Genomic DNA, 60,648 nt, shown 5'->3' with positions numbered 1-60,648 from the left:
CTCACATCCTCAACTATGTATGCTCCGCCCTACTTCGTTTTTTATAGGACGGACTTAAACGGGATGAACATACCTGTTTTCCACCCACTACAAACATATTATCAAATGAGTTGTCAAATCAATTTTAAAAATAAAATTATTTTTACTATAAAATATTTAATTGTCACCATAAAAATATGTCATTTATTCATAAAAAAAACATATCATATTCACTTCTATACCTCTCAAAAATGGAATAAAACATTTCACTCTTTGAAGGAAAAACAAAAATACTTTCGAAAAAAATGAGATACAATGTAATTTGAAACTTTAACTAATTTCTTATCTCTAAGTCCCCTCAATTGTCCTTGAGAAAACTCACTCCTTATCTTTCGCACCAACTAGCGCATGTCGTTGCATCACCAATTACGAATAACGGTAATCCTGTTTGTGGCTCTCAGCTCTTAGAAGTAAGTTTCTCATTCTCATTTTTTGAATAATAATAACATGAAATATTTGAACCCTCACTTTCGTGTTTTCTCTCTAGGATTTCTCTCTAAGTCTCATGCTTTTAGTTTTAGGTTTTAGTCTTGTTCTCTCTCTCTCTCTCTCTCTCTCTCTCTCTCTCAAAGTGATTTAGTTTTGTATATGTGCTCAGTTGGAACATTAGTTAAGCGTTTATCTAGTAAAGTTTCCATTTTTGTGACAATCTCCTTGTTTCCTTCTACGCATCGTGAAATGATTATTTTCTTTTAGTTAAGCATTAGCGGGACTCCTCATGATAATGACTGCTTGGAATCTATTCAGGTTGGACTCGATACCTCTCTCGTCAGTATGAAACCTATGAATTTCCTAGCCTGAATCTCGAAAGAGCACTTGGCGGGAATTAGGCACATATCATACTTTCTGACTGACTGCAGGACATCCTTCAAATCTTCTGCATGGTTGCACCCTTTGTAGTCCTAACTATCATGTCATCAACGCAAACCTCCAGGTTTCACCTTATCAAGTGAGCGAATACAATGTCAATAAGATGCTAGTAGGTGGCTCCAGCATTCTTGAGGCTAAATGGCATGACGTGTAGTAGTGGTTGCCATGGCTCAACATAAAGGTTGTTTTAGGAGCGTCAAAGGGTCTATCCGAATCTGGTAATACCCAGAGTATGCATTCATCAAGCTCAACATGCGGTAACATGATGACCCATTGATAATGCAATGATGTCTGATAGCGGGTATGATTCTATATGATTGGCAGCGTTTAGATCGGCGAAGTCTACACACGTGCGTCATATGTTGTTAGCTTTCCGGACTAAAACCACTTTGGTTTGCCAGGAGGGGTATTTCGTTTTTGAGATGAACCCAACATCTGATAGTTTCCCCACCTCTTTATCAATGGCAACTCTCTTTTCCTTTCCAACTTCTCACTTCCTCTATGTTATTGATCTAGAATAAGGGTGGATGCGAGGCGATAGTTCACCACTTTGGTGACTAACCTAAGCATGTTAGAGGGAGCCGATGTGAACAAGTTGACGTTAATGAGTTTTTAGACTAGCTCTCGTTCCTCCTACTTAAAGATTTAAATGCCTATCTTCGTGACCTGGTGAGCAAAAAGGCCTATATGGACCTCCTTCGAGTCCTTTCTAGGCGTGGGATTTTCTGCTTCTACGCCTAGTCTAGGATCCCCACTCAAGATCATTATTTGGAATTTCAAAAGAGGGGAATCAACAAGGGCGATATTTTCCCTCCCTATGGCTAAGCTATTTTGGTAGCACTCTCAAGTGATAAATTGGTCTCCTCAGATTGTACTGACTCTCCCTCTAGAAAATGGACATTTTAAGACCATGTACAGGGTGGAAGCAAATGTCTCTAGTGCGTTGTTGACAGGTAGCCTAAGAATGATGTTGTATGGTGATAAGGCGTTCGCAATAAGGTAGATGGAATTAATCGCTTTGGCACCTGAACCCTTGCCACAAGCGGTTTCCAAGGTTACATGGACCATTACTTCTCTTTGTTCATCTGACAATCTTATTAACAAGCTGTTGAATACCTTGATGCCGTTAGGTTTGCGTTTCTAGTTTTAGAAGGCGTCCCAGAAAAAGAAATTAATGATGCTACCATGATCTATCAAGACACGCTTGATATCCCAATTTCCATGTTGCACGATGGTAACTAAAGGGTCACCGTTGTGAGGGCTATCTTCAAGGGCGTTCTTCTCAGAAAAGATGATGTTAGCCCATGTTTTCCCTCGCGTGCCCCTGGGTAAACCAAGAGATATTAAATTTGATGCAAGCACTTGCCTTACGTATTTATCTGGTAGGAGTTAAAGCTACCTCTACCAACAAAACCTCTAATATAATGTTTGTGTTGTAATGTAGGGACATAATAGTGACCCTACGGGTGGCCACTGTTGTATCGATAAAAAAGTATAGGTGTGCATGCTTCCTATGTGTAGGGAAAGGACACTAAAAGACCTTAGTTAGTATATTATGTGGCATGGTGGTTAAGGCTAACCTATGGTGGTGAGAAGCCCTGCATGATGGTGTTTTACTGTGATTTGGAGGTCATGCTCACATGAGGTGATAGACCCCGCGTTGAGTGTTGTGCTTAGGTATAAGCCTATGTGGGGTGTGACTTGAATATATTAAGATATGTACTTTCCCCCCCTGGGGATAAGTATTTATAAATGTCTTTTAGGTCTAGGGTTCTCTTGGAAAAGGGTCACCACCCACCTAGTCATTGGTGGACTGTTGAATCCATATTTCCAATGGGGACGTGGGTTAACTAATGACTCTGACTTCTCTATGTCCAAGAAACATCTTATACCACACCTCATCTAACTGAGCCATAAGAAAGTCTTGGGGGGACGTGATATTTTTCATGGGGTGACATGTTATCATCGCCCCTCTTAGGGCAACATACATTCATCACCATAGGTAGATCCTTTTACAAATATAACACTATAATATCCAACTCATAGAAACCAGTAACCCAAGGCATCCTTCATCGTAGTCTCTTAAGGAAAAATCCTAATTTGAGGCAATACAAATTGATAATACGATGGAAGTGAGGACAAGACTAATACTTCAAGAATCTACTTTTCTGGAAGCGAAAAGACTCGTCTAGAGAGTAACATAAGGAAAGATGGGCCTACGGAGTGAGGGGCTTCACTAGCACAAAGCACATAAGGAAATCACCTTAGTCGTTTCAATTAAATGAACAATTCATAAGGTATATCCGATCTAATTTGTTTAATTAAATGAACAATTCATTTACTCATTTCAAATGTTAATGAGGTCTTTTATTTAAGGTTTTTGTATGAAAAATTGATGCACCCGACTGGATTGAGATTGAGGCAAAGATTCGCTTTCTTAGCTCCCTTCATTACCAACTTAGGGTTAATCATATCTAAACCGGATGAAGTCATGGCGTATGTACTCAACCGTTTTATGGCCAGCATAAATTCAGAAAAGTTGTTCTTCTTACCGTTTAATACCGGCAACGGGTTAGACTTTAATTCTAAATTCATCTATTATAATTTTTCATATTTTTACATTGTGTAGAAAGTTTTCATCTCACATTTGTTTTGCCTTACAGTGGACATTGGTTGTTGGTCGCGATTAATCCTATCAGTGAAGTTGTATATTTTCTGGATTCCTTACACAATCCAGTTAGTACATACGAAGCTATGAAGAATTTGGTTGATACGTAAGTGAGATTGTTCTAAATATTCGTGTGTATATTTATTTATTTATGGGAATTGTTTTAAATTATGCGTTTATGTTTTACTAGCGTTATACTAGTTTTTCGAGCACAAAGAGGAAGTCAAGTACCAAAGAGTAAAGCCAACAACATCACATGGATTCAAGTGGAGGTATATTAATTAATGTTTCACAACTTTGATTATATAAATAGTGATGATATATACGTGATAAAACTTAGGCCTTATCCATATTTTCTTTCCATGTGTAGTGTCCTGGGCAGCGTAATGAAGTAGATTGCGGTTTTTACATGTTGCAGTTTATGAAAGAAATTCTTCTTTCGAATCAAATAGAGATTCCGTCCAAGGTATGGATTTCTAACTTAAGAGTTATTTTAATATTTAACACATATTTCTCATATAATTAAATAGTTTTAACTTAAACATACCATGTTATATTATTTTGTAGTATTTTGACGACTTCAAGTGTGCTACTTACTCAAAATCTAAGTTGGATGAACTTAAGGAGGAATGGTGTCAATTCATGATTGAGTTGAAAGTTGTATAGGTATACTGAAATTTTACTATAATTGATGAGAATTTTGAGTATAGCCAAGTGCATGTTGCAATATTTGATTTATCTACATAGATTATTAATTGATATGTAGGCCGTTTGAAATACATTCGTGGAAAATGTAGAATGGTTTTATATACACTAATGTAGAATGTTTTTCACCTTTATATTATTTTGTTTTTGGTTTTCTGTTATTCTGTTTTGTGATTATAATGGTTAATTTGATGCAATTGCAGGATATTGAAGGGTAAAAAGGTTAGCTGGCAAGAAGAAAAAGTAGATATTTAGCATCCTTTTGACTTGTGTAAAAAATAACAATGTTTTGGATAATGCAATTGTTTTCATTGAATTGGATGTAATTTTGTTGTTGTTTATTAATATATTCTTAGCATATAAAAAATTCAAAGTTTATTCGTATATATATATATATTCTTAGCATCTTAGCTATGAAAAATAGAGTTTCTTTTTGTTGTTTATAAGTGAAATTTGTAATGGTATATTGTACAGGTGCAAAATGTGGTGAAAACCTGGGGCAAGCCTTTTTTAAATAGATCCATTTAAAAATTTCGTGGACATTAGACAGCGCTTTAAAAGAGAAGCGCTGCCTAAAAGCTATTTAAAAACTTTGTTTCAGAAAAGCGCTGCCTAAAGGGGGCCTTTAACAGCGCATTTAAGAAAAAAGCGCTGGCTAAAGTGGTACTTTAGCAGCGCTTGTGGGGACAGCGCTACCTAAAGGTGGCCTTTAGCAGCGCTTTTAAGATGCTTTTTCTTAAAAATTGTTTTAGAAAAGCGCTGTCTAAAGGGGGTCTTTAGCAGCGTTTTAGATATAAAAGCGCTGTCTAAAGTGGGCCTTTAGCAGCGCTTTATAGGTAAAAGTGCTGACTAAAGGGTGCCTTTAGCAGCGTTTTCAAGGTGAAAAAAAACGCTGCCTTTACCTACGGCAGCGGGGGAATAGATAGCGCTTTTAAGCGCTGCCTAAAGCCAAAAAAAGCGCTGTCTATGTGCATGTTTGGCGTAGTGGCAACATACATTCATCACCATAGGTAGATCCTTTTACAAATATAACACTATAATAACCAACTCATAGAAACCAGTAACCCAAGGCATCCTTCATCGTAGTCTCTTAAGGAAAAATCCTAATTTGAGGCAATACAAATTGATAATACGATGGAAGTGAGGACAAGACTAATACTTCAAGAATCTACTTTTCTGGAAGCGAAAAGACTCGTCTAGAGAGTAACATAAGGAAAGATGGGCCTACGGAGTGAGGGGCTTCACTAGCACAAAGCACATAAGGAAATCACCTTAGTCGTTATTGAAAATATTGAACTAAGGATCATCTAAGTGAAAGGTAATCATCCCTTGATCACAAATGTCATCCTGGGAGGTGCGTGCAATGTAGAAAAAAATTGAGAAATAACCAGAGGGAAGGATTCCAAGACTTGTGCTAAACACAAAACTGGAACACCCACATATAGGCCTAAGCCCTTAATTGAAGCTGAGAGGGGGCAACCTTCAAGTGCTTCAGGACGACTACCTCGAATCCAAAGAAAGGTAGTCGCTATACTATCTTGGAGAATAGACAGTCATAAAATGGGACCAAGCAGCAGGTACAAGGGCTACATCTATGGAAAGGACCGAACAATCCAAAGGGTTGTCGACTGCATTGTTGAACTATAGGTAAATAAGGCCTCATAAAATATTTGTTAAGTTAAATCATGAATAAATATGATCTTTATTTGTTTTGTCATGGTTAAATTGTTGCTAACCTACACAAGGCCTTCAAAAAATTGAGACGAATTTACAACCACCCAGCCGTACTTGACCACATCAGCCAGCTCCACCAACGTCACTCCCCTTTGGGATAATTCATAGACTTTAAAGTGTTCGCCATACTTTACCCACAAAACTATGCTCGATCTACCCCGATACTCCAAGGCATTCTCTCATCAACTTAAAACCTGCATTTTTGCATCACTCAAAATTAGAGGGGGTCATATTAGGACCTCTCTGTGATCCTTCTCACCACCATCAACCAATAAGAAAGCCTTAAAAGAGTCCAACGAAGAAGCTCCCCCATCAAAGGAGTTCCCATATACCTTGTTGGAATAAGAATCATAGGTTAGTGACACAACTTTGTGGCCCCTATAATCAAGAACAAGGGGAGGGAAATGTGAATCAAGAGATACCCTCATTCCCGTAACAGAAGAAATATCACTCTCATAATCACTCACTATGTGAATAGAGCTATCACTCATATTGGCCAAAGAATAGGAAACGTTAAATGTAAAGTATAAGTTAAGAAGGGTACCTCGATAAGCAAGGTTGGAGAGGCATAGGAATGAAGAAATCCAAGAACTTTGAGTAAAAAGCTACAATTGCTCTGGTATGTGCTTTTAGGAAGAGAAAAAGACACTTGCTAATAATAATTACTAATGAAACTGAATGTCAAAGATTGAAACTGAATGTCAAAGATTGTGAAAGGTTTCTTTGGTGCTCAGGATTCCGCATCAACCTATTACATTCAATTATGGTTCTAAAGCAAAACTAATGTATTTGAGCAATAATATACTGCACATATAACGAGGTTTGCTTCGACATCCATGTACATTAAATTTTTTAACTATACCAATTACCTATTACTTTTTTCACTTTTTAATTTTTTTTTCAAGTTTGAATAATTTGTTAGTAATATCATGGTAACTTGCATAATGCCCCCAACCATATCACTACTCCATGAGTCTCGAAATAGATTGGTAGATGATGAATTAAATTATAATAAAAAAAACTTCATCACATGAACATATCCAACTGTTATTTACAATGAGTCAAGAGTAAATAAGAGTTTATAAAAATAATTCATAATTATTTTCAAATATAAAAAAAGTATTTTTTTTCTTTCTCCGTTTCAAAGGTTACTTTTTTATGATGATTTAATATAATTGAGTTTATACAATCATTGTTCATTTTATAATTAAATAATTTATTTCAAATATAAATTTGTATTTACATGCATTTTATAGATAATATTCAATAGCAAGGCATACAATTAATTTTCCATTTCACGAGTCACTATTAGAATAATTTCTATTTTATTTTAATTATCATTTGTCTTTATTTAAGCAACAAATTTTTTATTTTTAAATGTTAAATATTTTTCTTTCTCCATCTCACGAGTCTATTTTTATTTATTTTTGTATAATTATTTAATACATATGATCATTATTATTTTACAGTTAAGTAATTCATTTTAAATTTACACGTTATATATATTTTATATTCTATGAGATTCAATAATACTTAATAGCGGTATAGGCAACTAACTATTTATCTCGCGGATATTGTCGGAACAATATCTAATTTATTTAAAGGAAAATGCTAATGGTTAAGAAAACATAAAAACAAGAAAGGCAAGAATAAATCTCAACCATTCATTATCACCACCATCCCATGATTCCTATTAAAAAGGAAACTAAATTAAAAATAAATTAAAAGTTTCCCTATAATATAATGACATGTGTTCATTCTTGCATTTCTTCTCCAAATTCCTTCGTACTAAATAGCATTACTCTTATTTAAAAGACAAATGTCAAAATTTTTTTTTTTTTTTATTTCTTCATTTTACGAGTTCTTTTTTAATTTATACGTTTATTTAATTTAATACAATTAAATTTATATAATTATTGTTATTTTACGATTAAGTAATTTATTTCAAAATTAAAATATAAATTTAAATACATATTTTTACTGTAGAAAATAAATTTACTTGTAGAAATGCACTTTATACCTCTAAAAAAAATTGAATTAAACCACTCCAGGGAGGTAAAACAAAAAACTTTTGAAAAAAATTTAAAATACAATGTAGTTTGAAACCCTACCTAATTTCTTCTCACTCAATCCCCAAAATCGCCCTTGACTCGCTCTCTTTCACGCCGGCCACCGCACGCCGTCGCACCACCAGTTGCGAAGAACGGTGATCCCGTCTGTGGCTCCCACCTCTCAGACGTAAACTTCCCATTCACACTTCCTGAATTATAATAACATGCAAAATTCAAACTCTCACTTTCATATTTTCTATCTCAGGCTTTCGCTCTCACTCTCAGGCTTTCAATTTCAGGTATCAGTCTTGTTCTCACTCTCAGAGTCGTTTATTTATTTCTGCTTATATTCTCACTTGGAACGTTAGTTAAGCTTTGGTCTAGTAAAGTTTCCATTTTTGTAACAATCGCAATGTTTCCTTCTATGGATTGTGAAATGATTATTTTCATTTAGTTCTCTTAATTATGCTTACTATTTTTGAAATCATTTCACCATCTGCATTTGATTTGAGATGATGGTTAGTAATTGCTAGAGATTGAATTTATGAGAGGATATATTCTTTGTCTCCTCTTTTATCGGTGCTCTATGGTTGCATACATGGTATTTGACGAAATGTCAATTTGGTACAAACCTTTTATCTGCAAGTCAGAAGCTGATTTTTTATTAAGTATTTGCATCTATAGTCATCAGCACGATTTGGAAAGATGCTACAACTAGTAGCTTTAGTTTCATTTCACCCCAAGTTTAGAAGATACTACCGTAAATCCTAATGATCACTTAGAGCCAGCTTCAATAAACTTTTCTAAAAGCAGTTATAATGTAAGAAGAAACATTAAGAGAATCTTACGTTGACCATGAGTCCATCAATACCCTATGCAGAAGAGATCTGATCGACATAATCGGTTGCAAGAATCTAAAAGAAAGAGTGTAATAGGAAGGGCAGCTGGCAGTGATTTCCTCCCCTTAGAATCAGGAAAGTGAAAAGATTGCTACAACCTATTTGGTAAATCTTTGATATGTTTTGAATGAGTGTGAAGACCATGTGTGCAATGGATTCAAAAGGACTTTGATTAATATTAGTTTGTTCCTTCTATTATCTTATTTTCAAATTATCATTTGAAATTTGATTTGAATTTGTTTATAGATTGTTATTATACTTAGTCAATGTCAACTGTCATTTTGGATTTGGTATTAGCCAGTGTTGTTAAATAACTGGCATAGTGCTTCTATACCCCACTATACTTACATAGCGGGATTTTGAGTAACTGTGAAAAAATCCGAGAGCTATTACGATGTCACTACCACTGCAATAGTGGTGGCCTTTTCCATATTGCTGATAGACTGATAGCGGTCACTGCTTACATAGTGGAAGTTATTGTTTTTTCCCCTAATGATAAGAAAAAGATATATTATCTTGGTCTGAACTTTGTTCACTCCAACAACGAGTTATATTTATTAATGATATTTTTTAGGCGGTTTAGAGTCAACACAATTTTATGAAGTTCTAAAGAAAATTCTAATATATGTCTTTCTTTGAAGAAAAGGATAATGTAAGAAAAAAGTATTCTTAGATAATGAAGACTGTGTAAACACCAAGATGACAATCAGATATTTTATGTGTAGAATCCCATAGTTACAACACTAAGAATTTCAAGAAATTGATACAAAATTTTAGACCATTAGTTTAAACCGTAACCCATTAAGAAACCAAACTTTCTCAGCTAATAACTGTGAGACAACTGGTAATCACATGTTGTGGTGGGGTACATTAGCTTTATCCGAAGACTTAGGTTTTTTGTCAATGAAATGTAAAAAACCCTTTCAATTTTCAATTTTCAATTTCTCAAGTTTTTCAATTTTTGGATACTTTTTTTTGTATTTTTTCTATTGAACTTGTTGAATTTTAATTTTTGTTTACTTTTTTTTTTGTATTTTTTCAATTGAACTTGTTGAGTTTTATAAATCAAAAGTGTTGAAAATCCTATATTAGATAGTGATATAACCTGATCAGTGGTTATAGGTGAGGGATGACCTTCTCCTTACAAATTGGTTTTGTGGGATTAAGTTAGACTCAAACCAAATTCTAAAATAGTATCCAAATATATCTTGGACTTGGATAAGTTAGGCCACCTCGTTACTGAGCTACCAAAGTATCAAGATCACACTCCAAATGTAATCCTAGACATGAGGTGTGTTTTTAGAATCTCACGTTGGAGATGGATTTGGTCTAAATAATGGTTATTTTTGGGTGCCAACCCTCACCTTTCAAATCGGTTTTTTAAGGTTGAGTTAGCCCAAAACAAAATTCTAATAAAGATTTATTTATAGTTGTTGACTTGTTGTAAATATATCATCATGTGTGTGTGTGTGTGTGTTTGTTGGTAGTTAATATTTTTTTTGGATAAATTTATGTTGAGATTATAAATTACTACCTCCGTCTCTAAATATAAAACACTCTTGAGAAAATTGTCTCTTTTTATAAGACTCTTGTATTTTCAACTGCATTAATTATTTTTCTACCATATGCAATTAAAAATAAATACTATGAGGGGAACTTAAACTATTTTTCTCTCTTGATAGATAAATTTGTAAACACAATATCAATTACCAATAGATTTAATACTACCTTCCACTTTTTTAATTCCAATGATTTAGTCAGGAGGAGTCTTATATATTAGGGATGGAGGCTGTATATACTTTTTTGTGGTACACCATTAAACGTGTTATTACTTAATATAGATGATTTTTTGTTTTTTTTATCATATATAATTTAAACAATTGAACTAATTTTTTATTCTGATTTTATTGATAACTTTTTTTGGTACCCTTGAGACCATAGTTATTAAATCTAGGCGGAATCATATTGGCATGTTCGACGCGGTAGATCAGTGACTTGGTCAAATAATCACTGCGGGCGACTTGTTTGATAGAGGTGTCAATATAAACTATAGCTCATGGCCCATCACATTTTCCCCTAGTACGACGCCCCCAATCTGACCCCTTATTATTATCCTAACTCACAAATGATAAAAATTATATGGGATAGGGATGGGGCCGGATCAATGGTGGGCCATCCACTGTTGTACAAAAACTACTATGCCTATATATGTTTGCCTAGGGTTTTCTCTTCGGCCGTTCCTGAACTCATTCAGTGCTCCTGTGTGCTCTTTTGCATTGGCATTGCTCACAGATCATATATTCTCTAATCTAGCTCCAATTCCTCACTTTGTCCTCCCCCTTCTTTAGTTATTATCGTTCGCTTGCTGAATCTGTTTTGGTCAGTGGTAAGATTTTTCTATTATTTTTATGGTATTTTTCATATTTGGCAGATAATATTTGAATACTAATGCAAGTTTTTATGGTCATGCTTCCTTGATTGGTGTCTATCATTTCATATTCTGCATGTGTTTCTTCCCCGAACTACTCCCAATTTCATGTGCTTTGTCGTATTTTGTGAGTTGCTACTAGAATTGATAATTTAACAATCATTGATGTTGCGAACATACATGTTATAGCTGAAGATGTGAGCAATAAACTCCATTCTATTTGTTGCTTTGACTATTTTATGTACTTAACAAAGTATCTTGAGAATTTTAGGTTATGAAAGACGCCATGCAATATATTTCTTGATTGACATTTTTTATGGGGGCAATATTAATGCTGTGATTGTTTAGGTGATTTCTTCCTGCAGAAATTTAATGGGATCATAAGATCTCATGTATTTGCTTTTGTATTGTCAATTCAAATAGTTTACTTGTTATTATCATGTTCTCTTGGCTGGTTTCATGTGGGTACTGATTTCACCCTAGATCTTAATGTGTTTTTTTGAGTTCACCATAGTTCATATCGCTATATTTGGTTCCAAAACTCACCATCACACAACTCATATTGTAACACTCTGAAGGTAAACTTTTCTGTTGTGTTCCTGTATACTTCTTTTTGTCTAAAATTGTATTGGTAGTGACTTCACTGTGATTTTTCTTTTCCTTTTCATTTGCCTGATTTTGAGCTAAGTTTGAATAAGAACCTTAATATAGTTTGTTCTTGTGTGTGAATGTTGAAATGATCACTGCTTACTAATTCACTCCAGTTTTTAGTAGTAAACATTGTGAATGAGGAAAAAGGAGCTTGCAATTTTTCTGAAAAACCAACTCAGAGTTGAATTGTTTTTAGTAACGGGGTTCATCATGTTTTTGATTCTTGTATGTTTGATCGTTTGGCTAATGTGTGCCATATTATTGTTATAAATATGATATAACCAATATTGTTTGACTTTCCTGACAACTGTGTTCCTTGGACTTGTATCTCTCAATGGTTGTATTGATGATATGCATTCATACAACAAAATAGTTGCTTTTATGAAGGCATTGTCAGACCAACAATACATTATTATAGCTTTCTACTGATTTACTGATATGAATCCTGTTGGCAATGTCTGTGATTTATATACTTTTGAGAAGACCAAAGACAAGTGAAAGGGATACTACAAATATCTAAATTTGGAGCACGATATCATTAACATACTTAATGTTCTGTCTCTTTTTTCTCTCTATTTTCCCAGTTCGAGACAGAAAACATTGAGTTTAAGTTCCGATGTAGAGATTGAAGTTCATTGGTCATATAGGCTTTATGTTCAATTCAGCTGGTATCTTTTTATTTGGTTGCCAACTCCGTGTTTATGTGATTTTAATTCTTGAGAATCAAAATGCTCATATCTTGTATCTTTATTAATTTATTAACTGATTCTCATTGCAGATTTGCTTACTTTATCACATGTATTATTCTTGACTGATTTTTATTGCACTACTTGTTAATAGGTGGGTGGGGAAACAACAACAGTTCTTTAGAAGGAACAAGAGAGAAGTTGCTATTTCAAAACAAGTTGGTATTAAGAAATGGTGAAGTCGTTTGGTTTGGGATCTGAACCAGTGTCTGGTATCTTGATTCCTTCGAAGAAGAGAGAGTATAGAGTCACCAATCGCCTCCAAGAGGGCAAGCGTCCTCTATATGCTGTCGTTTTCAACTTCATCGACTCCCGCTACTTCAACGTTTTCGCCACTGTTGGTGGCAATCGGGTTCTCTTCCTTGTTCTATTCTTTTTCGTTCAATTCTCATACAACCTTTTAATCCTTTTCACTTGAAAGTTTCAATCTTTAACCCTCTATCCTTTTCTTTCATTAGGTTACTATTTATCATTGCCTTGAAGGAGGAGTTATTGCTGTACTGCAGTCTTATGTAGATGAAGATGTATGGCAACACTCTACTCTCTTCTGTGTCTATCATTTTTTTTTGCCTCTACCACCACTATGAGGGTGTAGTTGATATTATTATAATTATAAGAAACTTCGTCAATTTTAACCCATTTTTTCTGTAGACCAGAAGGATGAATCTTTTTACACAGTGAGCTGGGCTTGCAATCCTAATGGTTCTCCATATGTTGTGGCTGGAGGAATCAATGGTATAATTCGGGTCATTGATGCAGGCAATGAGAAGATACATAAGGTACTTTGGTAGTAACTATAATGATAGTTATTTAGTATCTTTAACTTGTTAGTTTTGAGTTTTGTAGTAACTATTGCTATCTAAATATCTTCAATTTATTTTTGTTAATTCAATAATATTGAAAAAGTATTAGTTAGTAATTGGATAGAAATCAAAAAATTAGGTAAATAGATTGTTTATTATTGAACTGGAGATTGATGAGCTCAATGATCTACAGTGGTGAAAACAGAAAAAGAGAATATAAACCAGAGTTAGGCTCCTAAACCAGTGAGAAATCTCTCCTAACTGGCTCTAACAAACTTTCTGAATCCCTCTCAAAGCTTTATTTGGTGGTCAGTGACCATTCCTTCTTCTCCGCGAGCGAACCCAAGGACAAAAGAATGCCACCACCCATAACCAATTGAAATAGACTGAAAGATAATTAGAGTCTTGTCCAATTCACCCTTGAATTGCTTTGCAATGTACTTGTGTAAGCATTGTTGTTGTCATCAGTTTCAGTTTGAACTTTCTGCTAGCTCCAACAAATACACAACATCAGTCAGTACCAGCACATATTCCCGTAGGATAAGATTTCCTTGTAACAATGAGTAAAACAGGAAGCCAGTAGCGTCATCAACTAAGCACATACCAAGTGCATCACATAAAGTAAATAGCAAGTTTATGTGTTGACCACTGTGTGCATTCCCTTCCTTAGCTATACAATCCAATTAACAATCAAATGCATACTTGTAGGCCTTGCATAAAGTGTTTTCAGAAAGGGAAGAGTTTTCTTTGGGTAAACAATATGAAATAGAAGTCCTCCCCGTGACAATCCATTCAAAACACTTGCCCAACTATACACAAGTTATGAGTGTTACTGTTGCATCCAAGTAAGTTGGTGAGATAATTAGGTCAACAAATATCCAAGTAACTGATGCGTTTTGGATCATACACAGTAAGATTAGTCTACGAATTGTCCCTACCTTCTTTAGACCCTTCCCTTTTCAGTATCTTGATCTGAAATTTCACGGTGCTTTGTTCATAGTCTTCTCTAACGGCGTTCTTAGGACGGTCACAGGACGTAACACGTACCAAGGAAGAGCCACAGTAGATAGACCAGTGTTCTACAACTTCAATTCAAAAAGGATTGCCGTAAGTGGATCTGATAGTGGTCGACTCGACGGAGGTCGCAAGTTGTGCACGACTTGTTCCTCCACAATTTTGTTTGGTTCCATCACTTGTTTCTTCTTCTCCACCGTGTCTTCCTTTTTCGGTTTCACCTCTGTTTGGAACACAGTTTCACAGTGATTTTTCAATGCATCGGTTATGGGCAATATGCCCCCCCAACCACACTTGAGATTTCCCGTGGAAACATGCCCTAAATACGTTGCCATCTCTGCCCTCAACAATTGACGAAACTCCACAAACGATTTGACTAATTCTTCCAATGTTCCCATTCTTCTTCCAATGCATCCAAAAATTCATCCTCCGTCAGTGGCATGATTGATCACGCTGCAAGCTCCCCTCGAATATCAAAAGGTCGTACCATTGATAGAACTCAGAAAATTAGATAAACAAATTGTTTAATACTCCTCCGTCTCATAAAAGTCTCTCATTTGCACTTTTTCTCTATTTCAAAATAAATGTCTCTTTACAATAGCAATACAACATTTATTATTATTATTTTTCACTATCATACCCTTATTTATTATCTTTCACTCTATTCTACTAATCCACTAATTATAATTAATTAGGGCATTTTAGTAAATGATATTCATATTATCATTAAAATCAACACATCTAATCATTTTCTTAAGAACCTCGCATAGCTCAAATAAGACACTTATTATGAGACGAATGGAGTAATGAACAGGAATTTGACGAGCTCAATGCTTGACAGTGGTGAAAACAGAAAAAGAGAATGTAAACCAGGATTCAAGGAACTCATAAATCAGAGAGAAATCTCTTGTAACCGACTCTTAACAAACTTTCTGAATGCCTTTCAACTTCCCTCCCTCTCTCTCTTATAATTGAAATTCCCTAAAATTCAGGAAATATTCTAGCTAGCTCTTATTGGACTAAGGCCCAGATCCAAGGTTCTATCATACTATGTCACTCTATAGCAGTGTTATAGTGGAACAGCGTAGCGGTTGTAGGGTTCGGTGCAAGGCTATTGGTGCATGAGCCACTGTCAACGATAGTGGTTGTAGCGGCAGCTAATTGCGGCCCCAAATCGCCGTCGCAGCAGCTATTGCGTCCTATATTAGAATTTTAGGGATAAATTCCTCAAATTATATTTTTTAAACTGTTGTCTTTTCTTAAGGGTATAGATTTCAATCCGAACCCTTTGAAAAGTAATGTTATATCCTTGCTCACATATTATTGTTTTGTTCTTCCTCCTTTTAGTTCAGTTATGTTTTATTCTTCTTCTCTTCTTCAGTTTCATTACTCTATATTTTATTTTCATTTACTATTAACTATAATGATCTCTTTGATTTTGTGTATTAGTCTATTTTTTGAGTATTTATGTCTACTATGTACTCTTGTTTTTAGTCTTTGCAATAGCGCCTATCTCACTACCCGCTATATCGCTATTTGCTATAGCATTTTAGAGGGGCAGTGTTAAACGCTATTAGAGATTAACAACATATCTATCATAATGTAATTCCTCTTGCTTTCTGACATGATACCCTTCTCTCTACAGAGTTTTGTTGGCCATGGGGACTCCATAAATGAAATCAGGACTCAATCGTTGAGGCCATCACTTGTAATATCTGCCAGCAAAGTAAATTGCACTTCTCTTTGTTATATTACTAACTAAAGAATCACTTATCTTTCCATTCTATAACTTCTAAAGTTGACCAGGATGAATCTGTTCGGTTATGGAATGTTCACACTGGAGTATGCATTTTGATATTTGCTGGAGCTGGTGGACACCGTAATGAAGTCTTAAGTGTCGTAAGTGTATTATGCATCTAATATATCGTCCCCTTAACTTGATAAATTACCAAATTGTGGTGATAATTGATGTTTTGGTTACTAGTCCAAGTAACTTTATATTTTTTACTGTAGGATTTTCATCCATCAGATATATTTAAGATTGCCAGTTGTGGCATGGATAATACTGTAAAAATATGGTCTATGAAGGGTAAGGCATTTGGTTTCAAGTTGGCTGCTATTATCTCATTGGTTTGATTTTGTTCATTCTTATATGTCATATAATTGAGTTTCACTGTATCTTCCATAATGTAATGCCGGAACCATATAGAAAAGATAAAAAGTATACCAGAAAAGGTCACATAGTTTTCCCCAAAAATAATCATCGCTGTTTATGTCATGTAAACACTAGTATTTTAATATCACACTCAGAAAATATAAATTTGTGAAATTCGTGCATCTTACCACTAAAAGTCAGTCTCAAAATTAGATTTAACTTTGAAGGGATACAGGTTTTAAACTGACAATAGTGGTAGTGTATCTAATGTATTGTCTTTTTCATTGTAAACCATCTCTGCCGTCGTCTTATTTGCAGATTTCTGGAGCTATGTAGAGCAATCATTCACATGGACAGATATCCCTTCTAAGTTTCCTACAAAATATGTCCAATTTCCTGTAAGAATCAGTTTATTTTAATCACATATCATGTATTGGTTTTTCTAATAGTATCTAATTTCAGGTATTCAATGCGTCAGTTCATTCAAATTACGTTGATTGTACTAGATGGTTGGGTGATTTTATCCTCTCAAAGGTGAGTGGTTGCTCATTCCAGTGTTGGTCTACTTGCTGTTAGAAAATATGAGTTTGATTTGCTGTGAGAAACAATGTTCCTAGCAACTTACATGATTCTTTCCCACTAATGTTTACACTCAATCTTTTATGATACCAAATACAAACTGTAAAAGTAATCAAGAAAACAAGGAATGTAGGATTTTCAATTGGAAGTTGGACCACATTGGTTTAATGTTTGGAAATGCTATACACCCTAAAATGTTATTCCTACCAATATGTTTGGTAAATTCTTGATATTATTACTAACTTTTAAAAAAAAAATTATTAGTTTAATAAAATAATAGAACAAATAAGTAAAATTGAGAACTCGTGCAAATTTTATTACTGGGAATATTTTTCCCTTTCAACCAAATCTTACATTCCTTGAAATCCATTTTGTAACTGGAAAACAAACACACATGTAAGGCTCATGAGTCAGTGGTTTGAATATTCTTTGATTTCATGAAGTTATTCAGTTCCTAAATTGATGGACGATGTTATGTTTCCAGAGTGTTGACAATGAAATTGTCTTGTGGGAACCTAAAGTGAAGGAACAGGCTCCAGGGGAGGTTAGTTAGAACTATTATCTGTTTCTTAGCTTTTTAATGTATGAAGTTTTAATTTAGCTGCAGCCTTTCTTTTTTTGGGTGTTTAGGGGTCAGTCGACGTACTTCAGAAATACCCTGTTCCTGAGTGTGATATATGGTTCATCAAATTTTCCTGTGATTTCCATTACAATGCAGCTGCAATAGGTAAGACTATCTGATTGCTATAATTTCATCTTTTCGATATATTTTTCTTCTCCTAATGCACAGCTTCAACTAGTTGTTTATTGGAAAGATTCTAACTTTTGCTTTTACTGTGTTTTTTTAAATCTGGATCTTCTGCCAGGCAATAGGGAAGGGAAAATTCTTGTTTGGGAATTGCAGTCAAGTCCTCCCATTCTTATTGCAAAGTTCGTATTCTCTAACTTCTGTTTATGGATTTATATTTAATCAAATTTTTATGCTAAGTGCGAGTTACCTTCAGGTTGTCGCATGCTCAATCCAAATCTCCAATCAGGCAGACAGCTGTGTCCTTTGATGGAAGGTGATTTCTTCATAGTTTAGGTGATGCTTCTCATAAATTTGATGGAGTAGTTTTTATGACTGTTTTTCTTTTTCTTATGTTGTAGTACTATTTTAAGTTGCTGCGAGGATGGGACAATATGGCGCTGGGATGACTTTGCAAACTCCGAAGCTGCTTAACTTATTTTCGTGCACTATTGATGTAATGTGTACATCATGTAATAATCCAACATGAGGTACTCCTGGTTTATGGGTTGAATTAGTCTTGAACATGAGAGAACCTGGTTTATTATTTTACAAAAACATGTTTTATTTGGATTACTAAAATATGAAGTGTGGGATGTATCACTTTTATGTTGATGCATTGATGAAATATATATTAGTACTATGTGTTACTTGCAATGATTTAAAGAACTAAACCAACTCGATTAGATTGTGCGTGTGTTAGTTCATGTGTAAAATTACGTGAGTTTGGCGAAATACGGAAATACACCAGAAAGAACAAACCTTTTATTATTTCTTGACTTATAAATATTTAATAAGTAATGCCATCATACAATACATCTCGGTTTATTTTTCCAAAGATCTAGAAAGCCTGCTTAATTAATTGGTTCAAAATGCATCTTAAAACAAATAAAACATATTAATTAATAATTATTTGCATGTGTATCATTGTATATGCTTCTACTCCTTGAACAGTTTTGAAGCAGCACCTTTGTCTAAGTACCATTTCAGTTCCCCTTCATAAGGTGAAACCTTTTCAACAGGCAACTCAACAGTTTTTGCATCATCCTCAAGTGCAGTGTAAACTGCTGTTGATTTACCTGCTCCGGTAACCACCATTGCTACATTGGAAGAAGCATTGATCACCGGAAATGTGAAAGTGATTCTCTTCGGTGGTTGTTTTGGCGAGTCATTGAGGAAAGAAACCCACTTCTTATCCTCATTGAGAAGAGGATGACCTGGGAATAAAGATGCAACATGTCCATCTGGACCCATACCTAGGAGCATGAGATCAAATTTTGGTAACCCATTGGTTGAGGCTATCACATTGCTAGTAACCAAGCGTCTTAGGGTTGTCTCATAAGTATCTGCTGCTCCATCAGCTGGCAGGGAATCATCAATAGAATAAACATTGAGAGGAGGAATTGGCACCTACCAAAAGAATAATGAAAATGTGATTAGAATAAGAGACCTCATTAAACCTAGCACCTATTATATTGTAATAAACAAAGCACATGAATTAACTACCTTGGAGAGAAATCCATCTTTGGCAAGCTTATAGTTACTTTCTAAGTCATCTTTTGGGACAACTCTCTCATCAGCCCAGAAAACATGCCATTTTGACCAATCTATGGTTTCAGCATATGGAGAATCAACCAATTTCCTGAAATAGAAACATAAAAAAATTTTGACAAAGAGCATATGGTTCCTAAATTGCTCGACTTAATTTGCTCATTTTCGAGATTCGAGAGACAAGTTTTACATTGATAATACTCACCTAAGGTACTTGATCAATGATCCACCAGACAAAGCAACCGTGAAAGCACCTCTTTCTCTGGTAAACTTGGTAGAAAGTTGAGCAACATCATATGCCAAGGACACAGCAAGGTGTTCCTTACTGAAAACCTCAACATTCTTATAACCCTTTTCCCACTTAAGTGATGCCTCTATTTTCCCCACACTCCTATTGCGTGAAAACACTTTATTATGCCTTAGAGGTTGATAAACAATTTTGTTCCCAACATGGGTTGGTAAAATTGATGTCTTTAGTGATAGTGGATTTGGTTTTTGTGCACAAAATAAACTACTTTGGAGAGTGCATGAATTTGACAAAGTTGTTAAGAATGACATTTTTGGTATTTTAATAAAAATTTGAATATACTATGCAAGTTTTATTTGCTTGCTTGTTATGTTATTTATATGTTACATGTCATATTCTTTTTCCATGTTAGAAGTAAAGCAAATGCTAAATAGTAGTATGAATTTTTTGTCTCTACACGCCAAGAATCAAACACGAGGAAGACAAACATATGAAACAACTTTAAAGAGACCACATAGTATCGTGCTTTATATGGACGCACAGAGTATCATTCTAATTCTTGATGCTTTTGTTATTAAATTATTTTGTGGTTAAATATATATTTCCTGTCTATGAATTTATCAATTTCCGATCATTTCTTCAACCTTTCATCTTAAAGTATTGTTTCTTAAAAAATTCCAGTCTCCCCTTTCAATTCGACTATAGTGTCATCTGGCTCGCGACATTATTGATCAACAAAGTATCATTAATTTATCATCATATTAGGTTAATTTATATTTTGTTCTTTTACGGGCCAAAGTAAGCTAATAAAGCAAAGGATATAGAGAATACCAACAAAAAAAAAAAACACAGGCTCTGTTTGGTAAGTCAAGTTTTCGAGCTTATAGCTTATGTCTTATGTCTTATAAAGTCGTATGATAATTTAGACCCGTTTGGTAATGGTCTTTTCATCACGAGCTTATAGCTTATTTTACTAACTTATAGCTTATTTTCCAGACGCTATTTCAAATAGCGTTTTAGCTTATGTCTTATAGCTTATCATTTTTTCTTCCTTTTTTATCCTTATTATTTTAATTAAAATTTATTTTTAACCCTTTTAATTTATTTTAATTTAAAATAAAATAAATATATATTAAATATCTTTTATGTCATTTTACATTTATAAGTTAATTTAACCGCTAATTTTACCAAACACTTCAATTAGCTTATAAGCTATCAGTCTCAACTATCCGCTATAAGCTATAAGTCATCAGTCATCAGCCATCAGTCATAAGCTATAAGCTATCAGCTAGCTTATCAGTCAACCGCTATTTTTACCAAACAGACCCACAGTCCCTTTTATAAACGACAAGGAAGGATCAAATAGAGTGCATAACTAATATTAACCATAACACTTTAAGAAAGTATTATTCAAAACGTTAGAATATTTTAACTTGATTTTTGTGTGTGTTAAGTTACATATTTATTTTAAAAAAATCACAATCTTATTGGACAAATTAAGTTAGGGAATTACTCTTTCCGCTTAAAAGGTTGCTCTTCCATCACAGTTATAAAATAAAATTATCTCTAAAATATAAATATATATTTTCAGACGTACCTTATACATACATAATTCATTCGTTAGTGAGTTAGATCTTAATTTTATGTCAAAAATTAATATGGAAATGCACATTCGACCGAGTTTTTAATCAAAAACAAGTCAGGCCTCTTCTTCTTCCTCATTTCTTTTCTAATCTCTCAAATTCTCAAACCCTCTCAAGCTCTCTCAAACCCTCTCAACTCTTTTTCAAATTTGTACTCTTAACAGTTAACATCTAGTCTACCAAAAGGTTCAACACTAAACTCACATTTGATAATTTTTATTTTTATTTTTCTATACATTTGTAGAAATTGAACATTAGGTTGTGTAGTAGATTGTTTAGATGAGCAATGCTGTCAGGTAGTTTAGATGAGCAGTGCGTCTTGAGAATGTTGGAATTCTATGCATTTCTGTCTTTTTTTTTCTTCGTTTTTTTTGAGTTACTGGTGAGTACGAAAATGCACTTTCGTATTAGTTCAGTTTTTTTTCCAAAAATCCAGAAATGCATTTTTTGTATTTAGTCTGTCTGCATTGTTCGCTTTGATTTTCAATGTGTTTCATCTGAGTTTGGTTTTTTTCTACTATGTAATATTCGTGTGGTTTAATTATATGTATTATGGTTGATACCCAAGATAGATTGAGGCTCGACACAGTGTTGCAACATGTATCTGTTTGTAGGAGAAAAGCGTGACTCTCGCAGCCACCAATATGTTCTAATTCGTTTAACGCGAAGACGTCAACTTTTGGGTTCATGCCCTCATTGAAGTTCATTAAAGAGAATACGACAATCACATTGGCGGCAGAGCTCTCGTCCACAAATTACTTAGAGCACATTACTATTAGCCCACATTGTTAAAAGATAATGTGGTGTTCGTCAAGAAATGAGACTACTGCCAAAGGCACTCCGATATGCAACCTGCCTTGGCTCCGTTTATCCACTCTATGACATTGACTTAACCCTTTCAGGCTTTCACTAGTGAGGAATGGACATTACATGCCTATTTCCTCTGGCTCTTGGACAACTAAAATTCCTGATCATTGGGGTGAACTATTTCACAAAGTGGATAAAGGCAAAGGTTGTCGCCAAGATTATAGCGGAGAGAGTTTGTCATTTCTACTGGAAGAAAATTATGTGGAGGTTCGGGCTACTAGGCAGTCGCCAATATTACATCAGAGAGAGTTCTCGCACACCAAGGTCATTGAATTCTACCACAAATTGGTAAGACAGAAAAATGTAACATAAATTTTGTCACTATTAAAAACATGTCACTTCACTTCTATAATTCTAAGAGTCTGTTTAGTAAGACAGATTTTTAAGTTTATAACTCATGACTTATAATTTATAAGTTCAAATGACAATTTAGACCCGTTTGGTAACGGTTTTGTCATCACGAGCTTATAGTTTATTTTGCTAGCTTATAGCTTATTTTTCAGAGGCTATTTTAAATAGCGTTTTAGCTTATAACTTATTTTTTTTTATCTTTATTATTTTAATTTTTAACAAAAATACACTTTTTTCTTTATCTTTTATTTTAGTTTATTTTAAAATGAAATATTATGTATTAAATAACTTTTATGTCATTTTATATTTATAAGTTCGTTGAACCACTAATTTTACAAACATTTCAATTGCTATTTTTACCAACATACCATGTACATTTCAATTCATGGAGGAAAAACAAAAATACTTTTGAAAAAAATTGAAACCCTAACTAATTTCTTCTCAGTAAATCCCCACAGCTGTCCCTGACCAGATCACCCACTCTCTTTCACGCCGGCCACCGCACACCGTCGCATCACTTACTACGAAGAACGGTGATCCCATCCGTGGCTCTCACCGCTTCCCATTCTTATTTTCCGAATAACAATAACACGCAATATCCAAACTCTCGCTTTCATATTTTCTCTCTCAGGCTTTTGCTCTCACTCTCACTCTCAGGCTCCCAATTTCAGGTTTCAGTTTTGTTCTCACTCTCAGAGTCGTTTATTTCTATATATGCTCACTTGGAACGTTAGTTAAGCTTTTAATTATCTAGTAAAGTTTCCATTTTCGTAACAATCTCATTGTTTCCTTAGATGATTATTTTCATTTAGTCCTCTTAATTATGGTTACTATTTTTTAAAGCAATTCATCATTTGCATTGGGTTCGAGATGATGTTTAGTAATAGTAATTGCTAGAAATTGAATTTATGAGAGAATATTTTCTTTGTCTCCTCTTTTACCGGTGCTCTATGATTGCATACATGGTATTTGATGAAATGTCAATTTGATACTAACCTTTTATCTGCAAGTCAGAAGCTGATTTTTTATTAAGTATTTGCATCTGTAGTCATCAGCATGATTTGGAAAGATGCTACAACTAGTAGCTTTAGTTTCATTTCACCCCAAGTTTAGATGAAACTACCGTAAATCCAAATGATCACTTAGAGCCAGCTTCGATAAACTTTTCTAAAAGCAGATGTCATGTGAGAAAAAACATTAAAAGCACTTATTTTACATAATCTGTTACAAGAGCTGATAGAATGAAACTAAGCAACCACCATTCAGTTATCCAATGCCCTTAATTCCTCTTTTTAGTATCATCAGCATAAACAAGAGCTGATAGAATGAAACTAAACAACCACCAGTTAAACATTTTTACTGCAGTCAAGTGTATGGAGCAGTCAGAGTCAAAAAACCACTTATCTTAGTTGAAGATCCAAGATAGGTATGAGAAATTAGGCAATTATTATTTTCCAGAGTTTTAACCACGGCTTGGTTAATCAATGCTGATTTTGACCTTAGAGAAATTAAAGAAAAGACAAACAAAAGAACCTGTTGCACTCAACCTATCACAGAAGAGATTTCTTCAGTGCAAGTATCTGTATACAGCTAGAGTAGCCAGATGTTTAGCACAATGTTGCGACAGTTAGACAATATCCTTGACTTAACTTGCTTTTGATGAGAACATCATTTTATTAGTTGAGTATTTCTTGCTAAAAAATAGTTGAATACTCACTTCCTTCCAGGTTTCCAATAATCTCTCCACTTGAAAAATTTCCTTCGACTGATATACACTATCCTTAAAAACACAACTAGTAGGATTGCCTTCGAAGGAAACATAACAGCTATAAGAAATCCTTCACTATAGATTAGAACACAAGTTCCTTCAGAGCTGGAAACAAAAAGAATGCTCTTTTTCATCAAAGACTTGTCACGTTTATGTCAAAATTTTGATTAGAGAAAAGAGTACACCTTCTTGGATCAGCCTCACATAGGAACACTTTTCTTCCAAACACACTTAGATGTGCATTTATGAGTGGATTTGAGAGATTCCCAAGTATCTTTGGGCACAATACATGTGATAAATGTTCTGGAACTTAAACATCAAAGTTAGAGAGACCCTCTTCAGACTCTTCACTTCTGTCTTTCTTAACATCAGGATTCTTCCAACCTGACACACTTCAAAATTCCACTGGCCATTGATTTCCAGAATGCTGTCACCATAGCTTTCCAAAAGACAAATGATACCAGAAAAATATCTCCTTGAAACTCACCAAATAAACACACAAGGTGGCTGTTTTGATACCAATTGAAATTTTCTGGTACATGCATAACACATGCTAACACAGTTGTCTTACATGATGTCAAGACAAATGTTACGACATCTGGAAACAAACCGGTTTCATCAGACTGAATTTGATACTGAAATAAAAATTGCAGAATGATAAATAACATATGAAGTTGTTAACCCAGTTCGGTGCAACATCACCTATTCTATGGGCCACAAAACCAGGAAGGAAGTCTATTATCAGCAGTATTAGTTCAAAGCTAAGGACTCCCGTTTATAACTTCTCGCCTAATCACTACCCACCGCTGCTTCTGCCTAGAAATGACATCTAGAAATGCCATCACACTTCCAATCACCGCAGTGGCAAAATAGTCACACACCCTGGACCAAAGGAACCAAAATAGAAAGATCACACTTTCAAATCAACAAGTCACAAACTAGTGACAAGGGAAGACTACACTTCCAGTAAAATATACTTAGCCTTGCTTCACAGCTTCAACTAAGAACATAACTTGATCTTGCTTAAAAGCATTGATCAAGAACAACACTCAACTGTATGCTTAAAAGCTTAAAGAGTGAAGACAACACTCAACTCATTACCTAAAGGCTTTTGAGTGAGAACAACCAGCTTGACAAATAGTCAAACAACATACAGTCTGCCACACAGTATCAAAAGATACGTGGGAGACTTGAAACACAAGAGAATCTCAAAACCTAAGCTTTCTAATCTTTCCCAAATTTTACAATTCTGAAAAACTAGTTACATTAGATCTAGGGATCTCTTTAAAAAGTCTTCAGCAATCCATGGGCTTCGAGACACTTTACTTGATCCACAAGCTGAGAATTGCAACAAATCTGTAGAGAAATTTTTTGAATCTTGAAAACAAATATTGTTTCAATCTTCTAATTATAGAAATTTTAATTCTGGCGGAGATTTGATTCTTTTGTTCCAGATTAAATATTTTTGACCTGCGTAAATCACTGAAATATATCCAACGGAAATATCACAGAATAAATTTAAAACAAATCAAATCTGTCAAGATTTTAAACTGTCTGTGTGTTGATCTTCTGATATAGGATTTCACGACATCAGTCAGGATATTTGGATTTTTCCTGTAAACTCACACTCAGTTGTATCAAGAGATCAAGATGTTATGACATCTTGCTTAACATCCTTCAAGCACCATGATTTAGTAAAATTCTGTCAACCCCAAAAACAAGGAACTAGCAGTATTCTCTACTCTAACTTCTGTTTATGGATTTTTATTTAATCAAATTTTTATGCTAAGTGCGAGTTACCTTAAGGTTGTCGCATGCTCAATCCAAATCTCCAATCAGGCAGACGGCTGTGTCCTTTGATGGAAGGTGATTTCTTCATAGTTTAGGTGATGCTTCTCATAAATTTGATAGAATAGTTTTTATGACTGTTTTTCTTTTTCTTATGGCGTTGTACTATTTTAAGTTGCTGCGAGCATGCGACAATATGGTGTTGGGATGATTTTTCAAACTCCGAAGCTGCTTAACTTATTTTCGTGCACTGTCGATGTAATGTGCACAGTATGTAATAATTCAGCATGAGGTACCCCTGGTATTATATTAATATATGGGTTGAACTAGTCATGAACATAAGAGAACCTAGTTTGTTATTTTACAAAAACATGTTTCAAGCAGTATTCTTCAAGCACAATGATTTAGTAAAATTCTGTCAACCCCAAAAACAAGGAACTAGCAGTATTCTCTACTCTAACTTCTGTTTATGGATTTTTATTTAATCAAATTTTTATGCTAAGTGCGAGTTACCTTAAGGTTGTCGCATGCTCAATCCAAATCTCCAATCAGGCAGACGGCTGTGTCCTTTGATGGAAGGTGATTTCTTCATAGTTTAGGTGATGCTTCTCATAAATTTGATAGAATAGTTTTTATGACTGTTTTTCTTTTTCTTATGGCGTTGTACTATTTTAAGTTGCTGCGAGCATGCGACAATATGGTGTTGGGATGATTTTTCAAACTCCGAAGCTGCTTAACTTATTTTCGTGCACTGTCGATGTAATGTGCACAGTATGTAATAATTCAGCATGAGGTACCCCTGGTATTATATTAATATATGGGTTGAACTAGTCATGAACATAAGAGAACCTAGTTTGTTATTTTACAAAAACATGTTTCAAGCAGTATTCTTCAAGCACCATGATTTAGTAAAATTCTGTCAACCCCAAAAACAAGGAACTAGCAGTATTCTCTACTCTAACTTCTGTTTATGGATTTTTATTTAATCAAATTTTTATGCTAAGTGCGAGTTACCTTAAGGTTGTCGCATGCTCAATCCAAATCTCCAATCAGGCAGACGGCTGTGTCCTTTGATGGAAGGTGATTTCTTCATAGTTTAGGTGATGCTTCTCATAAATTTGATAGAATAGTTTTTATGACTGTTTTTCTTTTTCTTATGGCGTTGTACTATTTTAAGTTGCTGCGAGCATGCGACAATATGGTGTTGGGATGATTTTTCAAACTCCGAAGCTGCTTAACTTATTTTCGTGCACTGTCGATGTAATGTGCACAGTATGTAATAATTCAGCATGAGGTACCCCTGGTATTATATTAATATATGGGTTGAACTAGTCATGAACATAAGAGAACCTAGTTTGTTATTTTACAAAAACATGTTTCAAGCAGTATTCTTCAAGCACCATGATTTAGTAAAATTCTGTCAACCCCAAAAACAAGGAACTAGCAGTATTCTCTACTCTAACTTCTGTTTATGGATTTTTATTTAATCAAATTTTTATGCTAAGTGCGAGTTACCTTAAGGTTGTCGCATGCTCAATCCAAATCTCCATCCAAATCTCCAATCAGGCAGACGGCTGTGTCCTTTGATGGAAGGTGATTTCTTCATAGTTTAGGTGATGCTTCTCATAAATTTGATAGAATAGTTTTTATGACTGTTTTTCTTTTTCTTATGGCGTTGTACTATTTTAAGTTGCTGCGAGCATGCGACAATATGGTGTTGGGATGATTTTTCAAACTCCGAAGCTGCTTAACTTATTTTCGTGCACTGTCGATGTAATGTGCACAGTATGTAATAATTCAGCATGAGGTACCCCTGGTATTATATTAATATATGGGTTGAACTAGTCATGAACATAAGAGAACCTAGTTTGTTATTTTACAAAAACATGTTTCACTTGGATTACTAAAGTATAAAGTGTGGGTGTATCACTTTTAATTGAAGTTGTAACTTTACCAGAGAGAACAAAGCTTTTATTATTTCTTGACTTATAAATATTTAGTAAGTAATGCCATGAATAGTCTTTCAAGGACAAACAATACATATCTTTACTTTTCCAAAGATCTAGAAACCTGCCTAGTTGACTCAAAATGCATCTTTAAACAAATATAACATAGTATTAATGAATTGTTATTTGCATGTGTATCATGGTATATGCTTCTACTCCTTAAACAGTTTTGAAGCAGCACCTTTGTCTAAGTACCATTTCAATTCTCCTTCATAAGGTGAAACCTTTTCAACAGGCAGCTTAACCGTTTTCGCATCATCTTCGAGTGCAGTGTAAACCGCAGTTGATTTACCTGCGCCGGTAACCACCATTGCTACATTGGAAGAAGCATTGATCACTGGAAATGTGAAAGTGATTCTCTCTAGTGGTTGTTTTGGTGAGTCATTGAGGAAAGAAACCCATTTCTGATCCTCATTGAGAAGAGAATGACCTGGGAATAATGATGCAACATGTCCATCCGGACCCATTCCTAGGAGCATGAGATCAAACTTTGGTAACCCATCATTGGTTGAGGCTATCACATTGCTAGTAACCAAGCGTCTTAGGGTTGTCTCATAAGCATCTGCTGCTGCTGCTGCTCCATCATCAGGTGGTAGGGAATCATCAATAGAATAAACATTGAGAGAGGGAATTGGCACCTACCAAAAGAATAATGGAAATGTGATTAGAATAAGAGACCTCATTAAATTTAGCACCTATGATATTGCACTAAACTTAGCACATGAATTAACTACCTTGGAGAGAAATCCATCTTTGGCAAGCTTATAATTACTTTCTAAGTTATCCTTTGGGACAACTCTCTCATCAACCCAGAAAACATGCCATTTTGACCAATCTATGGTTTTAGCATAGGGAGAATCAACCAATTTCCTGAAATCAAAACACAAATAAAAAAAAGACAAAGCGCTTAAGGTTAAGTTGCTCGATTTAATTTGCTTATATTCGAGATTATAGATACAAGTTTTACATTGATAATACTCACCTAAGGTACTTGATCAATGATCCACCAGACAAAGCAACAGTGAAAGCACCTCTTTCTTTGGTAAACTTGGTAGAAAGTTGAGCAACATCATAGGCCAAGGACACAGCAAGATGTTCCTTACTGAAAACCTCAACATTCTTGAGTGATGCCTTTATTTTCTCAACACATCTATTTGGCGAAAACACTTTATTATGCTTTAGAGGTTGATAAACAATTTTGTTACCAACTTGGGTTGGTAAAGTTGATGTCCTTAGTGATAATGGATTTGGTTTTTGTGCACAAAATAAACTACTTTGGAGAGTGCATGAATTTGACAAAGTTGTTAAGAATGACATATTTGGTATTTTAATAAAGATTTGAATGTACTATGCAAGTTTTATTTTCTTGCTTGTTATGTTATTTATATGTTACATGTCATATTCTTTTTCCATGTTAGAAGTAAAGCAAATGCTGAATAGTAGTATGAATCTTTTGTCTCTACACGCCAAGAATCAAACACGAGGAACACAAACATATCAAACAACTTTAAAGAGACACATAGTATCGTGCTTTAAATGGACACACATAGTATCATTCTAATTCTTGATGCTTTTGTTATTAAATTATTTTGGGGTTAAATATATATATTTTGTGTCTATAAATTTATCAATTGTCAATCATTTCTTCAGCCTTTCATCTTAAAGTATTGTTTCTTAAAATATTTTAGTCATTCCCTTCAATTCGATTATAGTGTCATCTGGCTCGTGACATTATTGATCAACAAAGTATCATTAATTTATTACTATCATATTAAGTTATTTATAATTTGTTCTTTTACGGGCCAAAGTAAGCTAATAAAGCAAATGAAATAGAGAATACCAACACACAAAAAAAAGCACAGTCCCTTTTGTAAACGACAAGGAAGGATCAAATAGAGTGCATAACTAATATTAACCATAACACTTTAAAAAAGTAATATGCAAAACGTTAGAATATTTTAACTTAATTTTTGTGTGCGGTTGAGTTACACATTTATTTTAAAAAATCATTATGGATCTAGAAGTTTTTGCTGGTGGGGGCAAAAAATAGTGTAAGTATTCTGACTAAGAAAAATATTACAAATTTTATAATAATTATAATAACATATAAATTCAAATTATATAAAAATTTATATAAATTATATTTATTTTTTATGGATTTCTGTTCTAAAAAAATTTAATGACTTTTTATTATTAATACTATCAAGTATGACACTATAAATATATTTTTGAGTTTTGAAGCCTACTATACCTCCGATGAGTTCTCGAAAATGACATTTTATTATACATAAAATTATATAACCGTTCAATCGCTTATCCTTCATATACAAATGCAGATTTTATTCTTTTTAAAATTTATGGTTGACAAATTTTTTATTTTCTAACAAAAATAACTACACATCTAACACTTTTTAAATAAAATATCAAATTAAAGACAAACTATTTCTATAAAGTAAAAGAATTTATAATAAGAATTTAAAAAATAACAATTGAAATAGTTAAAGTTAAAAGATAAAACTATAACTTGTAGTTAAGGGTAAATTAATGTGATGTGACTACTTAAATTTTATGGGGGCTCTATGAAATATATAGGTTAATGTCATTAAAGAAAATAATTGTTCTTGTGGGGGCTTAAGCCCCCAAAGCCAGTAACGTGCATCCGCCCCTGATCTTATTGGACAAACGAACTTAGGAAATTATTCTTTCCACTCAAATTATTCTAATTCTTGAACTTAGGAAATTATTTTTTCTGAGTGGCAGGTGAATGCGGAAATGCACTTTCGTATTAGTTCAAAATTTATTTTTCAAAAATCTAGAGATGCATTTTTCATATTTAGTTTGTCTGCATTGTTTGTTTTTATTTTTATTGTGTTTCATCTGAGTTTAGTTTTTTTTTTCTACTATGTAATGCTTGTGTGGTTTAATTATAGGCATTATGGTTGATAACCAAGATAGATTGAGGCTCGATAGAGTGTTGTAACATGTATCCGTTCGTAGGAGAAGAGCCTGACTCTCGCATCCATTAATCTATTCTAATTCGTTTAACGTGGAGACGCCAGCTTATGGGTTCATGCATCTCCGACTTCGTCTTCTCGAAGGAGGCAGATATCCCCTCCTGATGCACCAGAAGCCTCAATGGTTCAGGTTGAGGCACTCAAGGTTGATGGCGCTCCTAAAGGGTTTGGAGGAGGCCCGCACGATATATCTTTGATGCCTCTATATTCGAAACATGTGGCCAGACATGTGTGGGAAAGAGAGGTAACATTCATCTGTATCAATTATTTGAAACATATATGTTATAGGGTCTGTTTGGTAAAAATAGCGGTTGTCTGATAATCTAGCTGATAACTTATAGCTTATAGCTGATGGATGATGACTGATAGCTTATAACTTATGACTGATGGTTGAGACTGATAGCTGATAAGTTAATTGAAGTGTTTGGTAAAATTAGCAGTTCAAGTAACTTATAAATGTAAAATGACATAAAAGATATTTAATACATAATTATTTTATTTTAAATTAAAATAAATTATAAAGGATGAAGTGTTGGGTAAAATTAGCCGTTCAAGTAACTTGTAAATTTTTAAAATAAATTTTGGTTAAATACGTTTTTTAGTCCCTATAAAATTTTTCCTTCAATGAATGGTCCTTATAAAATTATTATGCACCTAGTTTCAGTCCTTACTGTCAAACTAATGAGTATTTTAGAATAATTATTTTGCAGACATGTTCATAATGTTTTAAAAAGTTCCTGAAAAAAAAACTCAAAATTTAATTTCTAAGTTGATATTTTCATTACTTTTATCATTATTTTTTGAAATTTGAAAAATTCATATTTAATTCTTTTCGTTTTAAAAATTAAAGAATTTGAAAATTTGAAAAATTCATTATTTTTTCGAACATTTAAAAATTAAAGAGTAATTAAACAGTTTTTAAAATTTTAGAAAATAGCAGGGACTGAAATTGCATGTATAAAATTTTTAGAAGGACCATTCATTGAAGAAAAATTTGATAAGCACTAAAAATGCAGGGTCGCATATTTATAGGGACTAAAAACATATTTAACCCAATAAATTAATAAGGATAAAAAAGAAAGAAAAAAATGATAAGATATAGGCTAAAATGCTATTTGAAATAACATCTGGAAAATAAGCTATAAGCTAGCAAAATAAGTTATAAGCTCGAGATAAAAAAAACCGTTACCAAACAGGTTTATATTGTCATATGAGATTATAAGTTATAAGCCATAAGCTATAAGCTCAAAATTGTGTCTTACCAAACAGAGCCATAATATTAGAAATTTTTAACGATGATTTATTTTTCTGCAGGACCGTGATGCTTTAAAATGCATCAACCATGGTCGAAAGATTGCGAGGATGCATCAGCCTCAGGAGTAATGGTTTAACGATTTGATGTGACTATTTGGGTTATAAGACTTATGCAATACTATTTATTCTACTAATAACCATGGTATGTTGTCAACGTTCATTGAGAGATGGCACTCTGAGACATTATTTTTTCATCTTCTACATGGTGAGATGTCCATAACAGTGGACGATGTGTCATGCTTGCTGCATCTTCCAATCAGGGAAAGACTATTAGATCACGACATGATTATCAAAGATGAGGCACTAGAGATGATGGTAACATATTTGGGGGATGATCTTGGGATGCACTAAAGGAGATAGAAGACACGTGAGGGTGTCATGCTAGATTTGGATTCCTGGAGAAACTTGCGACACAGGAGGCCGATGGAGAAGATGAGCGAGTTATGCAACATAGAGCATACACATTGAGAGCATACCTATTGTACTTGGTTGACAAGTCCATTTTTGTGGACAAGAGTGTCTATTAAGTGGATATGTTTTACCTCAGATACTTCCCTGACTTAGAGTGGGTTCAAGAGTACAATTGGGGGCCGCTTGTTTGGTCTACAAGTACTCAAAGTTAGGTGAAAGAATGTGTATATAAAACTCTGAGTCACACCAAGATACACTAAGACACGATTCATTACATACTTGCAAGCTTGCAAGTTTTACCTTTTTGATTTTTCTAATTTGAATAGGAGTGCTAATCTTGCAGGTACACCTCTTGTAATCACTAAAGACTTTCGTTTCTGCGACGAAGACCTTCCACCGAGGACTTCACCGGTTCACAACTTATTTTTTGTTATGCTTCTTAATAGTGGCATTATATGTGGGAATTGCCTCTTTATTCTTGCAAAACTTCACACTCAATTTCTTTGTAACCTTCCATTGTTCTATCACAACTATTTTTGTTAGCAGATTCAATTATAGTTAACTTTTACATATGTCAGTATGGTAGCCTCCAAAGCGAATCGATCCACAGTTTATCGCAACACCGTCCCTACATCAAATGTCGGATCATCCTTCCTGATGCTACACGACACCATTGTATCGGTCCTTACTCATACGCCCGAGGAGCCACTTCCTTCGGTAAAGGAAACTTCTCCAATTCTAGTGACTTCTTTAGTTGCTATATTTCACTCGATCTCGCCTCCTCAAAGAGTTGAACAACATAATTCTAAAATATCATCACTCGTTTGACCGTTTCAACAAAAATCCCAAGCTAACACATTGAATCAACCCCTTCGATGCAATCGCACTCCCAGATTCAAATGTATATATAATGTGCAAACAAACTTGTTACAAGCATTTATAATGTGACCGTGACTCCGATAGGGGAACCATGACATAATTATCCCAAAGCTACTTTAGAGATTCTTACCCCGCACCTCCTTTGATAAAGGAGACAACTTCTCATTAATTATATAACCACATGTTTACCCCTGATAGCAACAACCAAGGGGATTGCGAAGAGACTAATCGTGGAACTAGATGCAATAATAATAGAGAGGGAAACATCAATGTCTGAGAGACCCATTCTAGGGTTCAAAGACAATGAGAAAATGGGTGATATCCATAAAAAGGTTTTTTGTTGGTGATTACTACCACAATAGCCAATTTTGAGGTGTGAAGGGTCCTAATTGATATGTGTGTGGGGGAGGGGAGATCATGTGACATTATGTACGCTGAAATTTTTGAGATGTTAGGCTTGAGGAAATATAAGTTATCATCGTACGAGGGTATCAGTTTGCATGCATTCAACTGATCAATAACCCACTCGTGAGGCTAAGTAGAGCTTTTGATTACTTTTAGGGTTAAAAGAAACACAAGAAAAATATATGTAAAATTTATGGTTATCCTAAATGTGTTTAGAACTATATTTTAGGGAGGCCTTTCTCTGCAACTCTCTATATTGCTTCCCCATCTACTTGAAGACAAAATACCACAACATTTGCAATGAGCCGATAACCATCGGCGACAACTAGAGGATAATGTGTTAGATACATAAAGCTCCGCAATAGAACCCAAACACAACAACCTCCCATCATAAAGAAAAAGTAAATGGTAGCTACTCTTTCAAACGGTGTCCTTTGGATGTAAACATCATAGATTTTGAGGCACGCTTGGAAGAAAAAGCGACGATCAGGGAGCATGACCTAAACAAACCTTCCCTTATGAAGCTAGAATGAAGATTCTAAGACCGGTCCCCGATGGTGATTTCATAAACGTCTAGCTCGACAAATATCCAACGAGAAAGGTAAAGATTTGAGCTAACCTTCCTAGTTCAAAAAAGGAGGAACTCATTAAATGCGTCAGGAACAACCCCAACATGTTCGTCATATTCCCCACTGAGATGTCCGACATTGACCTTAATATTTCCTACCATCAATTGAACATCAATCCTTATATATACGATACGACGCTAAAAGGAACATCAATCCTTATATATACGATACGACGCTAAAAGGAGATGATGCAAATCATTGGAGAGGGCCGAAACTAATAAAAAAACCCTCAAAAGGCCCATTGAAGAAAACTTAATTATATAAATAAAATACACCAAGTGACTATCTAACGTGGTTTTAATAAAGAAGGCGTCAGAGAGAAAAGTGAAAAATGTGTGTTGACTACACAAACTATAACAAGGAGTGCCTGAAAGACTCATACTTGTTCTCCAACATTGACAAACTGGTGGATATTAATTCTGCTGGGTACAAGTCACCATCGTTCATGGACATACTTTGAATGTAATCAAATCCCCATGCTCGAGAAAGACAAGGACAAAACTGCCTTCATGTTAGAGCACACCAACTCCCGATACAATTTGATACCTTTTGGATTTAAAAACATAGTGCCACATACCAAAGAAACTCAAGTCGTAAGAAACTCAAACTAATCTAATATGTAATCATCCTTCTAAATGAAAAGTAAAAGAAAGCGATCAAATATTGCATTAGTATATAATATTACGTAAATAAATATTATTATTGCAATTAACAATATATTTTTGCTCCTTAAAAGCACACACACTTTTTAGGATACTTCAGAAGTATCCATTTACATTAAAAAAGAAAACCAATTATTCTATGCTTCTGTTTTTGTTTTGTAAACAAGACAAACAAGACTTAGATAATTTAAACCATGACCAGTTCCATCTTATGGTTTTATTTTATCTTTAGCATCAATATAAATATATAGAAAATGTTGTAACACCCACGTTAACATTCTCTTTTCAATTTTTCTGTATTATCGATATTTTACTTGATAAGACAGGAAATGTTCAAAAGAGAAAGTTAGCGTGAGTGTTGTTGTGTCGAAATCACTTGAAGAGCTCTACTTATAAAGCCTTGAAGCAGCACCTTTGTCCAAGAACCATTTCACATCTCCCTCAGGATTCACCTTTTGAATAGGAAGCTTATCACCAGTAGGATCCTTCTCAAGAGCAGAATAAACAGCATCAGCTTTACCGGCACCAGTCACAACCATAGCAATATTTGAAGTAGCATTAATCACTGGCAATGTAAAAGTGATCCTCTCCGGTGGCGGTTTAGGCGCATTCGTGAGATATGTAACCCATTTCCTAGTTTCATTCACTGCAGGGTACCCTGGAAATAGAGAGGCTATGTGTCCATCAGGTCCCATATCTAATAGCAAAAGATCAAATTTTGGGAATTCAGCTGATGTTGATATCACATTGCTTGTCACTAAACGTCTTAGTGTTGTTTCGTAAACATCTGCTGCTCCATCAGCTGGTAAGGAATCATCAATTGTGTACACATTTAGTGGCGGAATTGGCACCTTCCAAAAAATACAACGATATGAATCAGTTCTTATAATTGTTAGACACCGATAATAACTACCTGAAACTCACACGCACATAACTGTGAGATCTCGAGTTTAGCATAATATACCTTGGAGATGAATCCATCATAAGCAAGTTTGTAGTTGCTATCAACATTAGTCTTTGGCACCACTCTCTCATCCACCAAAAATACATGCCACTTAGCCCAATCAATTGTGTCACAATATGGATGTTCCACCAGCTTCCTGATATTGTAACATCAAGAATAATTTATTGGTAAAACTTTCATGTGACAATTGAGGTTCTTTTGGCTGACCGACCGAGGTGATAAGCTGTTTTTCACATCGGTCAGTCGTCTGATGTGAAATGTGACAAATTTATTATAAGATTGTACGTTATCTCGAAAGGCTAACCAATGTGATAAATCTATTCAAACCGATGTGAAAAGTGTTTTATGTACTAGTAGTGGAAAAAAGAAGAAATGATACCTGAGATATTTGACGGGTCCAGGAGACAAAACGACGGTGAAACGTCCCTTCTCTCGAATATATTTCTCAGACAGGTCAGCAATATATTTGGCCAAAGAAACAGCAAGATGCTCCTTGCTTAGCACATGCACATCCTTGCTATTCATTGATGCCTTCACCAAGCCACCAACATGAGTTCTCTTAGGTTTCACTTGGATTGGAGAAGACACATTGTGTCTTAGAGGGTTATAGAGACATTTTTGTCCTAGTTGAGGTGACAACAATGACATGGTTGAGGATTGTGTGTGTGACTTATGTTTGGAATGCAACATGCTTTGAGGAGTGCATGTTAGGGACAGAAGTGTTGAAGTGGCCATTGAGAAGTTAGAAAACAATGAGATGAATAGAATATTGTAAGTATTGGAATGAATTATAATTGGTCGCTTACCACCTTATTTATGCTAAATATTTTAGATTCTTTTGTTACTCTAGGAAGTAAAGTATGGATCCTTATGTAAATTCTAGAAGCAATCTAGTACAAAATCATTCAAATGTAAATGGTAAGGAAAAACCTTTTCTTTTTGACAGAGTAAGAATGGGGTCTACCAAATCTTTCCCAACTTTATTTTGGAGACAACATTAATACTTTGGAAAGTATCCAAATTGCATAATCATAATATTTACACAAGAAAAGTAATGGAGATTAAAATTGCACAATTACAATGCAAGAGACAATGAGGTGTAAAGATCTGAGGAAATATTTCAATAAGGTTGATACCTCTATCCCCAATCACCTAAAACAAAACTTTAAAATAAAATATTATTAAAAAATTGAAAGAAAAACAAGCATCTACAAGGACTAAGCCAAAGACTCAAAGAAAAAACAAATGCAAGCAACTTACTCGTTAAAACCCTTATGAATAAAATATAGTGGAATAAAATCTAATGAATAAAAAAAGATTGCATTGCATACTAAACAAAGGAAACCTAACAAAATTTGAAAGAGGCTAATTCAATTAATATGTCCCTAAAGAAAATTTTTCCAATTAATACAAAAGATGGTTATCATCGGAGTGAGGTCTAAGGGATTCCAAGAGTCTGTTTGGTAAGATAGATTTTTGAGCTTATAGCTTATAAGCTCAAATGATAATTTAAACCTGTTTGATAACAGTCTTGTCATCACAAGCTTATAACTTATTTTGCTAGCTTATAATTTATTTTTTGAGACGCTATTTTAAATAATGTTATAGCTAATAGCTTATAGTTTATCATTTTTTCATCCTTTTTATCCTTATTATTTTAACAAAAACTCAATTTTATCCTTTATACTTTATTTTAATTTAAAATAAAATAATTATGTATTAAATAACTTTTATGTCATTTCACATTGATAAGTTAGTTGAAGAGTTAATTTTACTAAACTTTTCAATTAGTTTATTAGTTATTAGTCTCAATCATCAGCTATAAACTATAAACTATCGGTCATCAGCCATTAACCATAAGCTATAAGCTATCCGCTAGCTTATAACTAACCGCTATTTTTATCAAACATACCCTAAGTAACAAAGAGATCCAATTTTAAATGTGCAAAACAAAAGATCATTTGAAATGAGATGATGAATGTATTCAAAAGTATTGGTGCAATAGCTACAATTGAGCATGATAGTGAAACTCCTCTCTTTAAGATTGTCAACCGTAGACAATGCATTGTGAAGAATTTTCCAAATTATGAATATTTTGGCAAGAGGAATCACAATAGACCCAATTTTCTTTTTCCATCCAATAAGTTGATTAAGAGTAACATTTACAGCAGAACATCTTTAAAAAAGAGCTCACTAGAGATAGAATGCTTCTAAACTAAACGGTATTTATTAGATGTGAGATAGTGATATTATAATGAGGAAAAGACCAAGAACCATTCTAAATAAAATTACAAACCTTGGTAGAAAGTCTGACTTATACATATTCAGAAAAATTCCAATAATCAATAATCACGTTATCATTCCAAATGTCATTCCAAAAAAAATATAGATCTACCATCTCCAATTTACCAAGAGCACCCATTATGAATTAGATTGAGAGATCTTGTCAAACTAGACCATAAAGAGGAAGAAACATAGCCACTCATAACAAACTTATTTTTTTAAGGAATCTAGCTTTATAAAGTATACGCCCCCATTGTTGATAAGATAATACCATGTCTTAAAACAAGAAAATTTCTTTACCCACCTCCCAATGGGGGGTCACCCCCAGCGAAATTCCCAAACTACCCCTGCTTCGGAAATGAACTTCCGAAGCGCTTTTTTTTTAAAAAAATTTCCTTGATTCGGAAGTTCATCTCCGAAAACACCTCATGGGGGTGCGTTCGGAGATGAACATCCGAAAACACCTCATGGGGGGTGAATTCGGAAGTTCATTTCCGAATTATGCAGAAACTGTGTTTTTTTTTAATGTTTTTTCTTAAACGCAACCGCATTTTAATTAAACGTTACCGGCAAATAAAATAAACAATAGATAGACTGAAAACACTAATATGATAAATAAACAAAAAAAAAATACTAATATGAAAATATTATATACAAACCGAAATAAATAAAAATAGTGTGCTAAATATACAATCCAAAATCAAAAAATGAATAAACCCCACCACTACTGGGTGTGCCTAACCCGCTCACCCTGGGCCCTCCTCTGCCGCCTGTACCCCGCCGCACGGCCCGCATCAGTGACGATGATCTCCATCACGGCGACTGCCTCTGGTCCGCCCTGATGAATGACACCTCGATCCAACGCGTCCCGCCCAAGTATCTCTATCCGCTGGCAGATCGGAAGGAGATTAATGGCGTGGTCATCCTCCGCCTGCCGGTTCTCCAGGATCTCCTCGTGTGCTGGCCTAGGAGCGCCGGGAACGTCGGGTCTCAAGAGAGGATGGGACACCCGGTAGAACCATGTGACGTACCCCTCCACACTGTGCCAGTCCTGGGTGACCCGCATGCGACGGTACTCCTCCGGTACCACATGATGCTGCCACTCCTCCCATATGGCAGTGAGCTGCACTCTGGTCACTGTGTCAGGAGCAGCCTCGAAGGGTGACCTGGGTATGATCTGCACGAACCCAAACTGCCGCATGCACCGCTCCGGGAGATACCGGACCATGATGCCGGTCCCGCATGCCAACCAGCCTGAATATAGAGCAACCCCGTCGAAGGGGACAACCTGAGCATAGTCAGCGAACGGCCTCCAAGTGACGTCGTCGTGCATCGTGCGGTCCAGGTACAGGCGGTATGGTCCCACCGCATCGTTCCCCCTCTGGAGGGCGTATCTGGCGGCCCTGGGCATGGCGTCAACGTACGCAGGATCGATGTGGAAGCCGTGGATGCGGGAGAAGTAGGAGATGATCCAGCTCTGAAACACAAATACGATAATGTATTAAAAATAAATACGAAACATAAATAAATAAATAAATAAATACGAGAATGTGTTAAAATCAAACGTACCGTAAGCAGAGTGCAGGATCCGACCAGCTGCCTCGTCCTCCAGTTGGAGGCCTCATTCAGCTTCTGGTAGAGATATGCCAGAGTAGCTGCCCCCCAGTTCCACTGGTGAACGGTATCCAGGTCCATGAAATAGCGGAGGTAGGCCACGTCGACGTACCTGGCACTCTTGTCCACAAAGCATGCAGCGCCTACCACATGCATGTACCAGCACCGGAGAGCGCAGCCGCGGTGGTACTCCCTGAATAGGTCGTTACCCTCCTGCTCGGCCTCGGCCGCCGCGTCCAGGTGGAACTCAAAATAGAGGCTCAGTGTGTTGAACCGGACATGAGGCCCAGAAGTCGAGACGCACTCCAGGTGAGCAACCTCGTGCGGCAGGCCCAAATAGTGCATCATCCACTCAATGGCCTCGACCCTCTGGATCCTGGAGTGGTCCAACAGCGGCCCCCTAATAGGCAGGTGGAGAAGACACTGGACGTCATGCAAGGTGATCGTCAACTCCCCCACCGGCAAGTGGAAAGAAGACGTCTCCTTGTGCCAGCGCTCCACAAATGCCCCCTGCATGCCGGTGCTGATGGTGGTGTACCCGGTCATGCAGAGCCCGCAAAGCCCTGAACCTCGCACATGGTCGTTAAACCACTGAGCTGCTGGTTTAAACAGACCGAAAATCTTCCTGGAGTGGTTCACCATTTTCAATGGCTCTCTCTCCTGTTACAAAAAAAAACAAATAAGCGAGAAATAAACGGTAAAATTATAAAAAATGGTGACAAATAAACGGCTAAGTTAAAAAAAATACCTCTCCCTCCCAGATCCGCCGAGCGACGTGATCCTGGTAGTGAATCAGCAGGGAAGTGTCAAAAGGCCCTCCCGGAAAGCTATCCACCTCCTGCTCCTCCTGCTCCTCCTCCTCCCCGACTGGAGGGTCAACATCCGGTATGACCTCCTCCTCCTCCTCATCTTCATCCTCCTCCTCTCGCTGGCGGGAAGAAGATACCCGAGCCAGCCTACTCCTAGAGCCTGAAGCAGATGAGCTCTCCACCAAGTCCTGTGGAACGCGGACACGGCGTCCCCGTCCCTGCCCCCGTCCCTGGGTCGACGCCAGATGCGCCGCCGCCCGCTCGCGTCTAGCCGACACAGTCTGGGACTCTCTCCCCTGTCTGATGCGTGCTGGCTGGTCTGACATGATCCTGTAAACAATCGAAATCGATTAATATGCGAGACAAATGAAAAAACAAAAAAAATGAACTTCTGGTACAGTTCGGAAGTTCATTTCCGAAAACTAGGATGGAGGTGTTTTCAGAAATGAACTTCCGAAACACCCCCACGCAGAGCTTCTCTGCAACCTCCAATGGCAGACCCAAAAACCTAAACCAAATCCATTTTTTTGCCTACTAAACATCCTAATATCAGTACTAAGCTATCTTAATGTCATTTTTTCAGATTCTAAACACCCTAATATAGTTTAATCAAATAGATCTAAAACTTGAAAAAACAATGATAAACTTACCAATTAGTGTTTAATGATGAGTTTGGTTGAGTTTGGAAGAAGAGTTTGGCTACTTCAGACTTGCTTCTGCAGAAATTTCGCCTATGGAAGTGTTTGATGATGATTAGAGTAAATGATTTGGGGGAGGGGGAGAGTTCTGCTTAATCTGCAGAACGCGTTTTATTTCGGAAGTTCATTTCCGAAATTGTAGTTTCGGAAATGAACTTCCGAAATAAGACATTTTTTTCAAAAAAAAAGGCGCTTTCGGAGATGAACTTCCGAAAACACCTTTTTCATGCATTTCGGAAGTTCATTTCCGAAGTCAGGGGTATAATGGGGTTTTCACCAGAGGTGGACTAGAAGATAGGGAGGTGGCCAAAGAATTTCTCTAAAACAATTTCATACAACGTGCCATAATTTTCATACGGGGATAAACTCATATAGACTTGTGTAGACTTAATTAGACTCACGGGTCTAAAGAGAGTTTATGAGCTTGATGTGGTTTTAGAGAAGAATTAAACGAGTGCAAGGGAATCCAGTGTCATGAATGCGAAGGTTTCATAAACTTTCAGGATGATTGTACAAACTTTCTTAGAAAAAAAAAGACTACGATGACATCTTATAAGAAAGTGAATTTGATCAAGTCAGCATTGCGGTGGAGTTCACTACTTGCACAAGTTCATGCTTAGAAATGCATGATGATGGTGACACAAGTGATGTTGAATTATTTGACGATGCTCTTGTTGAAGCTTACAAAATTTTGTACCTCAAATGAATGATGAATCCAAAGTTGTTAAAAAGAAAAAGGAAAAAATTGAAGACTTACTTCAAGACAAAACTCGTCTCATGCTAACCATCTCATAGTTGAATGAAGAAGTTAACCATCTGAATTATAAACTTGAAGGTAAGATGAAATCTATTTGTATGTTGAATTCTAGAACTGAAAACCTAATTCTAGGTGTGGGCAAGTTGTCAAAATACAAGAAAGAAATTAGGTATACTGATTAGTCATCTAACTCAAAAAATATATTTGTTACCCCAGTTAAGAAAACATAATTCATAACTCAACATCTTGCCTAACATCTTGACTAACATCCTAAGTTTCACGTTATATTCTCTTGGGTGTGTTATTACTGTGGTCAACGTGGTTGGTTATATACGACCTTACTGCTACAACCTATATGGAAGACCATCTTATCACAATCATCCTCGTCCTTAATGGAATGTAAGTTCTGATGTGCGTCCTCAACAAGTTTGGTGAGTCAAGGCATAAACTCTAGGTCATATTGCCTATACCTCTCTAATGGCATCATCGCGTGAAGATTGGTACTTTTACGCTGGTTTTTCTAGACAAATGACCAGAGAAAAAAAATTATCTGAAGGACATTAAATCTTATTCTAATAGTTATGTCATATTTGGTGATGGACACAAAGACAAAATTGATGGCAAATGGAAGTTAAACTATCTTGGTCTCCTTTGCCTGAATGATGTGCTTCTAGGCGAGGGTCGCATTGCTAATATCATTAGCATTAGTCAAATTTTATGATCGAGATCTTTACGTCAATTTCAATCGATCTGAATTCACATTCACACAAAAAAACAATGCTCAATTAATAAAGGGATATTGATCAACATATAATTGCTACATGTGGACGCCTCATAATAAGAACCGACCTCAATCATGTATGATCTCCAAGATTGATGAAATTGAATTGTGATGCATAAAACTTGGTCACTTAAATCTCAAAAGTATGGGGAAGATTGTCTCTGAAAAGGCCATTATTATTCTTCCTAATCTTAAGATTGAAGAAAGAAAAGTTTGTATTGATTGTTAGATAGGAAAATAAACCAAGATGTCACACAAGAAGGTCCAAAATATTACTACTACTTGTGTGCTTCAACTGCTTCATATAAATCTCATAAGACCCATGAAATTTAAAATCCTAGTGCATAGAGCCTACAGTGAATGATAAGTGAATGATAGGACACACAAGAATTTGGATTAAACAAAAAATAGGAGGCAACATTCTTGTACATGTAGTTGTCACATTCTTCTGGATTCCAGATGTATAGTATTTGTATTAGGAGCATTATTATCGTTTGTATTTTATTTTGACATTATTATGGATTCTAGATTTATTCATTTATATTTGTCATTTTCGTATTATTTGATAAGTGTATGATTTAATTTATATAAAATTTAATATGATAGTATAACTATAATACATCATCAATCACATAAGTGTATCTCTAAAATAAAGTCAAAATTTATTGTTTGGTGTGAATACGGAGATTAGGAGTGAGAGTGAACCGAATCAACTCGAATATAGTTTGAAACTCGATTCGACAACTAAATCGTTGAACTTGGTTCATGACCAAATAAGCTGAATATCAAAAACTCTTAACAAGTTTGAGTTTAAAAAAAGTTCGTGTGAAGCTCGAATCGAGTTTTGAACTGAACTAATTCTTATCAAGCCGAGTTAAGACGAGTTCGACTAGAGTCGACTCATTTCTAGTCTTAACAAAGATGCATCTCCGGATTATGACTAAGGTGAATACGAAAATGTATCTTCGGATCAATTTATGTCAAAATGAATGTGTCTCGGTCAAAATTTTATAGAGTACATATAAGGTAAATCCAGAGATGTATCTCCGACTATATTTTAAAAAAAATGGAATGTGACTCACTTTAAAATGTATTTTGGTATGAAAATAACGCATTCGAAAATGCATTTGTTTTCAAATTTTTATGTGTGATGTTTTTTCATCTCTTAAGATGGACTAAACAATTTTCTCTTTTTCAGCACAATATACCATTTGTAATGTCTTCTTTTAGCATCTTTATTTATTACCTCATTATTTGTTTTTTGTTTTTCTTTATAAAAGCTTCACGACCATGGTTTTTGTTTTGATTGGTCCCGGATTTAAATATGCACTATTAATGATTATTGTTTTTACAATATTGCGTAGGTTTTTTATTTTTTTGATTGGGTTTTCTATTATTTGACTTTGGTGCTTAATGAAAAACCAAAATTGATCTGAGGAGGTATCATACAGATTTTCAATAGTCGTGTGACAACAAGGCAGAGCTTTATTATTAATCAAATTAGATACTCTCCTAATTTTTTTAAATAAAATATGGTACTAAAGTCAATCTTTTTTATATAAAACAAAAGTCAATCTTTCTAGGCATGGAAAATTGGAATATGGCACTTCCTTCTTATCGTGGGGATTTATGGGTGAGAAAAAGTCTAGAAGGGAAGATGGATAAATAGACTCCATTTAAAAATATATTATTTTTTACTACATATATGCAATTTTCTTTTATTCTACTCATTAAAAAATATTTAAGTACATTTATCATATTTTCATTCGAAAATAGTATAAACCAAACAAGTTACATAATACTCAAACAATACAATGAAATTTGAAATAATAAATATTTTAGATGATCAAAGAATTAATCAAAATAGATTTAAATTGACAAGGTAGCTAAATCGAATTTTATTAATCAATGAATCAATCTAATATTACAGGTTACAAACAAATTTAATCGCAAGAAAGATTAATATGATGACATAATCTATTTCAGACCTACATTTATACAATAAATTGCTATACGCAACTAAAATCTACACTGCAAGAAAATATAAATTTTCTAACTAGTTTTCTACTCGGCCCAATTTTCAACCGAGGTGAAAAAAATAGATGTGTCATCTTTTAATTGTTTTAAAAAAAAAGACTACATATTCTTTCGAGTGAACTCACAACCAATATAAAAAGTCTTTCGGAGAGACACGTTTTTGATTCTCACCAATAAACTTTTAATTTTATTTTTAGAAAATACTACATATTCCCTCGGTTGAACTGACAACCGATAGAAAAAGTATTACAATTGACGTTTTTCATTTTTTTTAATTAAAATTTCGATGCTCTATTCCTTCGGTTGAGGTGATAACCGATACGTAAAGTTTACATATTCCCTCCGTTGAACCACCCAACCCAACCGATAGGAAATACCTTAACGATATGTTTGGATGTTGTAAAACAAATGGAACTGAACGGAGCATAGAAGAATGAAATAAATATGTCATTCTATAATTTAGATATTTCATATTCTCTCGGTTGAGCCACTCAACCGATAGGAAATACCTTAACGATATGTTTGGATGTTGTAAAACAAATGGAAAAGAACGGAGCATAGAAGAATGGAATAAATATGTTATTCCATAATTTAGATATTTTATAACGTAGTATAGCAATTTTATCATTCCTTCAAATCAAATGGTATGAAAAATAATAAATAGTGATGGAATTAATTGAAATGCACTCCATCCAATTCCGTTTTATTCCATGGTTTTTTAATTAATCCAAACAATAAAACGTAAATTTATAATATTCTATTTCATCTTATTCCATCTCATTACATTCCTTTGCATCAATCCAAATATAGTTTAATACTTTTTTATTTTTTAAATAAAATTATGGCTGTCACAATATTCATAAAAACAAAGTCAATTTTTATATTTAAAAAAAAAAAAGTCAATCTTTTTGGGCATGGGAAATTGGAATATGGGATTTCCTTATAAGTAAAGATTCTATACCTATGAGTATAAAAAGGAAAGCATTTCAAGGTGTATGAAGTATCTAAATTATATTTATAACTCAAACTCCTCATATGTTATATGCCTTTTGTACTTAGATTTTTTTGTCTTAGTGCTCTTATATATTAACATTGCTGAATTGCTTTTTATAATACAATTCCTTACTATACAGAAGCTATAATTCAAAAAAGAAAAGTAACTTATGGAATGCCATAGCCAGAACTCTATGGAAACTCCCTCTTGTTGTTTGAAGGCTAAGGTTTCAGTCTCTGAAGCTGAAGGAAAGTGCCATTCTACTGTTGTGTCTGGATGGTTCTCACAATCTCAATCCTCCTCTGGTAATCATCAATTATGCTATTTCATTTTTTTGAATTTTAGGATTTACTATAACTGTCTTGGAAAAATATTTATCATTTATTTTCTCTCTTTTTTCAAAACAGGTCAAGTTGTTTATTTCAACAATCCAATGTGGCCAGGTTTGTCCAGTTTCATAATATTTTCTAAAGTGATCATAGTATGAGATGTGAATATATATATATATATATATATATATATATATATATATATATATATATATATATATATATATATATGTATATGTATAAATAAATTTACAATTATGTTCATATTTTGTGTATTGTTAGTGCTGATGGTTTTGGTATCTATCATTAGGAGAAGCACATTCAATAAAAGTAGAGAAAATATTGTACAAGGAAAAATCAGAATACCAAGAGGTTTTGGTTTTTGAGGTTCGAAATCTTCCTCTTGCATAGTACTCAACTAAAACCAATTGTCCGTTCATACATAGCTTTGCCCTGACTTCAGTTGGTCTCTGCTAGTGGACGGTGGGATCAGATACCGAGTATTCAAGAAAAAAGACTAAAACCAATTGTTTTTTTGTTTTGTAGTCATTATCATATGGTAAAGTGCTTGTGCTTGATGGGATTGTTCAGTTGACTGAGAAAGATGAATGTGCTTACCAAGAGATGATAACTCATCTCCCCCTTTGTTCTATTGAGTCCCCCAAAACAGTTTTAGTTGTTGGTGGTGGAGATGGTGGAGTTTTGAGGGAAATATGCCGCCATGGTTCGGTGACTCGTATTGATATTTGCGAGATAGATAAAATGGTTATTGATGTAAGTTTTGAAAGAAAAACAAAAGCAATTCATCAATCATATATATATAACTGATTTTCTAAATGTGAAAAGAACTAATTTCCATTGATCATTAATTAGGTTTCTAAAAAGTATTTTCCAGAGTTAGCTGTTGGATTTGAAGATCCTAGAGTACACCTGCATGTTGGTGATGGTATCTATTACTAATTACCTGCTAGTGTCAATGTTTAAGCTTTCGGTTTTATGATATACTCTAACGCGGTTGTTTCTTTTTACCGAAATTTGTGCAGCTGTTGAATTTCTTAGATGTACTTCTGAAGGAAAATATGATGCAATAATTGTTGATTCTTCTGATCCCGTCGGTATGTTATTACATTTCTACTGTTGATTTTCCTCTGATCACATAGTCTCATTATTATGATCTGTTTCGTAGTTTAGGTCCTGGTGAGGAACTTGTAGAGAAGCCATTTTTTATGACAATTGCTAAGGCATTAAGGCCGGGTGGAGTGCTATGTAATATGGCAGAAAGTATGTGGCTTCATACTCATCTTATTCAGGATATGATCTCGATTTGTAAACAAACATTTGCTTCGGTACGTTATGCTTGGACAAGTGTTCCAACATATCCGAGGTAGTTTATTTACACTTTTCAATTTTATGATTCGTGTTATGTTACTGAGACATTCATTACTACTTTTGATTCCCTAAAAAATCATGATTTATTATTCCCTGGGATGCAGTGGTTTGATAGGCTTTATACTATGCTCAAAAGAGGGTTCATATGTTGATTTTGTAAACCCTGTCAATCCTATTGAAAAAGTTGAAGGTGCTGCTAAACACCTAAGAGAACTTAGATTCTATAACTCAGAGGTTAGTAATTACATGGTCCAAAGATATGCGTACTTATTATTAATAAAATTTACTTTGCTTTCCAGTAATGTCTTGTGTTTCTTTGTGCAGATCCACAAAGCTGCGTTTGCTTTGCCAGCATTTTTGAAGAGGGAGGTGAGACTGCTCAGTGCTATGTGAAACTGTTGCATTTGTAGCACATTGCAGTAGCAATGGACATCTTAATTTCCATTCATTTCTAGCCATCAATCATCGGTTTTTAGATGTCATTTGGGGATGTTTATCATTATGGGAAAAATGAGAACTAGGTGTGATGTGATGATTGTTATCTATACCAATAGCATAGATGAATTTATTTTGGTCAATTTTGTGTACAATGCATTATCCATACTAGTATTTATTAGTTAAATATGGGACATAAATTGCGATGCAAGGAATATAGTTTTTATAGAAAATTTGATTTTATTTCCATGAAAGTACTACTTTATATATAGACTTGAAAAATATCTTGGTTGCAACAAATGTAAAATTGATTAAGAAAAGTACTATAAGGTATTTTGATTCACAAATTCACAAGCCAATTAAGAAGCCCTCAAGAATTTTTCCTCCACAAAGGAAACACCGAACAGCAGCAACACATACGCAACAGAATCGCAAACGAAAAACAGATTGGCACAAAGTCAAGAAACACTCACTAAATCAGTAATGCATCTGCGAAAATGCCCACTCTCCCCATTCCTATATCAAACATAATGAGAGAATCATAATGAAGATTTTTTTCTCTATATACGGTTTCTACATTCATGAGCCTCTTCATGAGTTCAGACAGAACTTAAGAAAAGAGGAATGGAAAGCAAAATTTAACCTGAAAATCATATAATAACAATAACATATATATTTACATATACAACTTCACTCAAATTTCAATATGAACATATTCTACCAAAGTTTTGTTGCATGTTTACTTTTCCTGATTAGTAAACCAGACATATCCAACTATATTATAACTATGTTCACCTTTCCTAATTAGTAAAACCAATATCCAACTACATGCTATTGTTCTTCCTCAGTAAAGTCAGGTTCTTCAGGCTTCTGAAGCAACAGAGCGGGTATTCTCTCTGGCACCCTTATCTTCCTTGCAGTACGGTTTCGTCGCAATAATCTGAGTGCATTGGCAGCAAACCTGGAAGCATACATGGTGGCACCTAGACTTGTTGAGGTACCACCAGCCTTTGCCAAAGCATCTTGCAGCCTGTTCTCCTCTTCAACAAGAGACTCTTCAAGCTTCTTCTTACAGTAGCGCCGCCAAGCAGCTTGTATAAAACATGCGGCCCATGTACGCCATTGTTGCGAGTAGAATCTGAAAGTGTGGCGCAGCTTCTTGCTGTGAAGGCGCCGGAACTGAGACGCCACGAACTTCAGATCGTCAGCTTTTAGGGCAAAGGCTTCGACTTCTATGATGGTTTGGACCGTCCTGGTGGAAATGGGAAGGTTGGATGAGGAATGAGGATCTAAGGCCCATGTGAGAAGCTCCTCTCCACAGAAGTCGCCAGCTTTTAAGAACTCGGAGTTGAAGAAGCCAGTTCTACCGCCGTTAGTTGTTATGGTCGACAGCTTGCCTCGCATTATGAAGAGCATCTCATCGACGGGGTCTCCTTCCCGAACAACGTAGCTTTGTTCTGTGTAAAGTATTGGCTTGAGACGGTCACACATTGCGTCCAAAAGTTGTCCATCCATTTTCTCAAACATCGGCACCTAAGTTTCATACACGAGAGAAAAACATCTGGTTATTATTAAAAATGTTAAATGAAAAATCAAACTATACAGTCTATGATCATCTAATAGCAATGAGCCAATGATATTTTGTTTACACTTCAAGAGCTGTCATTAAAATCCATAAGACTTCCTTTTGATATTATGAATCCAGCAACGAGACGATTAAAAAAGTTGGAAAAACTTACCCTCATCAGCAAATCTAAGCAAAGATGACGCTTAATATCCCTTCTTAAATCTTTGGGAAGATCATGAATTAAACGGTCTTCATCAACACCCCTGGTTTCTTGCCATTTGTATTGATCATACCTCCTGATTCGTTCTCTCAGGCTGTCAGGAAGCAATCGATGAGACATCCATTGTTCTGCATCCCTTCTTTTTACTCTCATCTCCTCCAATCTTGTTGTTGTTGACTGCAAATATGTCTGTTTCAAAGCAAACCAATATAATCAGTTAAAAACTAGAGCACATCCTCATAAAAGAACGGGAACGGCTCATGTGTCTAAATATTGATCTGAGTTTCGCATGGAAAATCAAAACTTAAAAACAAACAACTAGTGTTCTAAACCACAATCAAACAAACCCTAAAAGCTCAGGGTATTATCTAGAGATAAATGAAGATTAAAAAAGTATAAATAGTTCGATTTTCCAAAAAAGGAATCTAAATACAATTAAAGACTTTCCGACCAAAACAAGCCAAAAAAGGAAAACTATGAATTTAAATCTGGGAAATCACAGGAAAGGGCACCAGCAATCAAATTTACAAAATTGAACAGAAGATTAATAAATAGCGCTTCCCAGCTTCATTGCATGATTAAAAGAAACTATGGAGATTGACTGTTTTGGTCAGTTATATTGTTAAATTTTAGTAATAAATAGAGAAGGGAAATGAGAAACCAATTATATGATTGTTATTGAGTGGTTTTTGGGTGGCAGAGACCAAGCTCTCGAATTTTTGGAAGAGAGAGACCAAATCAAATATCTTAAATAGGAATTACTTATATCTATTCTATTATTGTCTCTCTAAACTTTCTCTGATGTACTAGTGTGTTAATTTTGTATTAATAATATAAACTGTCGCTCTAGACAAATTCTGCATAGGACTATTCTACCATTTCTGTTTTCTTTTCTTTAATACACTCACTATAGCTACCAGTTTCTAACAAGATTTTGGGTACATACCTGCATATTTCCAATGAGGAATGAAAACAAAACCAAACCAGCTATGGAAATGAAAACTGCGAAACAGATTTCCCAAAAATCGGTACTTGTTGATAGGTTCTGACCAAGAGAACTGCAATAATGGAATCCAGATCCAAATAAAGAGGATGAAGGAACAGTTAAAGAATATTAGGTAATATGTTGTAACAAAATTGGTACTTTTAGTAAAACTACATTGTAACATAATACAATTTTCCTTAGAATATACATTCATATAGTATACTAAAAAATAATCAATGAAGCACACCTCAAATTTTTTAGGCCCCACCAAAAACAGTAAAAGAGTTTTTGGGTAAAATCTCTTGACTCCACAACACCAGATTGAAGGGCGTCAAGGAAAATTCCAAAGTCAAATTTCTTTTTATCTTCCTCCAGTATTGGGCAAGAAGCATTCAAGAATGTTGAAATTGTCTTAAACCCGCCCCCATGGTCATTACAGTACATATCTGCCTTCTTACACGTGATATTACTTTGACAGGCTTCTTGCCAGCATGTGGTTTCTCGTTCTATAGAAAACAAGTACCAAAAGGCACCAAGGACCTAAACAAAACAAACAACTTAGAAATGAGAAAGATATGGAGATGACATCATTTCAAACATGGATCAAAACTGTAATTTTGTGAAAAACAAATGCAACACTGATGTGCCAACACTTAAGACTGATACAAGTGCCAAATGTCAAACATATCCAACACAAGCACAAGTCTATAATGTCTACTCGGGGAACTAAGATTACAATTACTAAAATACAACTTTCTGGGCATAAGTTGCAAGAAACAACCCCCAAAAGTAATTGATGATACTAACTAGCAACCCAAACCAACTAGGAATCCTAGAGACTTGCAAATACAAAACTAGAAATCTTACATAACAAGAATCTGACCTAAAATACTGTCCATAAATTGTCCATAAAAAGAAGCTTTAAGAAATTGAATAAAATATCTTAAATCCATACAGTTATTAATTATTTTCTTTTTATTGATCAGCATCATCATGCTTTCAATATCCTCAATCATAAATATATTAGGTGGAACAAAATACGCACATGCACTTAAAGAAACATATTTTGTCTCATCCATCTCATATAGTTTCCTTTGAAAGTTAAGACAGGTCCAACAATTATTAAAATATTCACAAGAACTCTTTAGTACCATAAAATCTTGGAAATTGAAATATAACAATTATCCTCTTATTACTAGAGTCTATCTCTGTGTAAGGAGGGGTATTGAGTGGAGTAGGCCATTCCCATCCCACGGCTAGGACTCTTTCTTGAAATATCTCTCTATTCTGTGATTTTCATTTATGTAAATATTAATCACCAAATTCACTTCTGGCTAGTCTATCATTTTTCTATCAGTAAAACTAAGTTCCTCTCAAAATCTTGGCTAGAGTGGTTTAACCCAATATTTAAATATCAGCAGTATCTAATAATCACCGTAGTTGTCATGCAACTAGCACATATTATACATGAATGAGAGTCCTAACATACTTGGGCATGCCCAGAGTTACCAAAAGTTAGAGTTTACAATGAACGAAGGCTTTTAACTTATTGATCAGACAAAATAAACTTGTTGAAAGAATAAAACTACCAGCACAGAGGTAAAAAGGTATATATTTAATGGACTTAAAAGAAAAAACTTGTAAACCCAGAAGTAGAATGTAAATAGTTTGAACATTAAAATATAATCGAAAGTAATACATTACCGAAAATAATTCTATAAAATCGTAAGAAAAATGTAGCAGGGACTTACATGACTTGCAAGCATATAAAGAAAGAGATTGAATGCAGCTCCAGCCCAAGCTGTTTCAGTGAGTATGCCAGAGGTCCTTGTAATTTCTTTATATAATGGAATTATTCGTAATAGCCGAGGCATATATTGGAAGAAAACAACAAATTTCAGCAAGTTCTTTGTATTGAGAGATTCAAAGCCATTCATCTTCGGGATGATAACTAGAATCACCACCTAGTAATAATCAGGTTGAGCCAATAAGCTTACAAATGAACACGTCACAGTGAAAAATTTAGAATCTAATCCTCATAAACCCTTAACATACTAGAGAGGCATACCTGTGGGAGGGGAAGAATTGCAAGAATGTCAACTAAGAAATATGATGACAGATACCTCTTGGCAATTGCCCAAGAATCTTCTACCAAAACACCTCTTCCAAATACTCGGGAAGAGGGAGCAATAAATCCAGTACGAAATTGGAAAATCATGTGGATTATATAAAATGCATCAGACAAAGTTCTCAAAAAAGTCGCTGTAATCTCCATCCCTTTATCCAGTGAAAGGCATTTCTTCTCACCATCAATCACAGGAACATAAAAGAACAAAGGATCCAGTGATACAGCAATGACACATAACAATACAAATATTTTGTTCCACTTTTGAAGGAATGAACCTAGCGGATCAAGTATTTTCCATTTAGAGCCAAAGTTTCTAGAAAGAGCACTGTTCTGGTGAAAAGAGTCGAATCTTGTTCTGAACCTCACCATCCTCTCAGAACCAGATTCCAATCCCCTTTGAAATTTCTCAGAAAATGAACTTAATGTGCTTCTAAATTTCCTCGACTGTGTTGGCTTATTAAGTGCAGGATGAATTCTCTCAGAAAACTTCTCTGAATTAGAATCATGAAACCTGAACATCACAAAAATTAAATAATAGAATATAGAACTAATGCTTCAAATTGGTTATATTTAATTACTATCATTTTCTTATATTATTAGCAGGGTGTACATGTATGTGTGAGTGTCCGTGTGTGTGTCAGTGCTTCGTATCTTTGATGTCGAAGTGAGGTAAGTGAAAGAGTGGCTCTTAGAGTCTCACAGTTGAAATAAACAAAAGAAACAGCCTCAACAGAAAATGCCGATAAAATTGCCACAGACAACAACAAAAATCATATAATGTAAATTAAGACACTCGTAACCAGACTAACCTAACAAACTTCTCTTGCTGAGTAGTACTCACAGTCATAACTGCAGCCTAGTTAAAACTTGAAATACAATACAGAAGAAGATGAATGCTACTGACTAACTACTAGCATCACCTTGAATTCTTCCTACCTACACCTGAAACAAAATGAGACATTGACAATCATCAAAATATCGAATCCAATTATCAAACAATTGAAAAAACAAAAAAGCACAAGTCTGTCCATGTAAATAAATATCAAAGCCAAATACTAGTAAGCGGTGAAAACCGTCTAAATTGATTTTCTTACTATCAAACAAGAGTTGAAAATTTTAACTAGAAATGTAAAATTTGATACTTAATTCCACATCAAACATGCTTTAAGAGTTAAGACTAATAACACTCTTAATTCAAACTCAAATAATTTATAACCAAACAAATTTTACAAAATCAACTTCATCCAAATCAAACTTGTGTTCACCAAATGCTTCCACAAACACATAAATAATCAATTCAAACTTAAAAAAAAAAAAACACCATTCCTTTCCTAAAACCCCCCCAAAAAAAAAGTGCAAAGAAAACTACAATCTGCCCCCAAATAACTCACCGTTCATCACATGAATGTACGCACACAGTAACCATCATACAACACATAAGCCAAATAAAAACAATTCATCCTTCACAAACCACCAAATATAATTCCAAATGATGGAAAAAATCAAATTCCATATAAAAACAAACACCGATATATAGAGAGAACGAGAGATAGAAAAAAAGTCCAAATTTCAAAGTATTGTTAAATTGATAATCTAAACATCAAAATGACGAACAAACGTCGAAAAAATCAAGTAATGAGAGAGTAAAGTCACAAAAGAAGAAATAAGTGAAAATGACAAGTATCGAGAACAGTGAAATAACAATACAGAAAGCAGAAAAGTCAAATAAGCAGTTGAAAAAATGGATACATTGAAAATGATAAGAAAGAGAGAATGTGTGTGTATACCGAAAATGGAAGCGATTCGAGAGAGAATAGAGAGTGAAATGGATATGTAATAAAGAAGAAGAAATGAAGGAAGGTTCGAGGAAAATGAGTAAGAAAGTGACGGATTGTGATCTAACTGAAAGAGTCACGGGTTATGGTTTTTTGGTTGTGAAATAATTGGGACTTGAGTTTTATTTTTACAGAGAGAGACACGGGGAAAGGGAAGGGAAGGAAAGTGGGTGGAAGGAAACGGGTGCAGAGAGTGAGTGGGGAATGAATGAGTGTGTGCAAATGGTGAAGAAAGTGAGGGAAAATAATATTCATGTGAGTGGGTGGGTCCCGGTTTTTAAGGTTTGAAAATTTGGCATGTTCAAGTACGTTCTAGTCAAGTATGTACGTTGTTGAAAAACAGGCGTTATGGTGAAGGATTCTGATTCGAGTATCCAATGAGCAACGTTGATATAGGACTGGAGGAGTTTTTTTTTTTAATGAGTATTGCTAACGAGTGTTTTCTGTTTAATGGTTAAGATTTTAAAATAGTAAATTTATCTGGTAGTCTACACATTTAATGTTTTAAAAGTTAAAATATTAATTTTTTTATAAAATATTTTCTTTTTTAGAATGTTCAATCTGAGGGCACGGGTTAACCAGACTCTTATTTTTTTAATTAGGTTTAATGGATATACAATTGGAATATATTAATGTCATATCATAAAAATAATTTAGAAAAAAAATTTTAAACAACAAGGTTTAAAAAAAATACCAAAAAAACAAGTTTTTCAAAAAATTTACCAAAAGTGTCTAGGTTTTGCAAGATCCCTGGAGTATGCGCCAAATGAATTGGCGCATTGGTACAAAAATTAGGTGTATGCGCCAGATGGTTTGGCGCCTATGTGGGTGTTTCTTTTCTTTCTTTTTTTTTTTTGTCTTTTTACAAACACTAATACGCTAAATGAATTGGCTAGTTCAAGGAAATTTATACCAATGCACCAAATTGTTTGGCGCATACTCCAGGGGATCCTGCAAAACCTAGACACTTTCGTAAATTTTCTGAAAAACTTATTTTTTTGGTAATTTTTTTTTAAACATTGTTATTTAAATTTTTTTTAAATAATTACTGACTTCGCAGAATAAAATATTATTATTAATTGACAATGTAAAATTAATTTACACCTTAATGAATAATCTCTTTTTTCTTTTTTATTTATTAATATAATGATTATTAATATAATAAATATTTATTTATTATTTCCTCGGTCTTAAAGTTATAAAGTATGTATTACTTTTGAATTTTTTTGCTTTATTAAAAATTAATAAAGTTAATGTAATGATAAAAGAGTTTCATTTATTAAAATATCTTCATTAATGGTAGTTAGATAAATAGTTGATTTAATTCAAATGTATTTTTTTGATCATTAAGTAACGATAAAACCTTGCAATGACAATGCATTCGGAGTCGAGGTTGAGCATCCCTCATAACTAGATTCTCTAAAATATTGTTTGAGGTCTTTTAATATTTTGCCTTCTCCTAGAAGACATCTTAGGAGAATACCTTCAAGAAGAACCGTCGTCGGTCGCATGGGACTACGAATGTGAAGTACCTCCCCCACATTTTGACTAGGAGAACCATGTGTCCTTGTCAGATTCAAAATATGAAGATTAAAGGAGGCCAGATTAGCGGTGAGCCTTGTAGTTGGAATTCTACCCATAACTGGCATTTGGATAGTTTTCGCAACGAAGGTGTGAGATATTGGATCAAACTCTAGTATGGCCGAAGGGTAGCTTATTGGTTCGACAGGGTTAAGCATGAAGTCGAAGGTTGTTCACATGCTTGTGTCGAAGATGCTAGGGTTGTTAGCATGTTAAATTAGGTTTTAGTGTTTAAACCCTAATTTGTTAAGTTAGCTTGTTTATTAAGTTGGCTTGTGTAATAGGCCTTGTGGAAAAAGCCCATTAGTTAGTATGTTAGGTTTTATTATAAATAGCATACTAGTCTCTCATCATTGCTAAGCTGCAAATCCTAATTTGGGGTGATAGAGGTTATTTGTTATTCTTGTAAACTCGTAATCTTCTTTTAAGAGAAAGTAAAAGAATAACAGTTATAACCAATCTTGTGTTCCTCTTCTTCCTTGTCCTTTATTCATCCCTTATTTTATATTTTGTTCGTGGCATTGAATTCACAACAAATTGGTGCGGTGAGCGTGGAGAAGATGCCTTCAACAAAGTATGAGATTGAAAAGTTCACCGGAGTGAATGATTTCGGTCTGTGGCGCTTGAAGATGAAAGCCCTACTGGTTCAGCAGGGTTGTTTGGAAGCGTTGAAGGGAGAGGTAACCATGAATGCAGAATTGACGGCAGCGGAGAAGACGAATATGATCGAGAAAGCACACAGCGCAATTTTATTAAGCCTTGGTGATAAGGTTCTCCGGCAGGTATCAAAGGAGACGACGGCATCAGGGTTATGGGTGAAACTTGAAAGTTTGTATATGACCAAATCGCTGGTAAACCGACTCTACCTGAAGCAAGCTTTGTATTCATTCAAGATAATTGAAGACAAAGTATTGGCTGAGCAGTTGGATATGTTCAACAAGCTGATTCTTGATCTTGAAAATATTGATGTGAAGATCGATGATGAAGATCAAGCGTTGTTACTATTGTGTTCTTTGCCTCGATCACATGCTCACTTCAAAGAAACTCTCTTGTATGGAAGGGAGTCCCTGACGTTTGAAGAAGTTCAATCAGCCTTGTACTCTAAGGACTTGAATGAACGAAAGGAGCATAAACCTTCGACTGTTGGCAAAGGTTTGGTCGTTAAAGGAAAACTCTTACGAAAGGATGGTAAGTTCGACAAGAAGAAAGGCAAAAGTCAATCAAAGTCTTACAGTGGCGAAGCATCTGGCATTCGATGCTACCATTGTAAGAAGGAGGGTCACACAAGAAAGGTGTGCCCTGAACGCCTGAAATATCATGGAGGTAAGGATAATGGCAACGCTGCCATTGTTCAAGATGATTTCGAATCATCTGATGTTTTTGTGGTTTCAAGCAGTGACTCTAAGAAGGAGTGGATTATGGATTCAGGTTGCACTTGGCACATGACTCCAAACAAAGACTTGTTCGAGGAATTATATGATCAAGATGGTGGATCAATATTGCTGGGAAACAACAAGGCTTGCAAGATTGCAGGTGTTGGATCTGTGAGATTCAAGCTCCATGATGAGTCAATAAGGTTGTTGACTGAAGTCAGGTATGTTCCTGATTTGAAGAGAAATCTGCTTTCTCTTGGTGAATTCGACAAGAAAGGATATGTTTTCCAAGGAGAGAAAAGTATCCTAAGAGTCATGAAGGGTTCAAAGGAAATCTTGAGAGGCGTGAAGAAACAAGGCTTGTATACCCTTGAGGCTGAAGTTGTAAGTGGTTCGACAAATGTTGCATCCACGAAACCTTTGTCGAAAACAGAAATCTGGCACATGAGATTGGGCCATGTCAGTGAAAGGGGTCTGGTCGAATTAGGGAAACAAAATCTGCTTGGTGGAGACAAAGTCGAAAAGCTGAAGTTTTGTGAACCCTGTGTACTTGGAAAATCTTGCAGAGTGAAGTTCAACAAAGGCAAACAAAGAACACATGGATCCCTTGATTATATCCATGCTGATCTTTGGGGGCCTACAAGGTGTCCATCACATTCAGGAGCAAGGTATTTTCTATCCATAGTAGATGATTATTCCAGAAAATTATGGGTATTCATCCAGAAGACTAAGGATGAAACTTTTGAGAATTTCAAAAGTTGGAAGACTCTGGTTGAAAATCAGACTGGCAGAAAGGTAAAGAGGTTGAGAACCGACAATGGCCTGGAATTTTGCAATGAGGCATTCGACAGTTTTTGTGCTGCCTCTGGTATTGCAAGGCATAGAACTACTGCAGGTACTCCACAGCAAAATGGTTTGGCTGAAAGGTTTAATCGAACTATTTTGGAGAGAGTCAGATGCATGTTGACTAGTGCGGGGTTAACGAAGGTGTTCTTGGCTGAGGCTGTTTCGACAGCAACATATCTGATAAACAGATGTCCTTCGACAGCGTTAGATATGAAGACACCTGAAGAAGTTTGGTCGGGACATCCACCAGATCTCGAAAAACTGAGAGTATTTGGCTGCGTAGCCTATGCTCATATTAGGCAAGATAAGGTCGAACCTAGAGCTCTAAAATGCATGTTCATGGGATACCCAGAAGGAGTCAAAGCTTATAGGCTATGGTGCCTAGAGCCAAGTCACATGAGGTGTATCACCAGTCGAGATGTAGTTTTCAATGAAGCTGAAATGGCTTTTAAGAAAACTGATGATGTTGGTCGAAGTACAGAAACATCTGATGAAGAGATGGAACAGGTAGAGATTCCTGTGGAGGTGGAGCATGTTGATGCTGAATTGCATATCCCTGATGAAGTCGAAGAAGCAGAAGATGCTGAGAAAGTTGAGGAAACTGACGATGACTACCTATTGTCGAGAGATAGGTCGAGAAGAGTCATAAAGGCACCTCAGAGGCTTGGGTATGTAGATCTTATAGCTTATGCCTGAATCTCTACAAGTGAGGTTCTAGACGAAGAACCTAGAGACTACAAGGAAGTTATGAGGAGTCGAAATAAGACTGAATGGCTGAAGGCCATGGATGATGAGATGAAATCTCTTCATGATAATCATACTTGGGAACTGATCAAGAAACCTGTTGGGGCAAGGTTAGTCAGCTGTAAATGGATTTTCAAAGTTAAGGAAGGAATTGAAGGAGTGACGTCAAAAAGATACAAGGCAAGGTTAGTTGCAAGGGGTTTCACTCAGAAAGAAGGTGTCGACTTCAATGATGTGTTTTCTCCTGTTGTGAAGCATAGGTCCATTCGAATGTTGCTTGCCATGGTGGCACAGTTCGATCTTGAACTGGAACAGATGGATGTGAAGACTGCATTCTTGTATGGTGATCTAGATGAAACGATCCTGATGAGGCAACCTGAAGGGTATGTCGAAAAGGGGAAGGAAGATTATGTGTGCAAGTTAAAGAGATCTTTGTATGGGCTGAAACAATCTCCTCGACAGTGGAATAGGAGATTCGACAAGTTCATGGCACGCATAAGTTTCATTAGAAGTCAGTTCGACCACTGCGTTTACTTCAGATTTCGACCTGGTAATTCATTTGTTATTTTGTTGCTTTATGTGGATGATATTCTCATAGCAAGCAACAATGTTGAA

The 60,648-nt window shown here is 35.0% G+C and overlaps 7 protein-coding genes and 2 long non-coding RNA genes across 11 annotated transcripts; 4 read left to right on the top strand and 5 right to left on the bottom strand.

Annotated features, from left to right (window-relative positions):
- The first annotated feature begins 3,776 nt into the window (after nt 1-3,776).
- LOC131600381 (uncharacterized) lies at nt 3,777-4,666 on the top strand. Its single transcript, XR_009283128.1, has 4 exons — nt 3,777-3,849; nt 3,948-4,043; nt 4,145-4,243; nt 4,486-4,666. It is a non-coding gene; the product is annotated as an uncharacterized LOC131600381 (long non-coding RNA).
- A 3,405-nt stretch (nt 4,667-8,071) lies between these two features.
- On the top strand, nt 8,072-18,772 carry LOC131596060 (polycomb group protein FIE1). Its single transcript, XM_058868620.1, has 15 exons — nt 8,072-8,254; nt 8,333-8,366; nt 12,886-13,143; nt 13,250-13,315; nt 13,448-13,570; nt 16,254-16,334; nt 16,415-16,507; nt 16,622-16,697; nt 17,082-17,161; nt 17,226-17,297; nt 17,827-17,886; nt 17,973-18,069; nt 18,209-18,272; nt 18,347-18,406; nt 18,492-18,772. Exons 3-15 carry the CDS (start codon nt 12,964-12,966, stop codon nt 18,562-18,564), a joined length of 1,125 nt encoding a protein of 374 aa, XP_058724603.1. The 5' UTR covers nt 8,072-8,254; nt 8,333-8,366; nt 12,886-12,963; the 3' UTR covers nt 18,565-18,772.
- A 109-nt stretch (nt 18,773-18,881) lies between these two features.
- LOC131596061 (probable 6-phosphogluconolactonase 4, chloroplastic) lies at nt 18,882-20,260 on the bottom strand. The gene is made up of 3 exons (XM_058868621.1): nt 19,886-20,260; nt 19,636-19,771; nt 18,882-19,539 (listed from the first exon to the last, which is right to left on the bottom strand). Exons 1-3 carry the CDS (start codon nt 20,236-20,238, stop codon nt 19,069-19,071), a joined length of 960 nt encoding a protein of 319 aa, XP_058724604.1. The 5' UTR covers nt 20,239-20,260; the 3' UTR covers nt 18,882-19,068.
- Nucleotides 20,261-23,146: 2,886 nt separating this feature from the next.
- Nucleotides 23,147-26,673, top strand: LOC131596063 (uncharacterized). Its single transcript, XR_009282150.1, has 2 exons — nt 23,147-23,459; nt 26,135-26,673. It is a non-coding gene; the product is annotated as an uncharacterized LOC131596063 (long non-coding RNA).
- Nucleotides 26,674-28,293: 1,620 nt separating this feature from the next.
- LOC131596062 (probable 6-phosphogluconolactonase 4, chloroplastic) lies at nt 28,294-29,692 on the bottom strand. The gene is made up of 3 exons (XM_058868622.1): nt 29,333-29,692; nt 29,085-29,220; nt 28,294-28,988 (listed from the first exon to the last, which is right to left on the bottom strand). Exons 1-3 carry the CDS (start codon nt 29,665-29,667, stop codon nt 28,503-28,505), a joined length of 957 nt encoding a protein of 318 aa, XP_058724605.1. The 5' UTR covers nt 29,668-29,692; the 3' UTR covers nt 28,294-28,502.
- A 5,991-nt stretch (nt 29,693-35,683) lies between these two features.
- On the bottom strand, nt 35,684-37,398 carry LOC131600380 (probable 6-phosphogluconolactonase 4, chloroplastic). The gene is made up of 3 exons (XM_058872548.1): nt 37,008-37,398; nt 36,629-36,764; nt 35,684-36,515 (listed from the first exon to the last, which is right to left on the bottom strand). Exons 1-3 carry the CDS (start codon nt 37,361-37,363, stop codon nt 36,051-36,053), a joined length of 957 nt encoding a protein of 318 aa, XP_058728531.1. The 5' UTR covers nt 37,364-37,398; the 3' UTR covers nt 35,684-36,050.
- A 268-nt stretch (nt 37,399-37,666) lies between these two features.
- Nucleotides 37,667-41,384, bottom strand: LOC131598364 (protein MAIN-LIKE 1-like). Its single transcript, XM_058870976.1, has 4 exons — nt 41,274-41,384; nt 40,481-41,185; nt 40,200-40,388; nt 37,667-37,780 (listed from the first exon to the last, which is right to left on the bottom strand). Exons 2-4 carry the CDS (start codon nt 41,165-41,167, stop codon nt 37,667-37,669), a joined length of 990 nt encoding a protein of 329 aa, XP_058726959.1. The 5' UTR covers nt 41,168-41,185; nt 41,274-41,384.
- A 5,265-nt stretch (nt 41,385-46,649) lies between these two features.
- Nucleotides 46,650-48,964, top strand: LOC131596059 (spermine synthase-like). The gene is made up of 9 exons (XM_058868619.1): nt 46,650-46,906; nt 47,009-47,044; nt 47,241-47,317; nt 47,477-47,704; nt 47,804-47,876; nt 47,974-48,045; nt 48,122-48,314; nt 48,424-48,553; nt 48,644-48,964. The coding sequence occupies exons 1-9, from the start codon at nt 46,771-46,773 to the stop codon at nt 48,710-48,712; spliced, it is 1,014 nt and encodes a 337-aa protein (XP_058724602.1). The 5' UTR covers nt 46,650-46,770; the 3' UTR covers nt 48,713-48,964.
- A 415-nt stretch (nt 48,965-49,379) lies between these two features.
- LOC131596058 (cyclic nucleotide-gated ion channel 1-like) lies at nt 49,380-55,705 on the bottom strand. 3 transcript variants are annotated; one of them, XM_058868616.1, is made up of 8 exons: nt 55,442-55,705; nt 54,464-54,596; nt 53,595-54,165; nt 53,278-53,490; nt 51,774-52,066; nt 51,488-51,599; nt 50,494-50,730; nt 49,380-50,287 (listed from the first exon to the last, which is right to left on the bottom strand). In XM_058868616.1, the coding sequence occupies exons 2-8, from the start codon at nt 54,499-54,501 to the stop codon at nt 49,586-49,588; spliced, it is 2,166 nt and encodes a 721-aa protein (XP_058724599.1). In that variant the 5' UTR covers nt 54,502-54,596; nt 55,442-55,705; the 3' UTR covers nt 49,380-49,585. The 3 variants fall into 3 exon arrangements, with proteins under 3 accessions (XP_058724599.1, XP_058724600.1, XP_058724601.1); XM_058868617.1 differs by lacking the exon at nt 55,442-55,705 and adding an exon at nt 55,046-55,372; XM_058868618.1 differs by lacking the exon at nt 55,442-55,705 and having other exon boundaries at nt 54,464-55,372.
- Nucleotides 55,706-60,648: the final 4,943 nt, after the last annotated feature.

Source organism: Vicia villosa, linkage group LG4 (assembly GCF_029867415.1).
Source record: "Vicia villosa cultivar HV-30 ecotype Madison, WI linkage group LG4, Vvil1.0, whole genome shotgun sequence".
Classification (NCBI taxonomy): Eukaryota; Viridiplantae; Streptophyta; class Magnoliopsida; order Fabales; family Fabaceae; genus Vicia; species Vicia villosa.
Note: the sequence above shows the minus strand (reverse complement) of the source record. Positions and strands in the feature narration are given on the sequence as shown.

Excerpts from the sequence above, each read along its gene's own strand:
- LOC131600380 (XM_058872548.1), bottom strand. The coding sequence starts at position 37,363 with ATGGCCACTTCAACACTTCTGTCCCTAACATGCACTCCTCAAAGCATG. Across the intron at positions 36,765-37,007 it reads GGACCCGTCAAATATCTCAG|GAAGCTGGTGGAACATCCAT; the intron begins GTATCATTTCTT and ends TTACAATATCAG. Across the intron at positions 36,516-36,628 it reads ATGATGGATTCATCTCCAAG|GTGCCAATTCCGCCACTAAA; the intron begins GTATATTATGCT and ends ATTTTTTGGAAG.
- LOC131596062 (XM_058868622.1), bottom strand. The coding sequence starts at position 29,667 with ATGTCATTCTTAACAACTTTGTCAAATTCATGCACTCTCCAAAGTAGT. Across the intron at positions 29,221-29,332 it reads TCATTGATCAAGTACCTTAG|GAAATTGGTTGATTCTCCCT; the intron begins GTGAGTATTATC and ends TTTTGATTTCAG. Across the intron at positions 28,989-29,084 it reads AAGATGGATTTCTCTCCAAG|GTGCCAATTCCCTCTCTCAA; the intron begins GTAGTTAATTCA and ends TTCTTTTGGTAG.
- LOC131596060 (XM_058868620.1), top strand. The coding sequence starts at position 12,964 with ATGGTGAAGTCGTTTGGTTTGGGATCTGAACCAGTGTCTGGTATCTTG. Across the intron at positions 13,571-16,253 it reads GCAATGAGAAGATACATAAG|AGTTTTGTTGGCCATGGGGA; the intron begins GTACTTTGGTAG and ends TTCTCTCTACAG. Across the intron at positions 17,162-17,225 it reads CAAAATATGTCCAATTTCCT|GTATTCAATGCGTCAGTTCA; the intron begins GTAAGAATCAGT and ends ATCTAATTTCAG.
- LOC131596059 (XM_058868619.1), top strand. The coding sequence starts at position 46,771 with ATGGAATGCCATAGCCAGAACTCTATGGAAACTCCCTCTTGTTGTTTG. Across the intron at positions 47,877-47,973 it reads ACACCTGCATGTTGGTGATG|CTGTTGAATTTCTTAGATGT; the intron begins GTATCTATTACT and ends AAATTTGTGCAG. Across the intron at positions 48,046-48,121 it reads TGATTCTTCTGATCCCGTCG|GTCCTGGTGAGGAACTTGTA; the intron begins GTATGTTATTAC and ends TTCGTAGTTTAG.
- LOC131596058 (XM_058868616.1), bottom strand. The coding sequence starts at position 54,501 with ATGACTGTGAGTACTACTCAGCAAGAGAAGTTTGTTAG. Across the intron at positions 54,166-54,463 it reads CAGCAAGAGAAGTTTGTTAG|GTTTCATGATTCTAATTCAG; the intron begins GTTAGTCTGGTT and ends TGTGATGTTCAG. Across the intron at positions 52,067-53,277 it reads TTTATATGCTTGCAAGTCAT|GTCCTTGGTGCCTTTTGGTA; the intron begins GTAAGTCCCTGC and ends TGTTTTGTTTAG.
- LOC131598364 (XM_058870976.1), bottom strand. The coding sequence starts at position 41,167 with ATGGTGAACCACTCCAGGAAGATTTTCGGTCTGTTTAAACCAGCAGCT. Across the intron at positions 40,389-40,480 it reads GATCCTGCACTCTGCTTACG|AGCTGGATCATCTCCTACTT; the intron begins GTACGTTTGATT and ends TTTGTGTTTCAG. Across the intron at positions 37,781-40,199 it reads CGTTCGCTGACTATGCTCAG|GTGATTGGGGATAGAGGTAT; the intron begins GTTGTCCCCTTC and ends GTTTTGTTTTAG.
- LOC131596061 (XM_058868621.1), bottom strand. The coding sequence starts at position 20,238 with ATGTCATTCTTAACAACTTTGTCAAATTCATGCACTCTCCAAAGTAGT. Across the intron at positions 19,772-19,885 it reads TCATTGATCAAGTACCTTAG|GAAATTGGTTGATTCTCCAT; the intron begins GTGAGTATTATC and ends TTTCTATTTCAG. Across the intron at positions 19,540-19,635 it reads AAGATGGATTTCTCTCCAAG|GTGCCAATTCCTCCTCTCAA; the intron begins GTAGTTAATTCA and ends TTCTTTTGGTAG.